This window comes from Petromyzon marinus, chromosome 68 (genome assembly GCF_048934315.1).
Source record: "Petromyzon marinus isolate PM22_M1 ecotype Great Lakes invasive population chromosome 68, UKy_Petmar_22M1.pri1.0, whole genome shotgun sequence".
NCBI lineage: Eukaryota > Metazoa > Chordata > Hyperoartia > Petromyzontiformes > Petromyzontidae > Petromyzon > Petromyzon marinus.
This window is the reverse complement of record NC_133734.1, coordinates 3,964,946-4,037,034: the sequence shown is the minus strand read 5'-3', so window position 1 is coordinate 4,037,034 and position 72,089 is coordinate 3,964,946. Positions and strand designations below refer to the sequence as shown.

Sequence of the window (72,089 nt, the reverse complement as noted above, 5' to 3'; positions counted from 1 at the left end):
GTATTTAGAGTATTTGGCTTCTATCAATTTCCACCTGATAAGCCATTTCATTGAGCTATCATTTGTGATATTCAGGTTCCTTCTGCAAAAAGAGCTACATGGCTCAGTGGGGCCTTACCTGGTAAAATAAAAATAGTTTAATCTATGGGTCTCTATGTATCTCTAGAGATCTCCATGTATCTCTATGGGTCTCTATGTATCTCTATGGGTTTCTATGTATCTATATGGGTCTATATGTATCTCTATGGGTCTCTATGTATCTCTATGGGTCTCTATGTATCTCTATTGGGTCTGCTGCTTTATATTTCCACGTGGTGATGATGTCAGCCACTTTGCTAAGCTGCTATTGTTTGTGACAGCCAGGGTCGCTTCTGAAAAAAATCTACACAGCTCAGTGGGGCCTTAACTGGTAAAATAAAAATAGTTGTTGTTTAAATAAACTCCGGTGACGTGATAAGGGATGGCGTGAGGTGCAGCTGTGCGGTGTTCGTGCCTCTGCGTCCGTGCCTGTGCACGACCTCCAGTGCAGTGCAACAGCTGCACCACAGCTCCACCCCGACAATCCGTGACACTCTCGACACTTTTTTTTATGCCACAGGAGTTGAAGACGCAATGCCGAGTAACCCGACCTCGCGGCAGACTCGCCAATGCGGTTATCGAATGCAGTAAACGTGCAACCCCCTCGTAGTTAATGTTGAGTTTGATAGTGAATGATATAGTTAAAGTAAGCGGCGTCAAAGTTATGAAGCTGCACGAAGTTCGCTTGAATTAATTTTGCCCTCCACGATTTCCACGCTGGGTGGAGGTCACAGGGGTCAAAGAGCCCGGCCGGGACACGGTACCTGCGCCTTCTTGCGAGCGGCCTCCATCCGCTTCACGGACTCCTCCGCCTTCTTCCTCTTCTCCTCCACCGCTCGCGTCTCCTCCCCTACGCGCGTCTGTAGTGAGAGACGAGACGTCACCAGGGGGAGACTCCAGCCCCCTGAGCCACCCCTCACACCGCCCTTCCCTCCACACCGACCCCTCCACAGTGACGGCCCTCATCTCCACGCTGCCTCTCTATGGCGACTGAGACGGGGGCATGGGGAGTGGGCAAGCTGATGCCTCGTTGTAGCAGCCACTGGGAGCCGTGCTGGCTTGGGTGGCCATACCGACTCGGATCCAAGAGCCCAGGTGCCCACAGCTGTCTCATTTAGAAGATAACTCAACTAGAATTGTATATCAGGTGGCTGTTATATTTGTCTCACATCTCTATCCACTCAATTCCTTTACACGAGAATTATGTTTAGTGAGAACCTAGCATTCAATACATCCTAAGGTCGTTTCCTAAAACAAAAAGCAGGAGATAGCTACACAGGCAGAGACAGACAATCATAACAGAGCATGAACACACAATTGTTTTTTTTCACATGTTGTGCAGCCCAGTGACAGAATTGGTCAGATCGTGTTGCGGTGTCTCACTCTGAGGGCCTCACCTTCCGTATCTCGTGCTCCTTCTTCAGCGTGGTGACATCATGTCCTTTGTGTTCACCTGCGATGGTGCAAGTTGAGCAGACCAGGCTGCTGTCTACTGTGCAGTAGAATTTCAGCTCCTCGCTGTGTTCAGTGCATCTTCGCTCCTCCAGGTTCGCGATGGGAGCCACCAGGACGTGATCACTCAGCCTGGGATTCTCCACATGAGGCCTCGTGTGCGTCGCACAGAAGGACATCTCACATCTCAGGCAGGTCCTCACTGCAGGAGTGTGGCCATCACCGCAGTTGTCACACTTGACGACCGCGGCCATCCCGTCCCCAACTCTGAGCTGCTCCGCCAGGTTGGCGAGGGCCACGTTCCTCCTCAGCTGGGGTCGCACAGGGAAGGTCGCTCGGCACTGCGGGCAGCTGAAGCTGCTCCCCGTCTCCCAGGCGGCCTCCAGGCACCGCAGGCAGAACGAGTGTCCGCAGCTCAGCGTGGAGGGGCAGACGAACGTGCCCAGGCAGATGGAGCAGCGCAGCTCACTATCCACACTCTCACTGGGAGTCGCGCTCGCCATGACCCATGGCTTCGCTGGGATCGCTCGCTGTGTGGCTCAGAAAGACGCTGGACCAGGACCTCTCTCTTATAGTGACGGTGAAGAAGGAAGTAAAATACTTTAAATATTTTCATTGTCGTCACTGACATCACGAGACACTGCCTGGAATGTGAACCCGCGCCCCTTGGTGTGCAAACAGCAGCCTCAAGGTGAACACGGCTACTGTACACACCTTGACATTTATAGAAATGAGCGCTGTTGTTAATATAAATCGGTGAGGCTCAGCTGCCGTGGCTCATTCGTGAGATGAGTGTCGAGAGAGGAACTTCTACAGCAAGTTGGTGGCAAGATGTTATCTCCTTCGCCCGGTATACAGGAGGTGGTGGGGTTTGATCCAAACCCTGACGCCTGCTTTATATTTAAAGTTTGCGTCTCTCTCTTCGCGGTAGCGTAAATTTTTCTCCGGGTTCTCCGTTTTTTTCCTTCCACATTTACAATCAACATCACGTGTTTAGAGTAGTTGGCGAAATACATTACCACGTGATAAGCCATCATTTGTGGCCAGGTCGTTTCTGAAAACTAGCTACACAGCTCAATGAGTCTTGCCTGCTAAAATTAAATATATAGTTGGCATAGTTGTAGATATCTCATGATGTCCTGTAACTCAATCTCCGTGTAATTACCCCAACGTGACAAGTTGCTTGAACGTCATCGTGGCATCGGGAAAACAAATTGCGTGTAGCCTCCCGTGACAGATCCTGGATTCTTGAGCCTTTTGCTAGCAGTGTGAATCTGTCACCAACTCTACCTGCCTCCATCACCCACTGCTGGCGATGTCGCCGTCTCTCACTCTCACCTTGTCTGAAACTGCAGATCTCCGTGCCGACCATTCACAGCCGCACCCACCGCTTACTTCACCTGCGTTGTTGCTTCACATTCACACGCACGGCTACTCAACGCGCATGCACACGCAGCAACACAAATGCCCATCGGCGTACAAAATGATAGTAAAAAAAACATCCAAATTGAACTCAACTATTTTTTGTTATACCAAGTGTAATGCCCCACTGAGCTATTGGCTTATTTTTCCAAAGCGACCTGCCCATCACAAATGACAGCTCAACAAAGTGGCTCGTCATGTTGGAACTGCATAGCGGCCAAATAATCTAAATACTGAACTCTAAACGCTGCTTGAACCCGGAGACGCTCTCTTGGGCTCTGCGGGTTGTTCACAGCAGGTAACGAATGCCTTGGACTCGACACCCCAGTCGGACTCGTGGGAAAACGCGACCTGGATTACATTGAACACACGGCCTGGACTCGTCTGCTTTGCTGACTAACGGATAAATAAGCGATACTGCGTTTGAAAGCTTCCTTCTACAAGGTCACAAATGCGAGCGAAAGGGGTTCCCACGGTGTCCACGGCTCATTCCTCGGTGCAGCAGCAGCGACGGCTCAGTGCTCAATAAGGCGCAGTGGCTCCAGGCTAGGCAGGCAGCGCGATCCACCGCGGGTTTTGTAGCCAAAAAAATCCTCCCAGCGTTCTGGCAGAGCTGGTTCAGTGACAGCTCAGCACCCCTCGGGTTCCACGCAGCCCACACCCGGCTACGCTTTCAGCTACACTCACACACTCACTCACCACACTCGCTCACAATTAGACACACACACTCACTCACACATTCACACACACTCACTCACACACTCACACACACACTCACACACTCCACTCACTCACACTCACTCACTCACACACTCACACACTCACACACTCCACTCACTCACTCACACACTCACACACTCACTCACACACACACACTCACTTACATACTCACACACTCACTCACGGGCCTACGGTCTGTCTCTCTCTTTCTCACTCATCGCTTGTATAAAGCCGTCTATGTCCCGTCTGTTTACTCCCGTACATTAATCTGTGTTTCTAATCTGTGTGTCTCTAGTCTGTGTCTCTCTAGTCTGTATATCTCTATAAAAAGGTATCTGTGTACCGTCTGTGTTGTATAATTGTCTTTTTCAAAAGTGTATATTAAGAGTGATATTGCCTATTTTTTACGTAAAAGTTTTCTCTTTCCAAATGTCTGGATTTAGCGCGTTCTAAAAAAAAACGCGTAATACCAATTACGCCAATTCTCCACGACCAGAATAATTTGGATTCCAGGGGTATAACCAGAGCCTGCCCAACCGCCTTTGTCTTCCCAGTGGCTGTCATTGCTGCTGCAGCAGGAATTCACATTAAGGCTGAGTCGACCTAAAGAGAGGTGAAGGCCGTTCCACAATAAACAAGGATACAGACACACACCACACCAGGGGCAATTAAGAACATCTGCGCTCACACATTCGTAATTACACTTAGCACACATTTTTAATTACTCACAATTAATTGCATACGTTAACATATTTAACGTATTTTTTTGTAACTGTTTTTATCAATATTTTTAAATATTTTCTAAAATCACGAAATATTTAACACAGGTCACCAGACATCAGGACCAGCTCTGTACAAGGCACGCAATGGGATTGCCCCCGCAACGTTGACAGCAGTGGCTCTTAACGTTGACTGCAGCCTTGCACCCCTTTGGTTCTCAATAGTAAAACAATTTAATAATGTTAATAAATACCTGGGGGTTTGATACACAAAGGAGTTTTACTTACGTGCCCGTGCTCAATTTGTTTTTCGATTATTTACCTTCTAACAAAGTCTGGCCAAGTCTCACACCCCCCAGAAAGGGCATCTCGCACCCCCAGGGGAAGCGTTCACGCCAGATTGAGAACCAATGTCTACAGGGACCGATCTCCGCTCATTAACCACGAGACCCCTGAGGACTACGGGTCGCCTCCTTCGAAGGACTCCGAGGTCAAGGCTCTGTTGGTGTGGTGATCGGGTGGGTGGGTGAGCGAGTGGGTGAGTGGGTGAGTGAGTGAGTGGAGGTGGGTGAGTAGGTGGGTGAGTGAGTGACTGAGTGGCTAAATCGCCCTTTACCCCCCCCCCTGCCAAGCCCTGCCCGTCTACCCTGCAGGCTGTCTATTTTCTGCTTTCCATACGCGGGGTGCATTGGTGGCGGGACCCTCCGGATGCAACTCGCAACTCTCTAAGTGTAAATTATTGTTGTAGTTATTGTAATTTGCACACGATGAGTAGTAAGTAGTCTCCCTATAATGTACAAAGCGACTTTTACAGCAGGAAAAATATATATTCTAAATAAATAGCAAGAGAAAATATTTCAGCTTCTTGTTTTGAGTTTCATTTTGACACTCGCGTGACGAAACTTCTGCGTTTTTAAAGACAAACAACACTGTATACTTTATATATTTATTTGTTGTCTTAGTTTGTTTCTTCTTCTAATGTCGTTCCAAAAGGACTCCCCAAAACCTTCCTCCCAGGTGGACCACTCAGCAATTGTTATTCCAGACAAGTTGCCAATAACAAAACTAATACGGGGATTGATTGTATTCACTTGCAGTTACTGGCGAGTTAAGACACATCACAAAATGTACAGTTGGTTCAAATATTGACGTTCATTCTTCACGCATTTATTTCTCAGAACCATGTTGGGTCAGGCAAGGGCGGTACTCGGTTTGAACAAAAATCAATAAAGGGGGGCACAGCAGTGGCCAACAAAGGTTGAGAACCACTGCTGTCAACAGCATTGCGTGCCTTGTAAAGGATTGGTCCAGATGTCTGGTGACCCCCCCCCAAAAAAAATGAATTGGCCCCTAACATTTGTTTTCCTTTGCATATTAATTTGTTTTAAATTAACCTTCCTTTAAATATATATATTAAATTTTAGATAATTAAATGGGGGAGAGGGGGGAGGATAGGGTCACAATACATCTGGAGCACGCCTGCAGCGTTAAACTTCAGTACGCGTAAGACGACTGGAGTGGTGTTGTGTCACGTGATGGAGGAGTGAAAGTTGCCCCTTTAAACAACAGCTTTAAACACCGCACAGAGCTACCCAGCCGTGCCCAACGCACAAACTGTAAGTAACAACTATGTTTATTTTACCATGTGAGGCAACACTGAGCTATGTAGCTCTTGTTTTCAGAAACCACCTGGACACCACAAATGAAAGCTCAAAGAAGTCACCGTGTGGAAATGTATAGCACAGCCAAATATACATAGAGACCCATGTAGATACATAGAGACTCATAGAGATATTAGACCCAGAGTGACACATAGAGACACATAGAGATATTATACCCAGTGACACATAGAGACCCATAGAGATATTAGAACCAGAGTGACACATTGAGACACATAGAGATATTAGACCCAGAGTGACACATAGAGACCCATAGAGATATTAGACCCAGAGTGACACATAGAGACACATAGAGATATTAGACCCAGAGTGACACATAGAGACAGATGGAGATATTAGACCCAGAGTGACACATAGAGTTCCATAGAGATATTAGACCCAGAGTGACACATAGAGACACAGAGATATTAGACCCAGAGTGACACATAGAGACCCATAGAGATATAAGACCCAGAGTGACACATAGAGTCCCATAGAGATATTAGACCCAGAGTGACACATAGAGACACATAGAGATATTAGACCCAGAGTGACACATAGAGACACAAAGAGATATTAGACCCAGAGTGACACATAGAGACACATAGAGATATTAGACCCAGAGTGACACATAGAGACACAGAGATATTAGACCCCGAGTGACACATAGAGACACATAGAGATATTAGACCCAGAGTGACACATAGAGACACAAAGAGATATTAGACCCAGAGTGACACATAGAGACACATAGAGATATTAGACCCAGAGTGACACATAGAGACACAGAGATATTAGACCCCGAGTGACACATAGAGACACATAGAGATATTAGACCCAGAGTAACACATAGACACATAGAGATATTAGACCCAGAGTGACACATAGAGACACATAGAGATATTAGACCCAGAGTGACACATAGAGACACATAGAGATATTAGACCCAGAGTGACACATAGAGACACATAGAGATATTAGACCCAGAGTGACACATAGAGACCCATAGAGATATTAGACCCAGAGTGACACATAGAGACACATAGAGATATTAGACCCAGAGTGACACATAGAGACACATAGAGATATTAGAACCAGAGTGACACATAGAGACACAGAGATATTAGACCCCGAGTGACACATAGAGACACATAGAGATATTAGACCCAGAGTGACACATAGAGACACATAGAGATATTAGACCCAGAGTGACACATAGAGACACATATAGATATTAGACCCAGAGTAACACATAGACACAGAGATATTAGACCCAGAGTGACACATAGAGACACATAGAGATATTAGACCTAGAGTGACACATAGAGACACATAGAGATATTAGACCCAGAGTGACACATAGAGACACATAGAGATATTAGACCCAGAGTGAAACATAGAGACCCATAGAGATATTAGACCCAGAGTGATACATAGAGACCCATAGAGATATTAGACCCAGAGTGACACATAGAGACACACATATATAGGGGCACTTAGAGATACACAGGGACACAGAGATAGAGACCCGTAAAAAATCCACACGACCACGTGAAGAGAGAGAGAGGGACGTGTGACCCGTGCGCGCTGTGCCTCGATATTTCCTGGCCGTGACCGTTATCGAGGACACAGAGGGGTTGCAGTCATCAATAAAAGATGAAATAAAAGTTGTGGGGCTCCTGCGTAGTTCTCCTTGGCTCCATTGCAAGAATCTCGCCATTACGCATGCACGTGTTTTTAGCAACCAATATTCCCTATTATTATATAAACAATAATTCATGTTATACTAATCATAGCTACCCTTTATATTACTATGCTTTTCCTAACTTGACTATCATTAATAAGGCTGCACTTATTCTAGCTACCAGTTATCGTACTTATCCTATGATATTCATTATGTAAGCTATCCAGACTGCAATTTGCAATGCTATGCTTATCCTAGCTATCATTTCCAACACTAAGATTATTCATCTGTCGAGGTGTTAACCACGCACTGTTCGGTAACCTGCATTGCCACCAGGTATCAAGGGGGCAGTGCAGCGTTACCTCAGTGTACATAACGGTTGGGGTCAGACGAGGTGAAGTGGATCGTAGCCACAGTTTGGGGAGAACCAATCAGCCAGTTCCACGTGGGAATGTGTGATTGGTTATACCTGGCCACAAACGAGTATAAGAAGGGTGACCGCGCAGAGCTCACGGAGTTCTCTCCCTACACGAAGACCGAAGCCCGGGCTGAAGACTAGCTAGGACCCTGGACCAGCCTTCCAACCCTTTTGAGGGCTAAGGCTCGGCGTATCCAGTGGTTAGGACCCACCGGGCCAGCGGTGGGTCAGATAGCCTTCCCTAGGTCCCAGCCGGAGGACTCTGAGATAGGGTAGTGGTAGACGTGCAAGTCCCGCCAAGCCAGGAGGCTGTACCTCCTTAGGTATGAAGGAGGTTAGCGGTAGACGTGCAAGTCCCGCCAAGCTAGGAGGCTGTACCTCCTTAGGTATCAAGAAGATATGTGTGTAGGTGACGCTGAGTCCGGAGGTTGTACCTCCTTAGGGTATCGGGTGAGGGGACCGTATACCCCTCTGTGTGTTAAGGACTGTATAAGAAAGGAATAACAATAAACAAAGTGTGCCTCCCAAGAAGTGTATTTGTCTTTACAACACTACACATCTATAGTACAGGCAGTCCCCAGGTTTCAGAAGGGTTAGGTTCCAGAGAATGTAACTCGAATTTTTTCTATGTCGGAATCTGAACAATTTAGCCCGAAAATCAAGATACAAGCCCATAGCCGGAAATAGATCATGTGTTCTTAACCTGGGGTGCATCACGCACCCCCTGTGGGTACAAGATGCACATTCTGGGGGGTGCGAGACATGGGCAGATTTATTTAGAAAGTAAATAATTGAAAAGACAAATTAAGTACGGGCACGTTAATACAACTACTTTGTTTCATCAAACCACTTTGTATTTATTACCACTGTACACCACAAACTATACACCACACAATATACAGTACACTATAGACTCCTATACACCACACACAATACACTTCACTATATACACTATACTATGGACTCCTCTATACACCACACACTATACACCACACAATATACACTACACTATACACTACTATACAGTACAATATACATTCCACTATACACTACACATCCACTGTAACTCCACTATACACTGCACTATACACTCCACTATAAACTCCATTATACACTACACAGCTATACAGTACACTATACACCACACTGTACAGTGTACTATACACTCCACTATACACTACACCAGCGGTTCACAAATTAAGTGACCGTCAAGTAAGTACAACGTCTTTGTTTCACCAAACACTTTGTGTGTATTAACATTATCACATTGTTAACGACTGACAACCAAAGGGTTGCAGGCTGCAGTGACTGCTCACGGCTGAGATTTGTTTCCACGCTGAGCGTAGGAACGTGAAGCCGAACCGGTCGGAGGGGTTCTCATTTGGCGGTGCGTGACACAACTTTGAGTGAAAAACCTTCACATTTTGAAGTTAAAGGGCTGTGGTGTGATACTCAAAATGCGTGTTGCTTTTGATTACGGCACGAATTATTAGACGTTGTGTGTTAACCAGCTTTGGCACGTGTACACGTTCAACACCTTCAGTTGAACACAACAGCATTATTCACTATGATCGAGTGCAAATATCTCTTGCAAAGGGAACAACACGATATTGTATCATGTATAACTTAAACGGCATTGTAGCATTAGTTGAACACCTTCGTGTCGACGTATTTACAAACGTAACATTAGACACTCTTCCTAATCCCGTTTACTGGATGTAAATTTGCAACCTGCGGGGTGGAGCGGTGGTGCAGCGGTTCGCGCATTGCACTGCCAATCGCCCCAGCTGAGATCAACGCCTGGCCAAGTCTGACATCGTCCATCGCTCGCACAACTCCACCGCCCGCGTTGTTCATTCGTGCTTCTTGTTAATTGTTTTGTTGTTTCACAGACTCACCACGGACGAATCTGTGTGCGTGTTAACGCGTCCATTGTCCGTCTCCTCTCAGCCGCGTGTCGTCCGAGGGCGGCTTCACCGCTCGAGCTGCGAGTGGCGCGCCCCTGAAGATGCCTGCGGCAGCACCTTGCGGACGCTCGAGAGGTGAACATCGCTCAGCGCGCAGCCCGACACAGGAAGCCGCACCTGAAGTATTGACAGGTGATGGGGCTATAAATATTTACTGATATCATAAGCCAAGAATGTGTATGCGTCCCGCGCGTGACGTCACTCCACATGAGGCCCCCCTCATTAATAATCATGAGCTGATGACGTCACTGCACATGGAGCTCCCCCCCTCATCAATAATCATGAGCTGATGACGTAACTCACGTGGACCCCACCCCCTCATTAATAATAATGAGCGGGTCATTATTTTCGATAGAATATTTCAGATTAACTGCAAAACAACCGTCCTTGAACAGGCTATAGGCTAGTAATTATATAATCATATATATCTCGAACGCAATCAGACTGCGCAGAAAGCAAACACAGCAATGAGCACAATTCAGTGCACCAAATAAAGTAATTTGACAATTCAAAGGCATCTAAAAAAATTCATAGAAATACAAGCACAGAGATCCACGTGGAGCCTGCATAGACTTGTGTGACCAGCACTGTTAGCGTGCAACTATTAACGCAGGGAGTTGTACGAGATGGTGGTTGTGACGATAGCTCCAAGCCCGACCGCCTTTGTCTCCCCAGTGGCCGTGTTTACACAACGCACCAGATACTCATTTGAGGTTGAGTCGACCCAGGGAAGGCCCAGGACCGGCTCAGATGATCGTCGCCGGTGTTTGGCCGCGAGCGGGAATCGAACTCGGGTCGCTGGGTTCGTAGCCCAGCGCAGCGCTCACGGCTGTGGCCACCGCTCCACCCACACGGAGTCGTCCACAGGCGCCAGGGACACGCCGAGGGGGAATCCCCGCCGCGTGATCAGCGCCCCACTCGCCCCCCATGGGCACCCACGGCAGTCAGGAGATGTTTTTGTTTCGTCTTCCAAGCGGCCTCTCGCTCCCAAGCGAAAGCCTCGCCCCGAATCTCGCCTCGCCTCCTCCTCCTCCACGCGAGCAGCTGGGCTGTGAGCAGCTCGGCAGCGTTGCCACTCACGACCCTTCACGGCCATTCTCATTGACGTGCGCACGCTCCTTCACTTTGATGTTGCAGGTCGTTTGCCTACACGCGGAGGGTTCTGTCACGCGTGGTTTGTTTGGTTTAAAAATAAAATATATTCTCAACAGCAGTGATTTCCCCCGTGCTTAACGTGATGTACAATGGGTGGGTGGCGTTCGTGCGAGTGAATAAGTTCATCCGTGCTCTGTACAAGACGCAGCTACTCACACTCGCCTGCCCCTAACATCCACCATTTAACAAGGGGAGGAACCGGCGCATTTATTATTAATTTAAATAGATGGTTGCTTATTTTATTATTAATATATTATTCATACACGATTCATTGTATTTAAATTATTAAATATTTCATAAAAAATTTCACACGAATTTATTTAAATTATGACTTCACTTAAATTATTCATTTAATTATTCTCATATAATTAACGTTAAGTTATTAAATCAAACTTTTTCATTATTTTAATGTAACTTATTAATTTTATTTATGTGTATTTTTATAAATTTTATTATTAATACATTTTATAAAACATTTTATTATTCATTTTTCTTATCTATTATTCACTTTATTTGCTACTTAATGTTCTTCTGTTATTCGCTGTGCGCAGTTGCAAATTGATTTTACTCATGATAATTGGTTTTTCACCCTTTTATCTGGCAACAGAACTGACACCTTTTTTACAAGGAGTCATGTTTACATTGACCACAATACTTGCGGTCGGAACGCAAACAAAAAACAACAACTCTGATAATGTATGTGGCACTGTCCTTGAAATTAATTGGTCCACACCCGAGACAGCTTTCTTTAGAGCCTCGTCTGTCTCGGGTGTGGACCAATCAATTTCAAGGACGGTGCATACATTATCAGAGTTGTTGTTTTTTGTTTGCGTTCCGACCACAGGTATTGTGGTCAATGTAAACATGACTCCTTGTAAAAAAGGTGTCAGTTTTGTTGCCAGATAAAAGGGTAAAAAAACAATTATCATATTTTGTTACTGGCAAATGAGGTTTCAAATGGTGTGATTTTACTCAGTCGGTGGTCGCCGCTGAGGTCGTGACGGGATTCCTTTGTTCCATTCCTGTTGCTGCTGTGGCCCCGGCACCGTTCCCGTGCGGCTGCGATGTGCACCGACGCCCACTTGAGTGAGGGCGATGTTGGCACGCAGACTGAAGATGGATTGAAGAGGACGAATAAAAGTCCCTTCGTGTCCAGTCAATGTCCCGTTACTTGAACAAATATGTAAAACCTTACCCATGGCTCGAGGAGTACCCTGAATCTCATTAAATAACTTAACAATTATGATTGGAATCTCAGCTCCAGCGTAAAGAAGGATTGAAATCTGTCAATGCTCTTCGTATTTCCGCTTTCAACTGAAGACGATTCAAATCTTGACGATGCTCCCAGCACGTGGAGGGAACGTCACAGACATCGCGCTTATCAACAAGGGGCAGAACCTGAAAGCGCATCGTAGAGAGCCACAACGCGTAACCTGCACACCGCACTCCGACGTGCACGCCGCTCACCAATCCAAGCGCCACAGTCCAGGCTCAACCTTGAGCAGCTTCCGAGATTTGGAAAAAAAAACTCGGCGACATTCCGGGTTGATTTGGCCACAGCCTCTTTTGAAATCTCCCGTGCACTTTCAATGTTCAGCGCGCCCCGCGAATCTCTGCGGTGGAGCGGCAGCGCCCTCGCGTGGCACGGACCAACACCGCTCTAGGCACCGCAGGGACCTAAACGGCGTCTGGGAATCGGTCGCGATCCGTGACTCGGTCCGCAACTCTGGACTAGTGCCAGCATCCCCATCTCCCCCACTCCCTCGGGGTCCCAGCACCACGGTGAGTCACGTGGCACCGTCTAGCTACTACCACACCGCTGTCATCGCACTACGATACATTTATTTCTAAATATATACACGTATATTTATATATATTGTCAAATATTTTGTTACGTATTTATATAAATATTAATTCATGTATAAATGTATATAAACAAAAATATATTTGAAAAAACATATACACGTGTATTTATATTTTATTATAAATATATAAATACTAGCGTTTTGCCCGTCCTAGGACAGAAGCTGTAATATTTAAGATATACATTTACGCTTTCTTGTGTGACTGTAATTTTTTTTAGGAATTGTTGCACGTAACTTATTTTTTGATTAACTTATAAAATAAAATTGAGGAGTTTGACAGATTTCTCTGAAGAAATAAATAAAGATACCAAATACACTTTGTTGCTGCGTAAAATTATTTCTTTGATTAACATTCAATAAAGAAACGTCAAATTTAAAGCGAATTCGCGTAAAAAATATTTCCGCTCGACCTGCGGGAGCGTAAAAATCAACCTCATGATTATCAATGAGGGGGGGGGGCTCTTTTGCAGTGACGTCACGTACGGATGTAGCACTGTGCTGCGTATATTTATTTTTCACCATTGCTAATCACTGTACCCCTACACTACAGTCACACTCCTCTGGCAGGGTGAATTCATCCACGCTGGCGTCACACACACAGAGCGGTACTTATTTTAACACCCCCACCCCCTTATGAAGGTTGTGAGGATTGTTTACGCTCAGCCCCCCCCCGTTGTGATGGAGAGCCACGCAGCCCCTAGCCACCGACAGCCACCAGCCAGTCACGGGCGTGGCGCTGCGCGTGACGGTGACGAGGGTGGCGAGCGCCGTGCGTCGTGGCGTCTGTGTGGTGCCGCAGCAGCGAAGCCGTCCTGCCGACGCCGTGGCCGCGACGCCGCCACCTCCGAGCGACGGGGCCGACGCTGCTCTTCCCTCACCACCCCTCACATGAACACACACACACACCCACATAGAGCCCCCACATGAACACACACACACATAGAGCCTCCACATGAACACACACCCCCACATAGAGCCCCCACATGAACACACACACACACATAGAGCCCCCATCTGAACACCCCCCCACATAGAGCCCCCACATGAACACACACACACATAGAGCCTCCACATGAACACACACCCCCCCACATAGAGCCCCCACCTGAACACCCCCCCACATAGAGCCTCCACATGAACACACACACCCCCACATAGAGCCCCCACATGAACACACACACACACCCACATAGAGCCCCCCACATGAACACACACACCCCCACATAGAGCCTCCACATGAACACACACACACCCACATAGAGCCCCCACATGAACACACACACACCCCCACATAGAGCCCCCACATGAACACACACACCCCCACATAGAGCCCCGAGGGGAGGTCACCTGGCCGACAGGTTTTCACCCAGAAGCCCTCTCATGGGACCAAACTTCACGGTTTCCTGCGGCCAGGGAATTGGGCGACCTCCCCCGAGGCTAACGTGCCCCGCGGGGCCGTTACTTGGGTAGTAATTACATGGTCACGACGGGGCTGCTGAGCCACCGCGGATAGAAACCACCCACAACACACACGGAACACCAGGCAGGTAGGGGGGGACGGAGTCACCAACGGCGGGAAAAACATGGCCGGTCCTCTGATTGGTAGGACAGATGCGCTTGTTTAGAAGATGAAAAGCGGACGTCTGAGAGAGCACCGGTCCGGGGAGAGTGGCGGAACATCCGAGCCATCTGATTGGACGGGAGGCCAGCGGATCAGCGCCGATTTATCTTTGATGTAGAGGACAATAAAAAAGGTAGAGAAGGTAGGGAGAGTTGGTTTGCATTGTACTCAAGCCAGGCTCGGGGCCGTCGACTTCCCAGCCACTTGAACGTCCGTGTGACGAGTCGAAGTGCAGCGAGGATCCGACCCAGCAGCTCCGTACGAGTCGAACTGTGAGTACCCGAGAGTGAGATATTGAGGCCATTGTGAGATTGTCTTAGGAGAGTGATTTGAAAGAGGCGATACAGATCGGGTCTTTGACCAGCGGGAAATAGGTTAGACCTGCCCTGCTGACTCAAACTGACTCGGGTAATTTAGCCTCGGACTCGCTGAGAATAAACTGTTGGGGATCAATAAACCTTGTCGTGTGGTTTCTGCGAGAGAGGAACGGATGCAAGTTGGTGTGCGTCGTTGTACCCTGTGTTTGTGCGTGAGTGTGTATTTACCCACGTGTTTGTGCTCGCCCATGCATTTAGTCTCGGGGTTAGCGTGTGCATGTGGTGAGCGGCGGCGGACTCGTACATGGGCACGTGAGAGTACTCATACGCCCTTTCGTTTAACGTGTGCGTGAGGCTAACGGGCGGCGTACACGCGATATTATTCATGCGGCCTTTTGTTTAGCATGTGCGTGGGGTGAACGGGCGGCGTACCCGTGAGTTTGTTCATACAGCCCTTTAAATAAATCTCCGAGACAACCCCCCAATCGGCTGTCCATGTGCGAGTGATGTCGCTGCCCTCTGACCCCCGACCCCGAGTCCCATGCGCGCGATTGGTGCGTGGCACGGGAGAGGAGCGACGTCGGATTTCGAGTGAGTGGGTGTGAGTGAGTGTGAGCAGAGATTGTGTGAATTGACCCCAGGTGGCTAAGCGCCAGCTACGAAACATGCCCCGAGGGGCCGCAGCAAAGGGGGGGGGGGGGGGGAGTCGGTGAGCAGTAACCCTCCCCAGGACACGGAAGAGGGGAGCAGTGGATCCCACGTGAGCGAGGAGCCGGGGGTCAGCCTCCCCGACATCTCCTCTCTCTCCCTCTCTCAACGCCTTTCACTACCTCTCCTCCTTCTCTCCGTCCTTCCCTCCACTTCCTCCCTCCACTCCCTCCCTCCACTCCCTCCACTCCCTCCCTCCATCAATTCCCCCTCCCTCCTCTCTTCCCCACCCTCCGCTCCCTACATCTGGGTTCTCCGTTCTCCCAGAAATTTTTAAGCCCCTAATAAAAACTTACCCGACGCCACTTTGATTTGTAGGGGAGGAGCGCAGATTTCGGGGCAATCGTTGGTGGCCCTGGCTCCTCACCGCCTGGCTGTTGCCTATCCCGCTCCTCGTCTGTGGATCCTCCCTCCTGGCGCCTCTGGGGTCGTCCTCTCTGTACGAGAGCGAGCGACTTACCGTGCAGCGTGCTACAAGTTGAAATCATCGTTCTTGTTGTTGCTGTTATTCTTGTCAACCCACTCCTGGACTCACCCACTTCCCATTAGCATGGTTGGCGATGTACGGTGCGAAATAAGTTCAACACACGTACGTTGATACGCACACGGACAGAGGCCGCTCCATGCCGTGCAGGTTATGGGAGTTCTTTCACCGTACTTCGCCACACTGCCAAGCGCGGGTTGTGAAGATGGGACACGTGGACAGACGTTGGGAGCCTATCAAAGCGCAGGGACAGCCACGGATGTCGCTGCACTGCCCCCTGCTGCCCACGACGTCGTCGCTACTGAAAGGAGCGTCACGGAGACGAAGGCGAGGAGCGTCAAGGAGGGTGTCACGAACCTGCTCCATGTGGCGGCATCTGGCCACCTCGCAGCCCCTAGCATGACCCTCGCCTTCAAAAGGTTTCGCCATAAGCCGGGTTCCATCGCTCGGTGTTCATCAAGATGCTTGTGAAGCGTGCTCAGCGATTGCATTCCACTGCCATGGCTACACTTACAGAGTGTTTCACCCCCTTCTCGTCCCTCCTACCGTTCCCCCCACCTCCTACCCCCTCCTCCTCCCCTCCCTCTCCTTCGTCCCCCCCTCCCTCCCTCTTCCCCCTCCCCGTCCTCCCCCTCCACCTGCTCCCTCCTCCTCCTTCATATTTTATGATCTTCAGAAAGTAACAATCGATTATTATTCATTTCTGTTCAGGATACCAACAGTCAACTAAAGAGTGACACTAGGATGTAAAATATATTGGTGCACAAGACACTGACATGAGGCTCAGATCATCATTCCACATCAATACGCCATGGTTGCTAGGAGATGTTAACTACCTCGCCTGGTGTACAGGAGGTCGTGGGTTCAATCCCAACCCTGACGCCTGCTGTATATTTGGATTTTCCAGTGTCTCTCCCTCCCTGTGGTCGCGTGGATTTTTCCGGTTTTACCTCAGCATTTAGAATTATTAATATTTGGCTGCAATACATTTCTACGCGATAAGCCACTTCATTAAGCTGTCGTCACGTGTGGCGAGGTCGCTTCTGTGAGTAGAACTATAAAAGAGCCGCATAGCTCAGTGGGCCTTGCCTGGTAAATCGCCCGATGCAGCTGCTTGTTGTTGTAGTCACCAGCGAGACGTCACGGAACTCAAACGTCAACGTTGTAGCGGGTTCACTCTCCAGCACACAAACGGTTAGTGCTGAAGTAGTCACTGATTGTCACGTGTTGTGCGTGGTGATGTCACCACGCACGTGCCCATGCATAGTGACTGTGTCGAGCGCGTCTCCATAGCAACCGGCCTCTGTATTAATCAGCTGTTCACATTTAAGGCGAAAAAACAACTTACATCGATCTTCTTGTATCACTCGATAGCAGCAGAGCCCTGACTAGTGGAGACAACGACAAAGATCCCCCGTGTAGCCTTAGCAGACTGTTGGGTCAAGCGCGGTTAGTGAGTAGCAGCACCTGTGAAGGCCGACACTGTGGCACACGAGGGGGTAGGAGGCTAGCACCTTTCCGGACCGCCTTTATCTCCCTAGTGGTGATGTTTACTACACACCACTCTAGGCATACATTTGAGGCCGAGTCGATCTAGGGGATGCCCAGAACCAATTGTTCAGATCATTCATCACCGGAATTGGCAGATGTGAGCGGGAATCCACCACGGTCGGCCTGGGTTCGTAGCGCAGCGCGCCGCTAATCGCTGCGCCACCGCTCCCCACGCCGGGTGGCAGTGCAGCCTCGAGCAACAGAGACGCGGACACCGTGGGGCTCCCATCACGAGGAGACCCCACGTGGAGACGTCTCAACGTGAACTCGCGCCGCTGACGTCGCCCCTTCACACCGTTGCCGTGGTCCAGGATGCCTCTAACACGACGTGTTGAGTCGAGTGGGCGAGCGGCCTGGCTGAGCGGCAGCGATGGACCGCACGGAGGGATCCGCTGAGCGAGCAGCTGGTGTGTCATCTACCACGTGACGAGCACGAGGCCTAGCCCAGCCCTCACCAATTAGAGAGCAGCACATCAAGTGGGGTGCGTAGAGAGGAGGAACATCCTGGGTTTGGGGGCGGGGTAGGGGTAGGGGGAGGGGCAGGGGGCGGGGTAGGGGTAGTGGGAGCGAAAGGGGGAGGAGTAGTGGGAGGGGTAGGGGGTGGGGCAGTGGGAGGGGTTGGGGGAGGGGTTGAGGGAGTTTGAGGGGTAGAGGGAGGGTTAGGTGGAGGCAGTGCGGGGTGCTAGGGAAGGGTGCATGAGGTGGGGGGGGGGTTATCTGGGTGGGGGAGGGGGCTTGGGGGTTGTCACGCGAGAGGAGGGACCCCTAGGGAGAGGGGGAGATGCGGATGTTGGGGGTCACGTGGGGTTCATTGTTTTACTGCCGACACTGCTCCAGAGTTGCGGACCGAGTCACGAATCGCGACCGATTCCCAGACGCCGTTTGGGTATCGGCCGGGCCTGGAGCGGTGTTGGTGCGCGCCACGCGAGGGAGCTGCCGCTCCACCGCAGGGACTCGCAGGGTGCTCTGAATAAGGGGCCATCCATTTAGTACGTACACAAAAATCTGTCAAAACTTGACCCCTCCCCCCTCCCTGTACGCACGCGTAGTTTTTACACCCCCCCCCGCCCACCTGCGTACGTGCGCTGGACTAACGCCCCCCCACCCCCTGAATCTCATAGAACAGCCGTTATTTAATCTACACAGAAACGATCAAGGAGTAATAATATTAACGTCTTTAAGCAAACAGATAGTCCACCTCCGGCTACATTATTATTATCAAGAATTCATCCCCCCCCCCCCCGTTTCCTATGCGTACATACATTGTCAGTAGACTCCCCATAGGCAAGTGTACGCATTTGTGCACGGGAAATTTCAAAAGAGGCTATGGCCAAATCAACCCGGAATGTCGCCGATTTTTTTTCCAGATCTTGGAAGCTGCGCAAGGTTGAGCCTGGACTGTGGCGATTGGATTGGTGAGCGGCGTGCACGTCGGAGTGCGGTGTGCAGGTTACGCGTTGTGCCTCTCTACGATGCGCTTTCAGGCTCTGCCCCTTGTTGATCAGCGCGATGTCTGTGACGTTCCCTCCATGTGCTGGGAGCATCGTTAAGATTTGAAGCTTCTGCAGTTGAAAGCGGAAATATGAGGAGCATTGACAGCTTTCAATTCTTCGTTATGCTTGAACTGAGATTCCAATCTTAATTGTTAAGTTATTTAATGAGCTTCAGGATACTCCTCGAGCCATGGGTCAGATTTCATATTTTTGTTCAAGTAACGAGACATTGACTGGACATGAAGGGACTTGCATTGTCCTCTTCAATCGATCTTAAGTCTGCGTCGGTGCACATCACAGCAGCACGGGAACGGTACCGGGGCCACAGAGCAACAGGAATGGATCAAAAGAATCCCGTCACGACCTCAGCGGGTCAATTTGCAACTGCGCACAACGAATATCAGAAGAACATTAAGTAGCAAATAAAGTTAATAATAAGTAAATAAAATGAAGAAGTAAATACATTTAATAATACAGTTATTAACATTAATATTAAAAGTAATTGTAAATATCATTTTACCTGAATTTACGCATTTAAATTAAATCACGTAAAAATGTATTTTATTCATAATTTGAATTAAGTTACATATTTATGATGAATGATAATTGAATTTTAAAATAAGTGTAAATTGCATTAAATTGTAACTAAAATAATATTAGACAATAATATTTTAAAATATTTACTAATTCAAATAAAGTGAACAATTAATTAATAACAAAATTAACAAGCACATTTAAAGAATCATAAATGCACCGGTCTCCCCCCTTGTTAAATGGTGGATGATAGGGGCAGGCGAGTGTGAGTAGCGGCGTCTTGTACAGAGCACGGAGTTGAGAGACACTGGGGGCGTTGTGGACGTCCTGTGGGCAGGGCGTGCTCGAGACGGCTCCACCCCCAGCGTCGGGTGAACAATCTCGGTGCGGTTTGGATAAACTTATTCACTCGCACGAACGCCACCCACCCATTGTACATCACGTAAAGTACGGGGGAAATCACTGCTGTCGAGAAAGTATTGTATTTTAAATTCAAACAAACCACGCGTGACAGAACCCTGCGCGTGCAGGCACACGAGCTACAACATCAAAGTGAAGGAGTGTGCGCACGTCAATGAGAATGGACGTGAGGGGTCGTAAGCGGCAATGCTGCTGAGTTGCTCAGAGCGCAGCTGCTCGAGTGGAGGAGGAGAGGTGAGTTGGGTGATGAACCCGATTACCCAGACGAATCTAACGCGATGGAGCAGGTGGAGATGAGTCCATTTGCTGTACTGCCATCTGCTGGAACGCCAGGGTATGGTGACCTCAGTGCCCAGGGGGAAGGGAGTGATCCTCCTCGATTACAGGGGATCCCTCCCTCCTCAATGGAATCCAGTGCTGGATTGCAGGCACTCATCACCACAGCTCGTGCTATGCAGGTACATCACAGTAGGTTGTTGGAGGGCAAGAGGAGGGTGGTTGGAAAGTCTGTAGAGAAGTTGGTGAATGACAACAAAACAACCAAAGGCTTTAGCTGGTGGAGTTTAAAAGGATAAAATGTCGAGAGAGATCAATAAAGTTTAGTGTGTCTGCTATGGACGGAGCTATTCATCTATGAGCCACCCATTTCAACGCACGCAGTTACTCAAAATAAATAATTTATAGTGTGCACAGGTCGTGCAGATCTTGGGGGTTGTTTGACCATACTTCACCACGCCAGCCAGTACGGGTTGGTGGTAGACGTGGGATCTATAGACAGAGGTACATGTTGCAGTACAACATTGGGTTGTTCTGCTCTACCCTGGTCTACCCACATCAATATCCAGCCTAGCAACTGGAAAATAACTGAGACGGAAGCAAGGCACTTATAGGGCCACACAGAAAGTTTAACGAACCTGCTTCATGTACAACATCTGGCTACTTTTCAGCCTCAGATATTTTTTAGTTTGACAAATTTTCTTGATCCACAAACCCCCCCCAACTTCCTCAAAAGGCTTCCACTCAGGTGGGCCCCACCGAGTGAAGCTGATCAAGGTGGTGGTGAAGCCTCTTCAGTCTGTGCGCGTGTTCTACTGACGATGCGCTGCGCTTTACGAATTGTAATCTTAATCGTTTTTCAAAACGACTCAACACGTTCATAAATAACACCGCTATTAAAGAAAATGCATCTAAATAGGCAATACGCAACGTTTATAGGAATTAGCATTCTTCTTAAACCCATTATGAATATGCTCTCAAGAAGAGCCATTGCCTGAAACGTCACCAATTACACGTTTTCTATTACTTGACTGTTATTAACCAATGTGTTGAGATTGTGTTACCTTTGCTTGTGCTCAACTGCCAACGCAGTGTCATCAAATAATAATTCTAAATCTACAAGTTACGTAAGAAGTTTGTTTTACGATGAGAACTGATAGGCAGCTTTAACGTTAAAATTCCTGCGAACTTTGGAGAGCAACTCGAAGTGGAATGATTCAGCAAACACTGGCACAAGGCTCAGCAGCATTCCAAAGTTGAGCGTCTTATCTCTTGAACATCTACAATGTAAATAGTTTAAGCACGAGTTATCATTTAATTGTGCACTCTAAACAAAAGTCAACAAATCACTTCTGGGTAACCCTCGTGTCTCTGCAACAGTGGCCAAGAGTCACTGCATTGGTGGCGAGATGTTAATTACCTCGCCTGGTACACAGGAGGTCGTGGGTTCGATCCCGACCCTAACGCCTGCTGCTGTATATTTTGGATCATCACGTCTCTCTCCCCGTTGTCGCGTAGATTTCTCTCCGGGTCCTCCGTTTTCCCCCTCCACATTTAGAGTAAATTTGCATTCAGAGGATTTGGCTGGCACTCTAAATATCCACGTGGCGAGCCACTCCGTAGAGCTGTAATTTGTAATAACGAGGTCACACGTGAACAAGAGCGACTCATCTCAGTTAGCCTTGCCTAGAAAAATAAATATAGATTTTAGTTCGCATCATCCCACATTCCAGTTTTCAGTTTCATTTATTTGGTATAGCCCTGTGAGCCATTCGGCTCTTGAATCGGGTGCAACCACAACAAACAAAAACAAGAAATAATCTTAAAGTGATTATGTGACTGTGAAAACAGAAAATCCAGGAAAAAAACAGCACATGCCACAATCCACCACTCTGTTCACCCCCCATGGCTTATTGAACCAGCACTGAACACAAGACGAACTTGAACAAAAAATACTCAAATATATAGTTGGCCTACGTTTCCTATTCAAAACCGTTATAATACGGAAGTGAAACAATATTTAGGTGTAATAATAAATACATCTTCATATCTCATCATATTCATGAGGCAAATCAAACCGTACTGATCACGAATAAATAAAACAAAAACGCCTCTCCAATCTGAATGAGCCGCTGCAGTCATCTCGACCAAGACTCAGAACCAACTCGGATCGCGACAAACGCTCAACCCCAAGGCAGCCAGTTTGTACGTTTTAACCATTAACACTTTAAACGTAATTAACATTCAATTCAACAAGCTACAAAAAATAACGACCTCTATGTTTTTTTTCTTGTTTTACCATTCATAACGTTGTAACCGCCTTCCGATTGCTATATGCGCATTAATTTACCTCAGAATTTCCATGACAAAGTTATCAACGCTCGTTAATTGTAAATAAATAAATAAATAGTACAAAATGGAGTCTCCGACGCCATTTTGTATTTACACTTTTGGCGCCAAAAATATAAACCGGCGAATGAGGCAAAGTTGAAGACTTAAATCATTGGCGGAGTTTAACTTCTACATTTGTCTCTCACATTAGGAATCGCGGGTGCATTCAATTGATTTTTTATTGTAAATCGCTAAAAGTAAATTACTAAAGGTGCACCACCACTACCACCACTACCCCCAACACCACAACTACCACCAGCACTACCACCAACACTACCAACACCAACACCACTACCACCACTACGACCACCAACACCACTACGACCACCAACACCACTACCCCCAACACCAACACTACCACCAACACAACCACCATCACTAACACCACTACAACCACCACCCCGCTCCACGCCCACCAACGGAGTGGAGCTGACAAGTTCTCTGCTCCACTCAGCCCCCTGCCCCACACCGCCACAGCTGCGCACTGTCAGAGTCGTGGTTTAGGCTGCAGGAGGGGGAATCCGATGAGCTGTGAAGCTCTTTGTGTTCACAGATGGTGCAGGGGTGAAGGGCGGGCGTCGGGGGAGCGCGTGTGGGGGAAGCATGGTGACGTCACCGCGTTGGGGGATCGTGTGTGGTGACGTCACCGCGTTGGGGGAGTGAGCGTGGTGACGTCACCACGTCCATGACGCAGCAGACGACTTGAACAGCTGGGACATTGTTGGCGCCTTTTGTGTTTGGCGCCGTCTCTTTATTTATTTATTAATTTGTAGATTTTATTTGCCTGGCAGTGGCTGTGTAGAGGATTTGCTCCTCGTGTTTAATTAATGAACAGTGAGCACGAATGACGCTGTACACTACATTGTTGTTGTTGTGTTCTGTATTTTTATTGTAGAATCGACGAAACAAGCGTTACAACGCCACTGTCGTGCGCGTACATTTACACTTTTTAAAATTAATATTATTATTGTATCTCTCCCACAACCCATGACACCACCAGTGTATAAACACATCCCAGTTCACCATTGTTGCTAATCACTTCAACCCTACACCACAGTCACACTCCTCTGGCAGGGTGAATTCATCCACGCCGGCTTCACACACACACAGAGCGGTACTTATTTTATCACCCCCACCCCCCTATGAAGGTTGTGAGGATTGTTTACGCTCAGCCCCCGCCCCGTTGTGATGGAGAGCCACGCAGCCCCTAGCCACCGACAGCCACCAGCCAGTCACGGGCGTGGCGCTGCGCGTGACGGTGACGAGGGTGGCGAGCGTCGTGCGTCGTGGCGTCTGCCCTCTGCGCTGTTCACGTTCACCTCTCTCAGGACGCGCCACTCAGATCCACGATCCTCACTGAGTCACCATTATACCACACCCCCAGCCCAGGGTGTAGAGGCTGAGTGAATGTCTGGTGAAACGAGTGCAAAAGCGCCATGGAGTCTGCGCTGTAAAACGACAGCAGCCCCGCGTCCCAGTCCAGGTGGACCCCGACTCTCCGCGGAGGCTGCGGCACCGACAGTGACGTCACTACCCCGCCATGCATCACTGAGAAGCTGTCGCCATCTTTCAGTAGACACCAGGAGACGTCGCTCAGTCCCAGGCGGCACTCAGCACCAACCCCTCTCCGTGGGATCGTCCCGTACGCGACTCCAACCCGACACCGCCTCGCGCTCCCCACGTCCACCTCCCAGTAGTGCTGACCCGACGAGAAGCTCTCAGAGCACAACGCTTGTGGATAGACATCAAAGCGGTGTGGGTGATGGGGGCGACGCTGGGGGACATCGCTCCCCGTCACCGTCCTGAGATCCGAGGAAATCTGGAGGTCGTCGTGGGCTGAGTTTGTGTCCAGAGTCGGTGAGCGTCCATCTGTGGTGAGTATTCATGTACACATACTAATATTAGTTATTATTAGTGTACACATACTAATATTAGTTATTATTAGTGTACACATACTAATATTAGTTAGTATTAGTGTACACATACTAATATTAGTTAGTTTTAGTGTATACATACTAATATTAGTTAGTATTAGTGTACACATACTAATATTAGTATTAGTGTACAGACACTACAATTAGTTAGTATTAGTGTACACATACTAATATTAGTTATTATTAGCGTACATATACTAATATTAGTTATTAGTGTACACATACTAATATTAGTTATTATTAGTGTACACACACAAATATTAGTTAGAACTAGTGTACACATACTAATATTAGTTAGTATTAGTGTACACATACTAATATTAGTTAGTACTAGTGTACACATACTAATATTAGTTAGCATTAGTGTACACATACTAATACTAGTCAGTTTTAGTGTACACATACTAATATTAGTTAGTATTAGTGTACACATACTAATATTAGTCAGTTTTAGTGTATACATACTAATATTAGTTAGTATTAGTGTACACATACTAATATTAGGTAGCATTAGTGTACACATACTAATACTAGTCAGTTTTAGTGTACACATACTAATATTAGTTAGTATTAGTGTACACATACTAAAATTAGTTAGTATAAGTGTACACATACTAATATTAGTTACTATTAGTGTACACATACTAATATCAGTTAGTATTAGTGTACACCTACTTATATTAGTTAGTATTAGTGTACACATACTTATATTAGTTATTATTACTGTACACATACAAATATTCGTTAGTATTAGTGTACACATATTAATATTAGTAAGTATTAGTGTACACACACTAATATTAGTTAGTGTTAGTGTACACATATTAACATTAGATAGTATTAGTGTACACAAATACTAACATTCGTTAGTATTAGTGTACACATTCTAATATTAGTTTGTATTAGTGTACACACATTAATATTAGTCAGTTTTAGTGGACACATACTAATATTCGTTAGTGTTAGTGTCCACCTACTAATATTCGTTAGTATTAGTGTACAGATACTAATATTAGTTAGTATTAGTGTACACCTACTATATAATAGTTAGTATTACTGTACACATACAAATATTCGTTATTATTAGTGTACACATAATGATATTAGTTAGTAATAGTGTACACACACTAATATTCATTAGTATTAGTGTACACATACTAATATTTGTTAGTATTAGTGTACACAAACTTATATTAGTTAGTATTAGTGTACACATACAAATATTGGTTAATATTAATGTGCACATACGAATATTCGTAAGTATTATTGCACAAATACTAATATTCGTTAGTATTAGTGTACACATACTAATATTCGTTAGTATTAGTGTACACATACTTATATTAGTTAGTATTAGTGTACAAATACTAATATTAGTTAATATTAGTGTACACATGCTAATATTAGTTAGTATTAGTGTAAACACACTAATATTAGTTAGTGTTAGTGTACACATATGAACATTAGTTAGTATTAGGGTACACAAACTAATAGTATTTAGTATTAGTGTACACACACTAATATTAGTTAGTAATAGTGTACACATACTAATATTCGTTAGTATTAGTGTACACATACTAATATTCGTTAGTATTAGTGTAACCATACTAATATTCGTTACTATTAGTGTACACACACTAATATTAGTTAGTATTAGTGTACACATACTTATATTAGTTAGCATTAGTGTACACATACTAATATACGTTAGTATTAGTGTACACATACTGTTATTAGTTAGTATTAGTGTACACATACTAATATTAGTAAGTATTAGTGTAGGCACACTAATATTAGTTAGTGTTAGTGTACACATATTAACATTAGTTAGTATTAGTGTACACAAACTAATATTCGTTAGTATTAGTGTACACATTCTAATATTAGTTTGTATTAGTGTACACACATTCATATTAGTCAGTTTTAGTGTACACATACAAATATTCGTTATTATTAGTGTCCACATAATATTAGTTAGTAATAGTGTACACACACTAATATTCGTTAGTATTAGTGTACACACATTCATATTAGTCAGTTTTAGTGTACACTTACTAATATTAGTTAATATTAATGTGCACATACTAATATTCGTAAGTATTATTGCACAAATACTAATATTCGTTAGTACTAGTGTACACATACTAATATTAGTTAGTATAAGTGTACACATACTAATATCGTTAGTATAAATGTACACATACTGCTAATCACTCGTGAATAATAATAAATAATAATAGTACTACACTAACTTGACTTTGTGTGTGTGCAGTGGTAGTGTAGAGTGGTGATGATGCCAGCACCACGATGTTGACGCCACTCTCACACCCACACACACAGACATTGTGTGTCACAGCCTCGCACACTCTCACACACCCACACACAGACATTGTGTGTCACAGCCTCGCACACTCTCACATCCACACACACAGACATTGTGTGTCACAGCCTCGCACACTCTCACACCCACACACAAACATTGTGTGTCACAGCCTCGCACACTCTCACATCCACACACACAGACATTGTGTGTCACAGCCTCGCACACTCTCACACACACACACACAAACATTGTGTGTCACAGCCTCGCACACTCTCACACACACACAGACATTGTGTGTCACAGCCTCGCACACTCTCACACCCCCACACCAGACATTGTGTGTCACAGCCTCACACACTCTCACACACACACACAGACATTGTGTGTCACAGCCTCGCACACTCTCACATCCACACACACAGACATTGTGTGTCACAGCCTCGCACACTCTCACACCCACACACAGACATTGTGTGTCACAGCCTTGCACACTCTCACACCCACACACAGACATAGTGTGTCACAGCCTCGCACACTCTCACACCCACACACAGACATTGTGTGTCACAGCCTTGCACACTCTCACACCCACACACAGACATAGTGTGTCACAGCCTCGCACATTCTCACACCCACACCAGACATTGTGTGTCACAGCCTCGCACACTCTCACATATACACACAGACATTGTGTGTCACAGCCTCGCACACTCTCACACCCACACACAGACATTGTGTGTCACAGCCTCACACACTCTCACACACCCACACACAGACATTGTGTGTCACAGCCTCGCACACTCACACACCCACACACAGACATTGTGTGTCACAGCCTCACACACTCTCACACCCACACACAGACATTGTGTGTCACAGCCTCGCACACTCACACACCCACACACACAGACATTGTGTGTCACAGCCTTGCACACTCTCACACCCACACACAGACATTGTGTGTCACAGCCTCGCACACTCTCACACCCACACACAGACATTGTGTGTCACAGCCTCGCACACTCTCACACACCCACACACAGACATTGTGTGTCACAGCCTCGCACACTCTCACACCCACACACAGACATTGTGTGTCACAGCCTCGCACACTCTCACACCCACACACAGACATTGTGTGTCACAGCCTCGCACACTCTCACACCCACACACAGACATTGTGTATCACAGCCTCGCACACTCTCACACCCACACACACAGACATTGTGTGTCACAGCCTCGCACACTCTCAACCACACACACAGACATTGTGTGTCACAGCCTCGCACACTCTCACATCCAGACATTGTGTGTCACAGCCTCGCACACTCTCACACCCACACACAAAGACATTGCGTGTCACAGCCTCGCACACTCTCGCACACACAGACATTGTGTGTCACAGCCTCGCACACCCTCACACACACACAGCCATTGTGTGTCACAGCCTCGCACACTCTCACATCCACACACACAAACATTGTGTGTCACAGCCTCGCAAACTCTCACACACACACACTGTGTGTCACAGCCTCGCACACGCTCACACACACACAGACATTGTGTGTCACAGCCTCGCACACCCTCACACCCACACACAGACATTGTATGTCACAGCCTCGTACACTCTCACATCCATGCACAGACATTGTGTGTCACTGCCTCGCACACTCTCACATCCACACACATACATTGTGTGTCACAGGCTCTCACACTCTCACATCCACACACACAGACATTGTGTGTCACAGCCTCGCACACTCTCACACCCACACACACAGACATTGTGTGTCACAGCCTCGCACACTCTCACACCCACACACAGACATTGTGTGTCACAGCCTCGCACACTCTCACACCCACACACATACATTGTGTGTCACAGCCTCGCACACTCTCACACACCCACACACAGACATTGTGTGTCACAGCCTCGAACACTCTCACACGCACACACAGACATTGTGTGTCACAGCCTCACACACTCTCACACCCACACACAGACATTGTGTGTCACAGCCTCGCACACTCACACACCCACACACACAGACATTGTGTGTCACAGCCTTGCACACTCTCACACCCACACACAGACATTGTGTGTCACAGCCTCGCACACTCTCACACCCACACACAGACATTGTGTGTCACAGCCTCGCACACTCTCACACACCCACACACAGACATTGTGTGTCACAGCCTCGCACACTCTCACACACCCACACACAGACATTGTGTGTCACAGCCTCGCACACTCTCACACCCACACCGACATTGTGTGTCACAGCCTCGCACACTCTCACACCCACACACAGACATTGTGTGTCACAGCCTCGCACACTCTCACACCCACACACAGACATTGTGTGCCACAGCCTTGCACACTTTCACATCCACACACAGACATTGTGTGTCACAGCCTCGCACACTCTCACACCCACACACACAGACATTGTGTGTCACAGCCTGGCCCACTCTCACACCCACACACACAGACATTGTGTGTCACAGCCTCGCACACTCTCACACCCACACACAGATATTGTGTATCACAGCCTCACACACCCTCACACACCCACACACAGACATTGTGTGTCACAGCCTCGCACACTCTCACACCCACACACAGACATTGTGTGTCACAGCCTCGCACACTCTCACATCCACACACAGACATTGTGTGTCACAGCCTCGCACACTCCCACACCCACACACAGACATTGTGTGTCACAGCCTCGCACACTCTCACACCCACACACAGACATTGTGTGTCACAGCCTTGCACACTTTCACATCCACACACAGACATTGTGTGTCACAGCCTCGCACACTCTCACACCCACACACACAGACATTGTGTGTCACAGCCTCCCACACTCTCAAACCCACACACACAGACATTGTGTGTCACAGCCTCGCACACTCTCACATCCACACACAGACATTGTATGTCACAGCTTTGCACACTCTCACACCCACACACAGACATTGTGTGTCACGGCCTCGCACACTCTCACACCCACACACAGACATTGTGTGTCACAGCCTCACACACTCTCACACCCACACACAGACATTGTGTGTCACAGCCTCGCACACTCTCAACCACACACACAGACATTGTGTGTCACAGCCTCGCACACTCTCACATCCAGACATTGTGTGTCACAGACTCGCACACTCTCACACCCACACACAAAGACATTGCGTGTCACAGCCTCGCACACTCTCGCACACACAGACATTGTGTGTCACAGCCTCGCACACCCTCACACACACAGCCATTGTGTGTCACAGCCTCGCACACTCTCACATCCACACACACAAACATTGTGTGTCACAGCCTCGCAAACTCTCACACACACACACTGTGTGTCACAGCCTCGCACACGCTCACACACACATAGACATTGTGTGTCACAGCCTCGCACACTCTCACACCCACACACAGACATTGTATGTCACAGCCTCGTACACTCTCACATCCATGCACAGACATTGTGTGTCACTGCCTCGCACACTCTCACATCCACACACATACATTGTGTGTCACAGCCTCGCACACTCTCACATCCACACACACAAACATTGTGTGTCACAGCCTCGCAAACTCTCACACACACACACTGTGTGTCACAGCCTCGCACACGCTCACACACACACAGACATTGTGTGTCACAGCCTCGCACACTCTCACACCCACACACAGACATTGTATGTCACAGCCTCGTACACTCTCACATCCATGCACAGACATTGTGTGTCACTGCCTCGCACACTCTCACATCCACACACATACATTGTGTGTCACAGGCTCGCACACTCTCACATCCACACACACAGACATTGTGTGTCACAGCCTCGCACACTCTCACACCCACACACACAGACATTGTGTGTCACAGCCTCGCACACTCTCACACCCACACACAGACATTGTGTGTCACAGCCTCGCACACTCTCACACGCACACACAGACATTGTGTGTCACAGCCTCGCACACTCTCACACCCACACACAGACATTGTGTGTCACAGCCTCGCACACTCTCACACCCACACACAGACATTGTGTGTCACAGCCTCGCACACTCTCACACACCCACACCAGACATTGTGTGTCACAGCCTCACACACTCTCACACCCCCACCCAAGACATTGTGTGTCACAGCCTCGCACACTCTCAACCACACACACAAACATTGTGTGTTACAGAGTCGCACACTCTCACACCCACACAGACATTGTGTGTCACAGCCTCGCAAACTCTCACACACACACACTGTGTGTCACAGCCTCGCACACGCTCACACACACACAGACATTGTGTGTCACAGCCTCGCACACTCTCACACCCACACACAGACATTGTATGTCACAGCCTCGTACACTCTCACATCCATGCACAGACATTGTGTGTCACTGCCTCGCACACTCTCACATCCACACACATACATTGTGTGTCACAGGCTCTCACACTCTCACATCCACACACACAGACATTGTGTGTCACAGCCTCGCACACTCTCACACCCACACACACAGACATTGTGTGTCACAGCCTCGCACACTCTCACACCCACACACAGACATTGTGTGTCACAGCCTCGCACACTCTCACACCCACACACATACATTGTGTGTCACAGCCTCGCACACTCTCACACACCCACACACAGACATTGTGTGTCACAGCCTCGAACACTCTCACACGCACACACAGACATTGTGTGTCACAGCCTCACACACTCTCACACCCACACACAGACATTGTGTGTCACAGCCTCGCACACTCACACACCCACACACACAGACATTGTGTGTCACAGCCTTGCACACTCTCACACCCACACACAGACATTGTGTGTCACAGCCTCGCACACTCTCACACCCACACACAGACATTGTGTGTCACAGCCTCGCACACTCTCACACACCCACACACAGACATTGTGTGTCACAGCCTCGCACACTCTCACACACCCACACACAGACATTGTGTGTCACAGCCTCGCACACTCTCACACCCACACCGACATTGTGTGTCACAGCCTCGCACACTCTCACACCCACACACAGACATTGTGTGTCACAGCCTCGCACACTCTCACACCCACACACAGACATTGTGTGCCACAGCCTTGCACACTTTCACATCCACACACAGACATTGTGTGTCACAGCCTCGCACACTCTCACACCCACACACACAGACATTGTGTGTCACAGCCTCGCACACTCTCACACCCACACACACAGACATTGTGTGTCACAGCCTCGCACACTCTCACACCCACACACAGATATTGTGTATCACAGCCTCACACACCCTCACACACCCACACACAGACATTGTGTGTCACAGCCTCGCACACTCTCACACCCACACACAGACATTGTGTGTCACAGCCTCGCACACTCTCACATCCACACACAGACATTGTGTGTCACAGCCTCGCACACTCCCACACCCACACACAGACATTGTGTGTCACAGCCTCGCACACTCTCACACCCACACACAGACATTGTGTGTCACAGCCTTGCACACTTTCACATCCACACACAGACATTGTGTGTCACAGCCTCGCACACTCTCACACCCACACACACAGACATTGTGTGTCACAGCCTCCCACACTCTCAAACCCACACACACAGACATTGTGTGTCACAGCCTCGCACACTCTCACATCCACACACAGACATTGTATGTCACAGCTTTGCACACTCTCACACCCACACACAGACATTGTGTGTCACAGCCTCGCACACTCTCACACCCACACACAGACATTGTGTGTCACAGCCTCACACACTCTCACACCCACACACAGACATTGTGTGTCACAGCCTCGCACACTCTCAACCACACACACATACATTGTGTGTCACAGCCTCGCACACTCTCACATCCAGACATTGTGTGTCACAGACTCGCACACTCTCACACCCACACACAAAGACATTGCGTGTCACAGCCTCGCACACTCTCGCACACACAGACATTGTGTGTCACAGCCTCGCACACCCTCACACACACAGCCATTGTGTGTCACAGCCTCGCACACTCTCACATCCACACACACAAACATTGTGTGTCACAGCCTCGCAAACTCTCACACACACACACTGTGTGTCACAGCCTCGCACACGCTCACACACACACAGACATTGTGTGTCACAGCCTCGCACACTCTCACACCCACACACAGACATTGTATGTCACAGCCTCGTACACTCTCACATCCATGCACAGACATTGTGTGTCACTGCCTCGCACACTCTCACATCCACACACATACATTGTGTGTCACAGCCTCGCACACTCTCACATCCACACACACAAACATTGTGTGTCACAGCCTCGCAAACTCTCACACACACACACTGTGTGTCACAGCCTCGCACACGCTCACACACACACAGACATTGTGTGTCACAGCCTCGCACACTCTCACACCCACACACAGACATTGTATGTCACAGCCTCGTACACTCTCACATCCATGCACAGACATTGTGTGTCACTGCCTCGCACACTCACATCCACACACATACATTGTGTGTCACAGGCTCGCACACTCTCACATCCACACACACAGACATTGTGTGTCACAGCCTCGCACACTCTCACACCCACACACACAGACATTGTGTGTCACAGCCTCGCACACTCTCACACCCACACACAGACATTGTGTGTCACAGCCTCGCACACTCTCACACGCACACACAGACATTGTGTGTCACAGCCTCGCACACTCTTACACCCACACACAGACATTGTGTGTCACAGCCTCGCACACTCTCACACCCACACACAGACATTGTGTGTCACAGCCTCGCACACTCTCACACACCCACACCAGACATTGTGTGTCACAGCCTCACACACTCTCACACCCCCACCCAAGACATTGTGTGTCACAGCCTCGCACACTCTCAACCACACACACAAACATTGTGTGTTACAGAGTCGCACACTCTCACACCCACACAGACATTGTGTGTCACAGCCTCGCAAACTCTCACACACACACTGTGTGTCACAGCCTCGCACACGCTCACACACACACAGACATTGTGTGTCACAGCCTCGCACACTCTCACACCCACACACAGACATTGTATGTCACAGCCTCGTACACTCTCACATCCATGCACAGACATTGTGTGTCACTGCCTCGCACACTCTCACATCCACACACATACATTGTGTGTCACAGGCTCTCACACTCTCACATCCACACACACAGACATTGTGTGTCACAGCCTCGCACACTCTCACACCCACACACACAGACATTGTGTGTCACAGCCTCGCACACTCTCACACCCACACACAGACATTGTGTGTCACAGCCTCGCACACTCTCACACCCACACACATACATTGTGTGTCACAGCCTCGCACACTCTCACACACCCACACACAGACATTGTGTGTCACAGCCTCGAACACTCTCACACGCACACACAGACATTGTGTGTCACAGCCTCACACACTCTCACACCCACACACAGACATTGTGTGTCACAGCCTCGCACACTCACACACCCACACACACAGACATTGTGTGTCACAGCCTTGCACACTCTCACACCCACACACAGACATTGTGTGTCACAGCCTCGCACACTCTCACACCCACACACACAGACATTGTGTGTCACAGCCTCGCACACTCTCACACCCACACACACAGACATTGTGTGTCACAGCCTCGCACACTCTCACACCCACACACAGATATTGTGTATCACAGCCTCACACACCCTCACACACCCACACACAGACATTGTGTGTCACAGCCTCGCACACTCCCACACCCACACACAGACATTGTGTGTCACAGCCTCGCACACTCTCACACCCACACACAGACATTGTGTGTCACAGCCTTGCACACTTTCACATCCACACACAGACATTGTGTGTCACAGCCTCGCACACTCTCACACCCACACACACAGACATTGTGTGTCACAGCCTCCCACACTCTCAAACCCACACACACAGACATTGTGTGTCACAGCCTCGCACACTCTCACATCCACACACAGACATTGTGTGTCACAGCCTCGCACACTCTCACACCCACACACAGACATTGTGTGTCACAGCCTCGCACACTCTCACACCCACACACAGACATTGTGTGTCACAGCCTCGCACACTCTCACACCCACACACAGACATTGTGTGCCACAGCCTTGCACACTTTCACATCCACACACGGACATTGTGTGTCACAGCCTCGCACACTCTCACACCCACACACACAGACATTGTGTGTCACAGCCTCGCACACTCTCACACCCACACACACAGACATTGTGTGTCACAGCCTCGCACACTCTCACACCCACACACAGATATTGTGTATCACAGCCTCACACACCCTCACACACCCACACATAGACATTGTGTGTCACAGCCTCGCACACTCCCACACCCACACACAGACATTGTGTGTCACAGCCTCGCACACTCTCACACCCACACACAGACATTGTGTGTCACAGCCTTGCACACTTTCACATCCACACACAGACATTGTGTGTCACAGCCTCGCACACTCTCACACCCACACACACAGACATTGTGTGTCACAGCCTCCCACACTCTCAAACCCACACACACAGACATTGTGTGTCACAGCCTCGCACACTCTCACATCCACACACAGACATTGTATGTCACAGCTTTGCACACTCTCACACCCACACACAGACATTGTGTGTCACAGCCTCGCACACTCTCACACCCACACACAGACATTGTGTGTCACAGCCTCACACACTCTCACACCCACACACAGACATTGTGTGTCACAGCCTCGCACACTCTCAACCACACACACAGACATTGTGTGTCACAGCCTCGCACACTCTCACATCCAGACATTGTGTGTCACAGACTCGCACACTCTCACACCCACACACAAAGACATTGCGTGTCACAGCCTCGCACACTCTCGCACACACAGACATTGTGTGTCACAGCCTCGCACACCCTCACACACACAGCCATTGTGTGTCACAGCCTCGCACACTCTCACATCCACACACACAAACATTGTGTGTCACAGCCTCGCAAACTCTCACACACACACACTGTGTGTCACAGCCTCGCACACGCTCACACACACACAAACATTGTGTGTCACAGCCTCGCACACTCTCACACCCACACACAGACATTGTATGTCACAGCCTCGTACACTCTCACATCCATGCACAGACATTGTGTGTCACTGCCTCGCACACTCTCACATCCACACACATACATTGTGTGTCACAGCCTCGCACACTCTCACATCCACACACACAAACATTGTGTGTCACAGCCTCGCAAACTCTCACACACACACACTGTGTGTCACAGCCTCGCACACGCTCACACACACACAGACATTGTGTGTCACAGCCTCGCACACTCTCACACCCACACACAGACATTGTATGTCACAGCCTCGTACACTCTCACATCCATGCACAGACATTGTGTGTCACTGCCTCGCACACTCACATCCACACACATACATTGTGTGTCACAGGCTCGCACACTCTCACATCCACACACACAGACATTGTGTGTCACAGCCTCGCACACTCTCACACCCACACACACAGACATTGTGTGTCACAGCCTCGCACACTCTCACACCCACACACAGACATTGTGTGTCACAGCCTCGCACACTCTCACACGCACACACAGACATTGTGTGTCACAGCCTCGCACACTCTTACACCCACACACAGACATTGTGTGTCACAGCCTCGCACACTCTCACACCCACACACAGACATTGTGTGTCACAGCCTCGCACACTCTCACACACCCACACCAGACATTGTGTGTCACAGCCTCACACACTCTCACACCCCCACCCAAGACATTGTGTGTCACAGCCTCGCACACTCTCAACCACACACACAAACATTGTGTGTTACAGAGTCGCACACTCTCACACCCACACAGACATTGTGTGTCACAGCCTCGCAAACTCTCACACACACACTGTGTGTCACAGCCTCGCACACGCTCACACACACACAGACATTGTGTGTCACAGCCTCGCACACTCTCACACCCACACACAGACATTGTATGTCACAGCCTCGTACACTCTCACATCCATGCACAGACATTGTGTGTCACTGCCTCGCACACTCTCACATCCACACACATACATTGTGTGTCACAGGCTCTCACACTCTCACATCCACACACACAGACATTGTGTGTCACAGCCTCGCACACTCTCACACCCACACACACAGACATTGTGTGTCACAGCCTCGCACACTCTCACACCCACACACAGACATTGTGTGTCACAGCCTCGCACACTCTCACACCCACACACATACATTGTGTGTCACAGCCTCGCACACTCTCACACACCCACACACAGACATTGTGTGTCACAGCCTCGAACACTCTCACACGCACACACAGACATTGTGTGTCACAGCCTCACACACTCTCACACCCACACACAGACATTGTGTGTCACAGCCTCGCACACTCACACACCCACACACACAGACATTGTGTGTCACAGCCTTGCACACTCTCACACCCACACACAGACATTGTGTGTCACAGCCTCGCACACTCTCACACCCACACACACAGACATTGTGTGTCACAGCCTCGCACACTCTCACACCCACACACACAGACATTGTGTGTCACAGCCTCGCACACTCTCACACCCACACACAGATATTGTGTATCACAGCCTCACACACCCTCACACACCCACACACAGACATTGTGTGTCACAGCCTCGCACACTCCCACACCCACACACAGACATTGTGTGTCACAGCCTCGCACACTCTCACACCCACACACAGACATTGTGTGTCACAGCCTTGCACACTTTCACATCCACACACAGACATTGTGTGTCACAGCCTCGCACACTCTCACACCCACACACACAGACATTGTGTGTCACAGCCTCCCACACTCTCAAACCCACACACACAGACATTGTGTGTCACAGCCTCGCACACTCTCACATCCACACACAGACATTGTGTGTCACAGCCTCGCACACTCTCACACCCACACACAGACATTGTGTGTCACAGCCTCGCACACTCTCACACCCACACACAGACATTGTGTGTCACAGCCTCGCACACTCTCACACCCACACACAGACATTGTGTGCCACAGCCTTGCACACTTTCACATCCACACACAGACATTGTGTGTCACAGCCTCGCACACTCTCACACCCACACACAGACATTGTGTGCCACAGCCTTGCACACTTTCACATCCACACACGGACATTGTGTGTCACAGCCTCGCACACTCTCACACCCACACACACAGACATTGTGTGTCACAGCCTCGCACACTCTCACACCCACACACAGATATTGTGTATCACAGCCTCACACACCCTCACACACCCACACATAGACATTGTGTGTCACAGCCTCGCACACTCCCACACCCACACACAGACATTGTGTGTCACAGCCTCGCACACTCTCACACCCACACACAGACATTGTGTGTCACAGCCTTGCACACTTTCACATCCACACACAGACATTGTGTGTCACAGCCTCGCACACTCTCACACCCACACACACAGACATTGTGTGTCACAGCCTCCCACACTCTCAAACCCACACACACAGACATTGTGTGTCACAGCCTCGCACACTCTCACATCCACACACAGACATTGTATGTCACAGCTTTGCACACTCTCACACCCACACACAGACATTGTGTGTCACAGCCTCGCACACTCTCACACCCACACACAGACATTGTGTGTCACAGCCTCACACACTCTCACACCCACACACAGACATTGTGTGTCACAGCCTCGCACACTCTCAACCACACACACAGACATTGTGTGTCACAGCCTCGCACACTCTCACATCCAGACATTGTGTGTCACAGACTCGCACACTCTCACACCCACACACAAAGACATTGCGTGTCACAGCCTCGCACACTCTCGCACACACAGACATTGTGTGTCACAGCCTCGCACACCCTCACACACACAGCCATTGTGTGTCACAGCCTCGCACACTCTCACATCCACACACACAAACATTGTGTGTCACAGCCTCGCAAACTCTCACACACACACACTGTGTGTCACAGCCTCGCACACGCTCACACACACACAAACATTGTGTGTCACAGCCTCGCACACTCTCACACCCACACACAGACATTGTATGTCACAGCCTCGTACACTCTCACATCCATGCACAGACATTGTGTGTCACTGCCTCGCACACTCTCACATCCACACACATACATTGTGTGTCACAGCCTCGCACACTCTCACATCCACACACACAAACATTGTGTGTCACAGCCTCGCAAACTCTCACACACACACACTGTGTGTCACAGCCTCGCACACGCTCACACACACACAGACATTGTGTGTCACAGCCTCGCACACACTCTCACACCCACACACAGACATTGTATGTCACAGCCTCGTACACTCTCACATCCATGCACAGACATTGTGTGTCACTGCCTCGCACACTCTCACATCCACACACATACATTGTGTGTCACAGGCTCGCACACTCTCACATCCACACACACAGACATTGTGTGTCACAGCCTCGCACACTCTCACACCCACACACACAGACATTGTGTGTCACAGCCTCGCACACTCTCACACCCACACACAGACATTGTGTGTCACAGCCTCGCACACTCTCACACGCACACACAGACATTGTGTGTCACAGCCTCGCACACTCTCACACCCACACACAGACATTGTGTGTCACAGCCTCGCACACTCTCACACCCACACACAGACATTGTGTGTCACAGCCTCGCACACTCTCACACACCCACACCAGACATTGTGTGTCACAGCCTCACACACTCTCACACCCCCACCCAAGACATTGTGTGTCACAGCCTCGCACACTCTCAACCACACACACAAACATTGTGTGTTACAGAGTCGCACACTCTCACACCCACACAGACATTGTGTGTCACAGCCTCGCACACTCTCACACACACACACACAGTGTGTCACAGCCTTGCACACTCTCACACACACACACACAGACATAGTGTGTCACAGCCTCGCACACTCTCACACCCCCACACCAGACATTGTGTGTCACAGCCTCGCACACTCTCACATCCACACACAGACATTGTGTCTCACAGCCTCGCACACTCTCACACCCACACACATACATTGTGTGTCACAGCCTCGCACACTCTCACACCCACACACACAGACATTGTGTGTCACAGCCTCGCACACTCTCACACCCACACACAGACATTGTGTGTCACAGCCTCGCACACTCTCAACCACACACACAAACATTGTGTGTCACAGCCTCGCAAACTCTCACACACACACACTGTGTGTCACAGCCTCGCACACGCTCACACACACACAGACATTGTGTGTCACAGCCTCGCACACTCTCACACCCACACACAGACATTGTATGTCACAGCCTCGTACACTCTCACATCCATGCACAGACATTGTGTGTCACTGCCTCGCACACTCTCACATCCACACACATACATTGTGTGTCACAGGCTCGCACACTCTCACATCCACACACACAGACATTGTGTGACACAGCCTCGCACACTCTCACACCCACACACACAGACATTGTGTGTCACAGCCTCGCACACTCTCACACCCACACATAGACATTGTGTGTCACAGCCTCGCACACTCTCACACGCACACACAGACATTGTGTGTCACAGCCTCGCACACTCTCACACACAGACATTGTGTGTCACAGTCTCGCACACTCTCACACCCACACACAGACATTGTGTGTCACAGCCTCGCAAACTCTCACACACACACACTGTGTGTCACAGCCTCGCACACGCTCACACACACACAGACATTGTGTGTCACAGCCTCGCACACTCTCACACCCACACATAGACATTGTGTGTCACAGCCTCGCACACTCTCACACGCACACACAGACATTGTGTGTCACAGCCTCGCACACTCTCACACACAGACATTGTGTGTCACAGTCTCGCACACTCTCACACCCACACACAGACATTGTGTGTCACAGCCTCGCACACTCTCACACCCCCACACCAGACATTGTGTGTCACAGCCTCGCACACTCTCACATCCACACACAGACATTGTGTCTCACAGCCTCGCACACTCTCACACCCACACACATACATTGTGTGTCACAGCCTCGCACACTCTCACACCCACACACAGACATTGTGTGTCACAGCCTCGCACACTCTCACACCCACACACAGACATTGTGTGTCACAGCCTCGCACACTCTCAACCACACACACAAACATTGTGTGTCACAGCCTCGCACACTCTCACATCCACACACAGACATTGTGTCTCACAGCCTCGCACACTCTCACACCCACACACATACATTGTGTGTCACAGCCTCGCACACTCTCACACCCACACACAGACATTGTGTGTCACAGCCTCGCACACTCTCACACCCACACACAGACATTGTGTGTCACAGCCTCGCACACTCTCAACCACACACACAAACATTGTGTGTCACAGAGTCGCACACTCTCACACACACACAGACATTGTGTGTCACAGCGTCGCACACTCTCACACCCACACACAGACATTGTGTGTCACAGCCTCGCACCCTCTCACACCCACACACATACATTGTATGTCACAGCCTCGCACACTCTCACACCCACACACAGACATTGTGTGTCACAGCCTCGCACACTCTCACACCCACACACACAGACATTGTGTGTCACAGCCTCGCACACTCTCACACCCACACACACACATTGTGTGTCACAGCCTCGCACACTCTCACATCCACACACAGACATTGTGTGTCACTCCGCTGCTGGATGAGCGCCTCCCCACGCCGTGCACGTCCTGGGGGGGGAGGGGTTATTTGACCATACTTCACCACTCTCGTCGGTGCTCGTTGGCGATGTTGGCGATCGTAAACGTAGAAGCGTGGAGGTGCAGTACAACAATGGTTCACGCTGCACTGCCCTCTGCTGGTGTGACGTGTAAACATTCGGCACGAGGGAGACAAAGGCGGCTGGGCGTGGTGCTGGCTACCCACTCCCTCGTGTGCCGTTCCGGCCTTCATAGGTGCTGCAACTCGCTAACAGCACTTGCTCCAGTACCCAGAGTAGGGTTCAGTAGAATATTGAAACTGTTAAACTAATTTTATTTCACCAGGTATGGCCCACTGATCCATGTCGCTCTCTTATAGAGTCTGCGTCTCTCTCCCCGTGGTGGCGTGGATTTTTCCCTAGCTCCTCGCGTTTTCCCCTTCACGTTTAGAATCAATTTGCATTCAGAGGATTTGGCTGCTGTTGTAAATATCCACGTAATGAGCCATTTCGTAGAGCTGTCATTTGTGATAGGTCGCTTGAGACAAAAGAGTGACAAGGTTCAGTGGGTTCCTTACCTGGTAAAATAAAAGTTGATGAAGGTGGGGAGCACAGAAGTGCAGTGCAACAGAGCGGGACACGCCGGTGCAAGACTGAGGAACTCACAGACGAGAGGCAGGAATCTGTTCACGACGCTTTCAAGGGAGCGGATCGTGGTGGCGTCCAGTGAAGTGGGAGGTGCGGGTGCAGATTCCTTTGGGATCTCTCTCCTGGGAGAACCACCAACAGCATCACACACAGCCTCGTTCAACCACAGCATCGGAACACTCAGCATCCATATCACACACAGCACGTGTCTCACACACAGTCTGTGTCTAACACACAGCCCGTGTCTCACACACAGCACGTGTCTCACACACAGCACGTGTCTCACACACAGCCAGCATGTCTAACACACACACAAACACACCCTGTGTCTGACACACACAGCCCATGTGTCTAACACACAGCCCGTGTGTCTAACATATACTGTATTGTGAGGATCTGTACCTGCGCATCTCCTCCAGGTGCCCCTGTGGAAGAGAGAGACACAGGGATCATGAGTGACGTCTCTAACCTCGCACCACGAGCCCCTCTGCCACTGCCCGCTCTGTTCTCGTGGACACCCCAACGGCGTCTCCACAGAGGCGCTCCCCACCTGCAGGAAGGCGAGCGAGTCCCTCTCGTGCTGCAGGGTGCGCAGGCGAGCGGCCGCCGCCTGGAGCTCCCCGATTTCCCGCTTGTGACGAGCGATGTCCTCGTCTATCCGGGACAGCATCTCGCGCTCCTTCACGGCCACGCGTTGGAGAGCCTCCCTCTCGTCCTCGTTCAGAGCATCCCTTAGGCGGGCGAACTTGCCCGTGATGCGACCCCTGATCCCGGCCACCGATTCCTGTGTAGACACGAGGACCACGGTTGCCCCCCTGAGCCATGAGCCACTCCGTATGTGCGTGTGGGCGCCGTGGTGGCTAGGAGATGTTGACTCCCTCGCCTGGTATACAGCAGGTCGGGGTTCGATCCCGACCCTGACGCCCGTGTAGTTGTAGTTTGTTCTCTCTGTATGGATTTTTCTCTGGGTCCTCCGGTTTTTGCCTCCACAATTAGAATCGACGTTACGCGTTCAGAGTATTTGGCTGCTAGCAATTTCAACATTACAATCATCCACTTTGTTGAGCTATCATTTATAATAGCCATGTCGCTTCTGACAAAAAAGGGTCGTCCATAAATGACGTCACGCGATTTTGGCCGATTTTTAACCCCCCCTCCCCCCCTCGTCACACGGCGTCACAAAAAGTCAGACCCCCCTCAAATATGACGTCAAAAAGCTCTGCCCCGCCCAAAACCATATTTCCATTTTGAAAATAAAACATGCTTCAAATCACTCTAAACTAAAACTATTGTCATTGTAGTGCGTATTTAATGTGGCGCTGCACTCTGATGTTGTACCAGAAAACATGTTTTAAAAATGAGGCTTTGGAAAGCTGGAATTTAGCATAAAATTCGCTTGAAAATATTCAACGTCTTCCTAAAACTGCACATGTTCAGAATATTATATTGAAATTATCTTATAATTATAAAAAAATGAAAGTAATTATAACTATAAAAAAATACTTTTTGGTTCTTTCGGTAAAGTTACGTAGAAAGAAAATAAATCAATTAATAGCATACGACGTTTCGATTGCAACACAAGCAATCATCATTAGGTACGAATGAATGAGAAAAACAAACCTAGTAAACTAAGAAGTATAATGCAATACAACACGGAGAGACGGCTAACATAACAGTCACCACTCTACCTGGTTGATTATGTTCTTCAAAAAAATGCTAAATTTGAGAGCGAGACAAAACACAAACAAGAATACACACAGACAGATACACAAGCAGAGAGAGACACAGAGACACACAGAGAGAGACACACAGAGACACAGACAAACAGACAGGCAGAGAGAGACACACAGATAGAGACACACAGACACAGAGGCAGAGATAGATAACACGGAGACACAGAGAGACACACAGACAGACACACAGGCAGAGAGAGACAACACAGAGACACAGAGAGAGACACAGAGACACAGACAGACACACAGGCAGAGAGAGACAACACAGAGACACACAGAGAGAGACACAGAGACACAGACAGACACACAGGCAGAGAGAGACAACACAGAGACAGAGAGAGACACACAGAGACACACAGAGACACACAGACAGACACACACAGGCACAGAGAGACAACACAGAGAGAGACAGACAGACACACACACACACAGAGACAACACAGAGACACACAGAGAGAGACACACAGACACACAGACAGACACACACAGAGAGAGACAACACAGAGACACACAGACAGACACACAGGCACAGAGAGACAACACAGTGACACACAGACAGAGAGAGACACACAGAGACACACAGACAGACACACAGGCACAGAGAGACAACACAGAGACACAGAGAGAGACACACAGAGACACACAGACAGACACACAGGCACACAGAGACACACAGACAGACACACAGACAGAGAGAGACACACAGAGACACACAGACAGACACACAGACAGACACACAGAGAGAGACAACACAGAGACACACAGACAGACACACACAGAGAGAGACAACACAGAGACACACAGAGAGAGACACACAGAGACACACAGACAGACACACAGGCACACAGAGACACACAGACAGACACACAGACAGAGAGAGACACACAGAGACACACAGACAGACACACAGACAGACACACACAGAGAGAGACAACACAGAGACACACAGACAGACACACACAGAGAGAGACAACACAGAGACACACACAAAGGCACACAGAGAAACAACACCTCTGTGAATCTTTGTAGTAGAACGAAGCAAAATGGAGAGTACAATTATAACAATCACATTCATTTCACAGAATTAAAAGCACTGATAGAATCATTAGAATAACATTTTAATTAACAATTATTCCAAAATTTTATAAAATGTATGCTTCTCCATCTCCCATGGAGAAGCAAAATGCTCCTTCATAGAATGAATGAAAGGTGACCTTAGTTAATTTAAATAATCAAATAGTTAATCATGCAAATTAAAATTAGTGTTGTTATAACAATTACATTTAATTCATATTCTTTTTTAAAGTTTTGATGTGACGTCATTTCTACAACCCCCCCTCCCCCTTCGTCACACATCGTCACAAATGCCTGACCCCCTCTCCTCTAGGTGTGTGACGTCATTTATGGATGGCCCCGAACCTTTCCTGGTAAAATAAAAAAAAGAGTTTAGTCTATGGGTCTCTATGGCTGTCTATGAGTCTCTATGGGCCTAATATCTCTATGGGTCTGTATGTCTCTTTCGGGGTCTCCCTGTATCTTTATGGTGTCTATGTATCTCTATGTGTGTCTTTGATATCTCTATGGGTCTAGTATCTATATGGGTGTCTATGTATCTCTATGAGTCTCTGTATATTTGGCGGCTGCTATAAATTACCACGTGATGATGATGTCAACCACTTGGTTGATCTGCAATTCGTGATTGCCAGGTCACTTTTCAAAAAGAGCTACACAACTCAGTGGGCTTTACCTGGCAAAATAATAAAATAATATTCCCTAGTGGTGAATCATGCCCCAGTGACGAGGCGTCCATGGGACTGAGTCGATCCATGCCAAGGGGGCAAGAGTGGCGCCGCTCTCTTCTTGTTTCTCCCCTAGAGGGCGTTGGAGTCGTGGATGTTGAGACTCGGGCACTCGGAGTCCGGTGGGGGCCCCCTCGTGGGTCCGACGAGATGTGGCGAGATGTTAACTACCTCGCCTGGTATGCAGGGGGTCGTGGGTTCGATCACGACGATAATTACTTCTGCATATTTGGAGTCTGCGTCTTTCTCCCTGTGGTCGCGTGGATTTTTCTCCGAGTCCTGCGGCTTTTCCTTCCACATTTAATATCGGCATAATCCAGGTCGGGTTTTCCCACGAGTCGGAATCGGGTTTATAATCCAAGGCATTCGTTATCTGCTGTGCACAACCCGCAGTGCCCAAGAGAGCATGTCCGGGTTCAAGCAAGCGTTTAGAGTACAGTATTTAGAGTATTTGGCTTCTATCAATTTCCACCTGATAAGCCATTTCATTGAGCTATCATTTGTGATATTCAGGTTCCTTCTGCAAAAAGAGCTACATGGCTCAGTGGGGCCTTACCTGGTAAAATAAAAATAGTTTAATCTATGGGTCTCTATGTATCTCTAGGGATCTCCATGTATCTCTATGGGTCTCTATGTATCTCTATGGGTTTCTATGTATCTATATGGGTCTCTATGTATCTCTATGGGTCTCTATGTATCTCTATTGGGTCTGCTGCTTTATATTTCCACGTGGTGATGATGTCAGCCACTTTGCTAAGCTGCTATTGTTTGTGACAGCCAGGGTCGCTTCTGAAAAAAATCTACATAGCTCAGTGGGGCCTTAACTGGTAAAATAAAAATAGTTGTAGTTTAAATAAACTCCGGTGACGTGATTAGGGACGGCGTGAGGTGCAGCTGTGCGGTGTTCGTGCCTCTGCGTCCGTGCCTGTGCACGACCTCCAGTGCAGTGCAACAGCTGCACCACAGCTCCACCCCGACAATCCGTGGCACTCTCGACACTTTTTTTTATGCCACAGGAGTTGAAGACGCAATGCCGAGTAACCCGACCTCGCGGCAGACTCGCCAATGCGGTTATCGAATGCAGTAAACGTGCAACCCCCTCGTAGTTAATGTTGAGTTTGATAGTGAATGATATAGTTATAGTAAGAGGCATCACAGTTATGAAGCTGCACGAAGTTCGCTTGAATTAATTTTGCCCTCCACGATTTCCACGCTGGGTGGAGGTCACAGGGGTCAAAGAGCCCGGCCGGGACACGGTACCTGCGCCTTCTTGCGAGCGGCCTCCATCCGCTTCACGGACTCCTCCGCCTTCTTCCTCTTCTCCTCCACCGCTCGCGTCTCCTCCCCTACGCGCGTCTGTAGTGAGAGACGAGACGTCACCAGGGGGAGACTCCAGCCCCCTGAGCCACTCCTCACACCGCCCTTCCCTCCACACCGACCCCTCCACAGTGAAGGCCCTCATCTCCACGCTGCCTCTCTACAGTGACTGAGATGGGGGGAACTCGGAGTGGGCAAGCTGATGCCTCGTTGTAGCAGCAGCCACTGGGAGCCGTGCTGGCTTGGGTGGCCATACCGACTCGGACCCAAGAGCCCAGGTGACCACAGCTGTCTCGTTTAGAAGATAACTCAACTAGAATTGTATATCAGGTGGCTGTTATATTTGTCTCACATCTCTATCCACTCAATTCCTTTACACGAGAATTATGTTTAGTGAGAACCTAGCATTCAATACATCCTAAGGTCGTTTCCTAAAACAAAAAGCAGGAGATAGCTACACAGGCAGAGACAGACAATCATAACAGAGCATGAACACACAATTGTTTTTTTTCACATGTTGTGCAGCCCAGTGACAGAATTGGTCAGATCGTGTTGCGGTGTCTCACTCTGAGGGCCTCACCTTCCGTATCTCGTGCTCCTTCTTCAGCGTGGTGACATCATGTCCTTTGTGTTCACCTGCGATGGTGCAAGTTGAGCAGACCAGGCTGCTGTCTACTGTGCAGTAGAATTCTAGCTCCCTGCTGTGCTCCCGGCACCGTCGCTCCTCCAGGTTCGCGATGGGAGCCACCAGCACGTGATCACTCAGCCTGGGATTCTCCACATGAGGCCTCGTGTGCGTCGCACAGAAGGACATCTCACATCTCAGGCAGGTCCTCACTGCAGGAGTGTGGCCATCACCGCAGTTGTCACACTTGACGACCGCGGCCATCCCGTCCCCAACTCTGAGCTGCTCCGCCAGGTTGGCGAGGGCCACGTTCCTCCTCAGCTGGGGTCGCACAGGGAAGGTCGCTCGGCACTGCGGGCAGCTGAAGCTGCTCCCCGTCTCCCAGGCGGCCTCCAGGCACCGCAGGCAGAACGAGTGTCCGCAGCTCAGCGTGGAGGGGCAGACGAACGTGCCCAGGCAGATGGAGCAGCGCAGCTCACTATCCACACTCTCACTGGGAGTCGCGCTCGCCATGACCCATGGCTTCGCTGGGATCGCTCGCTGTGTGGCTCAGAAAGACGCTGGACCAGGACCTCTCTCTTATAGTGACGGTGAAGAAGGAAGTAAAATACTTTAAATATTTTCATTGTCGTCACTGACATCGCGAGACACTGCCTGGAATGTGAACCCGCGCCCCTTGGTGTGCAAACAGCAGCCTCAAGGTGAACACGGCTACTGCACACACCTTGACATTTATAGAAATGAGCGCTGTTAACATAAATCGGTGAGGCTCAGCTGCCGTGGCTCATTCGTGAGATGAGTGTCGAGAGAGGAACTTCTACAGCAAGTTGGTGGCAAGATGTTATCTCCTTCGCCCGGTATACAGGAGGTGGTGGGGTTTGATCCAGACCCTGACGCCTGCTTTATATTTAAAGTTTGCGTCTCTCTCTTCGCGGTAGCGTGAATTTTTCTCCGGGTTCTCCGGTTTTTTCCTTCCACATTTACAATCAACATCACGCGTTTAGAGTAGTTGGCGAAATACATTACCACGTGATAAGCCATCATTTGTGGCCAGGTCGTTTCTGAAAACTAGCTATACAGCTCAATGAGTCTTGCCTGCTAAAATTTAATATATAGTTGGCATAGTTGTAGATATCTCATGATGTCCTGTAACTCAATCTCCGTGTAATTACCCCAACGTGACAAGTTGCTTGAACGTCATCGTGGCATCGGGAAAACAAATTGCGTGTAGCCTCCCGTGACAGATCCTGGATTCTTGAGCCTTTTGTTAGCAGTGTGAATCCGTCACCAACTCTACCTGCCTCCATCACCCACTGCTGACGATGTCGCCGTCTCTCACTCTCACCTTGTCTGAAACTGCAGATCCCCGTGCCGACCATTCACAGCCGCACCCACCGCTTACTTCACCTGCGTTGTTGCTTCACATTCACACGCACGGCTACTCAACGCGCATGCACACGCAGCAACACAAATGCCCATCGGCGTTCAAAATGATAGTAAAAAAACATGAAAATAAAACTCAACTAAGTTTATTTTACCAAGTGTAATGCCCCACTGAGCTATTGGCTTATTTTTCCAAAGCGACCTGCCCATCACAAATGATAGCTCAACAAAGTGGCTCGTCATGTTGGAACTGCATAGCTGCTAAATTATATAAATACTGCACTCTAAACACTGCTTGAACCCAGAGACGCTCTCTTGGGCTCTGCGGGTTGTTCACAGCAGACAACGAATGCCTTGGACTCTACACCCCAGTCGGACTCGTGGGAAAACCCAACCTGTATTGAACTGAACACGGCCTGGAGTCATCCACTTTGCTTACTAACCGATAAAAACGCGGCACTGCGTTTGAAAGCTTCCTTCTACAAGGTCACCAATGCGAGCGAAGGGGGTTCCCACGATGTCCACGGCTCATTCCTTTGTGCAGCAGCAGCGACGGCTCAGTGCTCAGTGAGGCGCAGTGGCTCCAGGCCAGGCAGGCAGCGCGATCCGCTGTGGGTTTTGTAGCCAACAAATCCTCGCAGCGTCCTGGCAGAGCCGGTTCGGTGACAGCTCAGCACCCCTCGGGTGCAAAGCAGCCCACACCCGGCTACGCATTCAGTTACACTCGCACACTCACTCACAATTACACAAACGCTCACTCACACGCTCACTCGCTCACTCACTCGCACACTCACACATACACTGACTTACTCACTTACACACTCTCACACACTCACTCACACACTCTCACACACTCACTCACACACTCACACACACACTCACACACACTCACTCACACACTCACTCACACACTCACTTACTCACACACTCACTCACTCACATACTCACACACTCACAAACACACACTCACACATTCACTCACTCACACACTCACTCACACACTCACTCACTCACACACTTACTCACTCACACACTTACTCACTCACTCACACACTCTCACTCACACACTCACTCACACACACACTCACACACACTCACTCACACACTCACTCACACACTTACACACACACACTCACTCACACACTCACACACACACTCACACACTCACTCACACACTCACTCACACACTCACTTACTCACACACTTACTCACTCACTCACACACTCACATACTCACACACTCACATACTCACTCACACACTCACACGCTCACTCACATACTCACTCACAAACACACTCACTCACAAACACACACTCACACATTCACTCACTCACACACTCACTCACTCACACACTCACTCACACACTCACTCACTCACACACTCACTCACACACTCTCACTCACACACACTCACTCACACACTCACACACACTCACTCACACACTCACTCACTCACACATTCACACACGGGCCTACGGTCTGTCTCTCTCTCATCGCTTATATAAAGCCGTCTATGTCCCATCTGTATACTCCCGTACATGAATCTGTGTCTCTTGTCTGTGGGTCTCTAGTCTGCATGTCTCTATAAAAAGTCCTCTGTGTCCCGTCTGTGTTGTATAAATGCCGTTTCCAAAAAATAATATTAAGAGTGATTTTGCCTATTTTAACGTAACATATTTGCTCTACAAATGTCTGGATTTAGCGCGTTCTAAAAAAAAACGCGTAATACGAATTACGTCAATTCTCCACGACCATAATAACATGTATTCCAGGGGTATAACCAGAGCCTGTCCAACCGCCTTTGTCTTCCCAGTGGCTGTGATTGCTGCTGCAGCAGGAATTCACATTAAGGCTGAGTCAACCTAAAGAGAGGTGAAGGCCGTTCCACAATAAACAAGGATACAGACACACACCACACCAGGGGCAATTAAGAACATCTGCGCTCACACATTCTTAATTACACTTAGCACACATTTTTAGTTAATCACAATTAATTGCACACGTTAACATATTTAACGTATTTTTTGGTAACTGTTTTTAACAATATATTTAACACAGGTCACCACACATCAGGACCAGCCCTGTACAAGGCACGCAATGGGATGGCCCCCGCAACGTTGACAGCAGTGGCTCTTAACGTTGACTGCAGCCTTGCACCCCTTTGGTTCTCAATAGTAAAAATGTTTAATAATGTTAATAAATACCTGGGGGTTTGATACACAAAGGAGTTTTACTTACGTGCCCGTGCTTAATTTGTGTATCGATTATTTACCTTCTAACAAAGTCTGGCCAAGTCTCACACCCCCCAGAAAGGGCATCTCGCACCCCCAGGGGAAGCGTTCACGCCAGATTGAGAACCAATGTCTACAGGGACCGATCTCCGCTCATTAACCACGAGACCCCTGAGGACTACGGGTCGCCTCCTTCGAAGGACTCCGAGGTCAAGGCTCTGTTGGTGTGGTGATCGGGTGGGTGGGTGAGCGAGTGGGTGAGTGAGTGAGAGGAGGTGGGTGAGTAGGTGGGTGAGTGAGTGACTGAGTGGCTAAATCGCCCTTTACCCCCCCCCCCCCTGCCAAGCCCTGCCCGTCTACCCTGCAGGCTCTGTCTATTTTCTGCTTTCCATACGCGCGGTGCATTGGTGGCGGGACCCTCCGGATGCAACTCGCAACTCTCTAAGTGTAAATTATTGTTGTAGTTGTAATTTGCACACGATGAGTAGTAAGTAGTCTCCCTATAATGTACAAAGCGACTTTTACAGCAGGAAAAATATATATTCTAAATAAATAGCAAGAGAAAATATTTCAGCTTCTTGTTTTGAGTTTCATTTTGACACTCGCGTGACGAAACTTCTGCGTTTTTAAAGACAAACAACACTGTATACTTTATATATTTATTTGTTGTCTTAGTTTGTTTCTTCTTCTAATGTCGTTCCAAAAGGACTCCCCTAAACCTTCCTCCCAGGTGGACCACTCAGCAATTGTTATTCCAGACAAGTTGCCAATAACAAAACTAATACGGGGATTGATTGTATTCGCTTGCAGTTACTGGCGAGTTAAGACACATCACAAAATGTACAGTTGGTTCAAATATTGACGTTCATTCTTCACGCATTTATTTCTCAGAACCATGTTGGGTCAGGCAAGGGCGGTACTCGGTTTGAACAAAAATCAATAAAGGGGGGCACAGCAGTGGCCAACAAAGGTTGAGAACCACTGCTGTCAACAGCATTGCGTGCCTTGTAAAGGATTGGTCCAGATGTCTGGTGACCCCCCCCCCCCCAAAAAAATTAATTGACCCCTAACATTTGCTTTCCTTTGCATATTAATTTGTTTTAAATTAACCTTCCTTTAAATATATATATTAAATTTTAGATAATTAAATGGGGGAGAGGGGGGAGGATAGGGTCACAATACATCTGGACCACGCCTGCAGCGTTAAACTTCAGTACGCGTAAGACGACTGGAGTGGTGTTGTGTCACGTGATGGAGGTGTGAAAGTTGCCCCTTTAAACAACAGCTTTAAACACCGCACAGAGCTACCCAGCCATGCCCAACGCACAAACTGTAAGTAACAACTATGTTTATTTTACCATATGAGGCAACACTGAGCTATGTAGCTCTTGTTTTCAGAAACCACCTGGACACCACAAATGATATTCATAGAGACCCATTTAGATACATAGAGACCCATAGAGATGTTAGACCCAGAGTGACACATAGAGACACATAGAGATATTAGACCCAGAGTGACACATAGAGACCCATAGAGATATTAGAACCAGAGTGACACATTGAGACACATAGACATATTAGACCCAGAGTGACACATAGAGACCCATAGAGATATCAGACCCAGAGTGACACATAGAGACACATAGAGATATTAGACCCAGAGTGACACATAGAGATATTAGACCCAGAGTGACACATAGAGACAGATGGAGATATTAGACCCAGAGTGACACATAGAGTTCCATAGAGATATTAGACCCAGAGTGACACATAGAGACACAGAGATATTAGACCCAGAGTGACACATAGAGACCCATAGAGATATAAGACCCAGAGTGACACATAGAGACACATAGAGATATTAGACCCAGAGTGACACATAGAGACACATAGAGATATTAGACCCAGAGTGACACATAGAGACACATAGAGATATTAGACCCAGAGTGACACATAGAGACACAGAGATATTAGACCCAGAGTGACACATAGAGACCCATAGAGATATAAGACCCAGAGTGACACATAGAGACACATAGAGATATTAGACCCAGAGTGACACATAGAGACACATAGAGATATTAGACCCAGAGTGACACATAGAGACACATAGAGATATTAGAACCAGAGTGACACATAGAGACACAGAGATATTAGACCCCGAGTAACACATAGAGACACATAGAGATATTAGACCCAGAGTGACACATAGAGACACATAGAGATATTAGACCCAGAGTGACACATAGAGACACATATAGATATTAGACCCAGAGTAACACATTGACACAGAGATATTAGACCCAGAGTGACACATAGAGACACATAGAGATATTAGACCTAGAGTGACACATAGAGACACATAGAGATATTAGACCCAGAGTGACACATAGAGACCCATAGAGATATTAGACCCAGAGTGATACATAGAGACACATAGAGATATTAGACCCAGAGTGACACATAGAGACACACATATATATGGGCACTTAGAGATACACAGGGACACAGAGATACATAGAGACCCGTAAAAAATCCACACGACCACGTGAAGAGAGAGAGAGAGGGACGTGTGACCCGTGCCCGCTGTGCCTCGATATTTCCTGGCCGTGACCGTTATCGAGGACACAGAGGGGTTGCAGTCATCAATAAAAGATTAAATAAAAGTTGTCGTAGCGCTCCTGCGTAGTTCTCCTTGGCTCCATTGCAAGAATCTCGCCATTACGCATGCACGTGTTTTTAGCAACCAATATTCCCTATTATTATTATATAAACAATAATTCATGTTATACTAATCATAGCTACCCTTTATATTACTATGCTTTTCCTAACTTGACTATCATTAATAAGGCTGCACTTATTCTAGCTACCAGTTATCGTACTTATCCTATCTATGATATTCATTATGTAAGCTATCCAGACTGCAATTTGCAATGCTATGCTTATCCTAGCTATCATTTCCAACACTAAGATTATTCATCTGTCGAGGTGTTAACCACGCACTGTTCGGTAACCTGCATTGCCACCAGGTATCAAGGGGGCAGTGCAGCGTTACCTCAGTGTACATAACGGTTGGGGTCAGACGAGGTGAAGTGGATCGTAGCCACAGTTTGGGGAGAACCAATCAGCCAGTTCCACGTGGGAATGTGTGATTGGTTATACCTGGCCACAAACGAGTATAAGAAGAGTGACCGCGCAGAGCTCACGGAGTTCTCTCCCTACACGAAGACCGAAGCCCGGGCTGAAGACTAGCTAGGACCCTGGACCAGCCTTCCGGCCCTTTTGAGGGCTAAGGCTCGGTGTATCCAGTGGTCAGGACCCACCGGGCCAGCGGTGGGTCAGATAGCCTTCCCTAGGTCCCAGCCGGGACTCTGGGATAGGGTAGTGGTAGACGTGCAAGTCCCGCCAAGCCAGGAGGCTGTACCTCCTTAGGTATGAAGGAGGTTAGCGGTAGACGTGCAAGTCCCGCTAAGCTAGGAGGCTGTACCTCCTTAGGTATCAAGAAGATCTGTGTGTAGGTGACGCTGAGTCCGGAGGCTGTACCTCCTTAGGGTATCGGGTGAGGGGACCGTATACGCCTGTGTGTTAAGGACTGTATAAGAAAGGAATAACAATAAACAAAATGCCTCCTAAGAAGTTTATTTGTCTTTACAACACTACACATCTATAGTACAGGCAGTCCCCAGGTTTCAGAAGGGTTAGGTTCCAGAGAATGTAACTCGAATTTTTTCTATGTCGGAATCTGAACAATTTAGCCCGAAAATCAAGATACAAGCCCATAGCCGGAAATAGGTCATTTGTTCTTAACCTGGGGTGCATCACGCACCCCCTGTGGGTACAAGATGCACATTCTGGGGGGTGCGAGACATGGGCAGATTTATTTAGAAAGTAAATAATTGAAAAGACAAAGTAAGTACGGGCACGTTAATACAACTACTTTGTTTCATCAAACCACTGTATTTATTACCACTGTACACCACAAACTATACACCACACAATATACAGTACACTATAGACTCCACTATACACCACACACAATACACTACACTATATACACTACACTATGGACTCCTCTATACACCACACACTATACACCACACAATATACACTACACTATAGACTCCACTATACACTACTATACAGTACAATATACATTCCACTATACACTACACTACACATCCACTGTAACTCCACTATACACTGCACTATATATAAACACTATAAACTCCATTATACACTACACAGCTATACAGTACACTATACACCACACTATACAGTGTACTATACACTCCACTATACACTACACCAGCGGTTCACAAATTAAGTGACCGTCAAGTAAGTACAACGTCTTTGTTTCACCAAACACTTTGTGTGTATTAACATTATCACATTGTTAACGACTGACAACCAAAGGGTTGCAGGCTGCAGTGACTGCTCACGGCTGAGATTTGTTTCCACGCTGAGCGTAGGAACGTGAAGCCGAACCGGTCGGAGGGGTTCTCATTTGGCGGTGCGTGACACAACTTTGAGTGATAAACCTTCACATTCTGAAGTTACTGGGCTGTGGTGTGATACTCAAAATGCGTGTTGCTTTTGATTACGGCACGAATTATTAGACGTTGTGAGTGTGTTAACCAGCTTTGGCACGTGTACACGTTCAACACCTTCAGTTGAACACAACAGCATTATTCACTATGATCGAGTGCAAATATCTCTTGCAAAGGGAACAACACGATATTGTATCATGTATAACTTAAACGGCATTGTAGCATTAGTTGAACACCTTCGTGTCGACGTATTTACAAACGTAACGTTAGACACTCTTCCTAATCCCGTTTACTGGATGTAAATTTGCAACCTGCGGGGTGGAGCGGTGGTGCAGCGGTTCGCGCATTGCACTGCCAATCGCCCCAGCTGAGATCAACGCCTGGCCAGGTCTGACATCGTCCATCGCTCGCACAACTCCACCGCCCGCGTTGTTCATTCGTGCTTCTTGTTAATTGTTTTGTTGTTTCACAGACTCATCACGGACGAATCTGTGTGCGTGTTAACGCGTCCATTGTCCGTCTCCTCTCAGCCGCGTGTCGTCCGAGGGCGGCTTCACCGCTCGAGCTGCGAGTGGCGCGCCCCTGAAGATGCCTGCGGCAGCGCCTTGCGGACGCTCGAGAGGGGAACATCGCTCAGCGCGCAGCCCGACACAGGAAGCCGCACCTGAAGTATTGACAGGTGATGGGGCTATAAATATTTACTGATATCATAAGGCAAGAATGTGTGTGCGTCCCGCGCGTGACGTCACTCCACATGAGGCCCCCGTCCTCATTAATAATCATGAGCGGATGACGTAACTCATGTGGACCCCACCCCCTCATTAATAATCATGAGCGGGTCATTATTTTCGATAGAATATTTCAGATTAACTGCAAAACACCCGTCCTTGAACGGGCTATAGGCTAGTAATTATATAATCATATATATCTCGAACGCAATCAGATAGCGCAGAAAGTAAAAACACAGCAATGAGCACAATTCAGTGCACCGAATAAAGTAATTTGACAATTCAAAGGCATCTAAAAAAAATTCATAGAAATACACGCACAGAGATCCACGTGGAGCCTGCATAGACTTGTGTGACCAGCACTGTTAGCGTGCACCTATTAACGCAGGGAGTTGTACGAGATGGTGGTTGTGACGATAGCTCCAAGCCCGACCGCCTTTGTCTCCCCAGTGGCCGTGTTTACACAACGCACCAGATACTCATTTGAGGTTGAGTCGACCCAGGGAAGGCCCAATACCGGTTAAGATGATCGTCGCCGGTGTTTGGCCGCGAGCGGGAATCGAACTCGGGTCGCTGGGTTCGTAGCCCAGCGCAGCGCTCACGGCTGTGGCCACCGCTCCACCCACACGGAGTCGTCCACAGGCGCCAGGGACACGCCGAGGGGGAATCCCCGCCGCGTGATCAGCGCCCCACTCGCCCCCCATGGGCACCCACGGCCGTCAGGAGATGTTTTTGTTTCGTCTTCCAAGCGGCCTCTCGCTCCCAAGCGAAAGCCTCGCCCCGAATCTCGCCTCGCCTCCTCCTCCACGCGAGCAGCTGGGCTGTGAGCAGCTCGGCAGCGTTGCCACTCACGACCCTTCACGGCCATTCTCATTGACGTGCGCACACTCCTTCACTTTGATGTTGCAGCTCGTGTGCCTACACGCGGAGGGTTCTGTCACGCGTGGTTTGTTTGGTTTAAAAATAAAATATATTCTCAACAGCAGTGATTGCCCCCGTGCTTAACGTGATGTACAATGGGTGGGTGGCGTTCGTGCGAGTGAATAAGTTCATCCGTGCTCTGTACAAGACGCAGCTACTCACACTCGCCTGCCCCTAACATCCACCATTTAACAAGGGGAGGAACCGGTGCATTTATTATTAATTTTATTAGCCCTGTTGTTTATTTTATTATTAATATATTATTCATACACGATTCATTGTATTTAAGTTATTAAATATTTTATAAATATTTTCACACGAATTTATTTAAATTATGACTTCACTTAAATTATTCATTTAATTATTCTCATATAATTAACTTTAAGTTATTAAATCAAACTTTTTCATTATTTTAATGTAACTTATTAATTTTATTTACGTGTATTTTTATAAATTTTATTATTAATACGTTTTATAATACATTTTATTATTCATTTTTCTTATCTATTATTCACTTTATTTGCTACTTAATGTTCTTCTGTTATTCGCTGTGCGCAGTTGCAAATTGATTTTACTCATGATAATTGGTTTTTCACCCTTTTATCTGGCAACAGAACTGACACCTTTTTTACAAGGAGTCATGTTTACATTGACCACAATACTTGCGGTCGGAACGCAAACAAAAAACAACTCTGATAATGTATGTGGCACTGTCCTTGAAATTAATTGGTCCACACCCGAGACAGCTTTCTTTAGAGCCTCGTCTGTCTCGGGTGTGGACCAATCAATTTCAAGGACGGTGCATACATTATCAGAGTTGTTGTTTTTTGTTTGCGTTCCGACCACAGGTATTGTGGTCAATGTAAACATGACTCCTTGTAAAAAAGGTGTCAGTTTTGTTGCCAGATAAAAGGGTAAAAAAACAATTATCATATTTTGTTACTGCCAAATGAGGTTTCCAATGGTGTGATTTTACTCAGTCGGTGGTCGCCGCTGAGGTCGTGACGGGATTCTTTTGTTCCATTCCTGTTGCTGCTGTGGCCCCGGCACCGTTCCCGTGCGGCTGCGATGTGCACCGACGCCCACTTGAGTGAGGGCGATGTTGGCACGCAGACTGAAGATGGATTGAAGAGGACGAATAAAAGTCCCTTCGTGTCCAGTCAATGTCCCGTTACTTGAACAAATATGTAAAACCTTACCCATGGCTCGAGGAGTACCCTGAATCTCATTAAATAACTTAACAATTATGATTGGAATCTCAGCTCCAGCGTAAAGAAGAATTGAAATCTGTCAATGCTCTTCGCATTTCCGCTTTCAACTGAAGACGATTCAAATCTTGACGATGCTCCCAGCACGTGGAGGGAACGTCACAGACATCGCGCTGATCAACAAGGGGCAGAACCTGAAAGCGCATCGTAGAGAGCCACAACGCGTAACCTGCACACCGCACTCCGACGTGCACGCCGCTCACCAATCCAAGCGCCACAGTCCAGGCTCAACCATGAGCAGCTTCCGAGATTTGGAAAAAAAAACTCGGCGACATTCCGGGTTGATTTGGCCACAGCCTCTTTTGAAATCTCCCGTGCACTTTCAATGTTCAGCGCGCCCCGCAAATCCCTGCGGTGGAGCGGCAGCGCCCTCGCGTGGCGCGCACCAACACCGCTCTAGGCACCGCAGGGACCTAAACGGCGTCTGGGAATCGGTCGCGATCCGTGACTCGGTCCGCAACTCTGGACTAGTGCCAGCAGTAAAACAATGAACCCCACGTGACCCCCAACATCCCCATCTCCCCCACTCCCTCGGGGTCCCAGCACCACGGTGAGTCACGTGGCACCGTCTAGCTACTACCACACCGCTGTCATCGCACTACGATACATTTATTTCTAAATATATACACGTATATTTATATATATTGTCAAATATTTTGTTACGTATTTATATAAATATTAATTCATGTATAAATGTATATAAACAAAAATATATTTGAAAAAACTTATACACGTGTATTTATATTTTATTATAAATATATAAATACTAGCGTTTTGCCCGTCCTAGGACAAGCTGTAATATTTAAGATATACATTTACGCTTTCTTGTGTGACTGTAATTTTTTTTAGGAATTGTTGCACGTAACTTATTTTTTGATTAACTTATAAAATAAAATTGAGGAGTTTGACAGATTTCTCTGAAGAAATAAATAAAGATACCAAATACACTTTGTTGCTGCGTAAAATTATTTCTTTGATTAACATTCAATAAAGAAACGTCAAATTTAAAGCGAATTCGCGTAAAAAATATTTCCGCTCGACCTGCGGGAGCGTAAAAATCAACCTCATGATTATCAATGAGGGGGGGGGGGCTCTTTTGCAGTGACGTCACGTACGGATGTAGCACTGTGCTGCGTATATTTATTTTTCACCATTGCTAATCACTGTACCCCTACACTACAGTCACACTCCTCTGGCAGGGTGAATTCATCCACGCTGGCGTCACACACACAGAGCGGTACTTATTTTAACACCCCCACCCCCTTATGAAGGTTGTGAGGATTGTTTACGCTCAGCCCCCCCCCCCCCCCCCCGTTGTGATGGAGAGCCACGCAGCCCCTAGCCACCGACAGCCACCAGCCAGTCACGGGCGTGGCGCTGCGCGTGACGGTGACGAGGGTGGCGAGCGCCGTGCGTCGTGGCGTCTGTGTGGTGCCGCAGCAGCGAAGCCGTCCTGCCGACGCCGTGGCCGCGACGCCGCCACCTCCGAGCGACGGGGCCGACGCTGCTCTTCCCTCACCACCCCTCACATGAACACACACACACACCCACATAGAGCCCCCACATGAACACACACACACATAGAGCCTCCACATGAACACACACCCCCACATAGAGCCCCCACATGAACACACACACACACATAGAGCCCCCATCTGAACACCCCCCCACATAGAGCCCCCACATGAACACACACACACATAGAGCCTCCACATGAACACACACACACCCACATAGAGCCCCCACCTGAACACCCCCCCACATAGAGCCTCCACATGAACACACACACCCCCACATAGAGCCCCCACATGAACACACCCACACCCACATAGAGCCCCCCACATGAACACACACACCCCCACATAGAGCCTCCACATGAACACACACCCACATAGAGCCCCCACATGAACACACACACACCCCCACATAGAGCCCCCACATGAACACACACACCCCCACATAGAGCCCCGAGGGGAGGTCACCTGGCCGACAGGTTTTCACCCAGAAGCCCTCTCATGGGACCAAACTTCACGGTTTCCTGCGGCCAGGGAATTGGGCGACCTCCCCCGAGGCTAACGTGCCCCGCGGGGCCGTTACTTGGGTAGTAATTACATGGTCACGACGGGGCTGCTGAGCCACCGCGGATAGAAAACACCCACAACACACACGGAACACCAGGCAGGTAGGGGGGGACGGAGTCACCAACAGCGGGAAAAACATGGCCGGTCCTCTGATTGGTAGGACAGATGCGCTTGTTTAGAAGATGAAAAGCGGACGTCTGAGAGAGCACCGGTCCGGGGAGAGTGGCGGAACATCCGAGCCATCTGATTGGACGGGAGGCCAGCGGATCAGCGCTGATTTATCTTTGATGTAGAGGACAATAAAAAAGGTAGAGAAGGTAGGGAGAGTTGGTTCGCATTGTACTCAAGCCAGGCTCGGGGCCGTCGACTTCCCAGCCACTTGAACGTCCGTGTGACGAGTCGAAGTGCAGCGAGGATCCGACCCAGCAGCTCCGTACGAGTCGAACTGTGAGTACCCGAGAGTGAGATATTGAGGCCATTGTGAGATTGTCTTAGGAGAGTGATTTGAAAGAGGCGATACAGATCGGGTCTTTGACCAGCGGGAAATAGGTTAGACCTGCCCTGCTGACTCAAACTGACTCGGGTAATTTAGCCTCGGACTCGCTGAGAATAAACTGTTGGGGATCAATAAACCTTGTCGTGTGGTTTCTGCAAGGGTGGAACGGATGCAAGTTGGTGTGCGTCGTTGTACCCTGTGTTTGTGCATGAGTGTGTATTTACCCACGTGTTTGTGCTCGCCCATGCATTTAGTCTCGGGGTTAGCGTGTGCATGTGGTGAGCGGCGGCGGACTCGTACATGGGCATGTGAGAGTACTCATACGCCCTTTTGTTTAACGTGTGCGTGAGGCTAACGGGCGGCGTACACGCGATATTATTCGTGCTGCCTTTTGTTTAGCATGTGCGTGGGGTGAACGGGCGGCGTACCCGTGAGTTTGTTCATACAGCCCTTTAAATAAATCTCCGAGACAACCCCCCAATCGGCTGTCCGTGTGCGAGTGATGTCGCTGCCCTCTGACCCCCGACCCCGAGTCCCACGTGCGCGATTGGTGCGTGGCACGGGAGAGGAGCGACGTCGGATTTCGAGTGAGTGGGTGTGAGTGAGTGTGAGCAGAGATTGTGTGAATTGACCCCAGGTGGCTAAGCGCCAGCCACGAAACATGCCCCGAGGGGCCGCAGCAAAGGGGGGGGGGGGGGTGGGGGGAGTCGGTGAGCAGTAACCCTCCCCAGGACACGGAAGAGGGGAGCAGTGGATCCCACGTGAGCGAGGAGCCGGGGGTCAGCCTCCCCGACATCTCCTCTCTCTCCCTCTCTCAACGCCTTTCACTACCTCTCCTCCTTCTCTCCGTCCTTCCCTCCACTTCCTCCCTCCACTCCCTCCCTCCACTCCCTCCACTCCCTCCCTCCATCAATTCCCCCTCCCTCCTCCCTTCCCCACCCTCCGCTCCCTACATCTGGGTTCTCCGTTCTCCCAGAAATTTTTAAGCCCCTAATAAAAACTTGCCCGACGCCACTTTGATTTGTAGGGGAGGAGCGCAGATTTCGGGGCAATCGTTGGTGGCCCTGGCTCCTCACCGCCTGGCTGTTGCCTATCCCGCTCCTCGTCTGTGGATCCTCCCTCCTGGCGCCTCTGGGGTCGTCCTCTCTGCACGAGAGCGAGCGACTTACCGTGCAGCGTGCTACAAGTTGAAATCATCGTTCTTGTTGTTGCTGTTATTCTTGTCAACCCACTCCTGGACTCACACACTTCCCATTAGCATGGTTGGCGATGTACGGTGGGAAATAAGTTCAACACACGTACGTAGATACGCACACGGACAGAGGCCGCTCCATGCCGTGCAGGTTATGGGAGTTCTTTCACCGTACTTCGCCACACTGCCAAGCGCGGGTTGTGAAGATGGGACACGTGGACAGACGTTGGGAGCCTATCAAAGCGCAGGGACAGCCACGGATATCGCTGCACTGCCCCCTGCTGCCCACGACGTCGTCGCTACTGAAAGGAGCGTCACGGAGACGAAGGCGAGGAGCGTCAAGGAGGGTGTCACGAACCTGCTCCATGTGGCGGCATCTGGCCACCTCGCAGCCCCTAGCGTGACCCTCGCCTTCAAAAGGTTTCGTCATAAGCCGGGTTCCATCGCTCGGTGTTCATCAAGATGCTTGTGAAGCGTGCTCAGCGATTGCATTCCACTGCCATGGCTACACTTACAGAGTGTTTCACCCCCTTCTCGTCCCTCCTACCGCTCCCCCCACCTCCTACCCCCTCCTCCTCCCCTCCCTCTCCTTCGCCCCCCCCCTCCCTCCCTCTTCCCCCTCCCCGTCCTCCCCCTCCACCTGCTCCCTCCTCCTCCTTCATATTTTATGATCTTCAGAAAGTAACAATCGATTATTATTCATTTCTGTTCAGGATACCAACAGTCAACTAAAGAGTGACACTAGGATGTAAAATATATTGGTGCACAAGACACTGACATGAGGCTCAGAGCATCATTCCACATCAATACGCCATGGTTGCTAGGAGATGTTAACTACCTCGCCTGGTGTACAGGAGGTCGTGGGTTCAATCCCAACCCTGACGCCTGCTGTATATTTGGATTTTCCAGTGTCTCTCCCTCCCTGTGGTCGCGTGGATTTTTCCGGTTTTACCTCAGCATTTAGAATGATTAATATTTGGCTGCAATACATTTCTACGCGATGAGCCACTTCATTAAGCTGTCGTCACGTGTGGCGAGGTCGCTTCTGTGAGTAGAACTATAAAAGAGCCGCATAGCTCAGTGGGCCTTGCCTGGTAAATCGCCCGATGCAGCTGCTTGTTGTAGTCACCAGCGAGACGTCACGGAACTCAAACGTCAACGTTGTAGCGGGTTCACTCTCCAGCACACAAACGGTTAGTGCTAAAGTAGTCACTGATTGTCACGTGTTGTGCGTGGTGATGTCACCATGCACGTGCCCATGCATAGTGACTGTGTCGAGCGCGTCTCCATAGCAACCGGCCTCTGTATTAATCAGCTGTTCACATTTAAGGCGAAAAAACAACTTACATCGATCTTCTTGTATCACTCGATAGCAGCAGAGCCCTGACTAGTGGAGACAACGACAAAGATCCCCCGTGTAGCCTTAGCAGACTGTTGGGTCAAGCGCGGTTAGTGAGTAGCAGCACCTGTGAAGGCCGACACTGTGGCACACGAGGGGGTAGGAGGCTAGCACCTTTCCGGACCGCCTTTATCTCCCTAGTGGTGATGTTTACTACACACCACTCCAGGCATACATTTGAGGCCGAGTCGATCTAGGGGATGCCCAGAACCAATTGTTCAGATCATTCATCACCGGAATTGGCAGATGTGAGCGGGAATCCACCACGGTCGGCCTGGGTTCGTAGCGCAGCGCGCCGCTAATCGCTGCGCCACCGCTCCCCACGCGGGTGGCAGTGCAGCCTCGAGCAACAGAGACGCGGACACCGTGGGGCTCCCATCACGAGGAGACCCCACGTGGAGACGTCTCAACGTGAACGCGCGCCGCTGACGTCGCCCCTTCACACCGTTGCCGTGGTCCAGGATGCCTCTAACACGACGTGTTGAGTCGAGTGGGCGAGCGGCCTGGCTGAGCGGCAGCGACGGACCGCACGGAGGGATCCGCTGAGCGAGCAGCTGGTGTGTCATCTACCACGTGACGAGCACGAGGCCTAGCCCAGCCCTCACCAATTAGAGAGCAGCACATCAAGTGGGGTGCGTAGAGAGGAGGAACATCCTGGGTTTGGGGGCGGGGTAGGGGTAGGGGGAGGGGCAGGGGGCGGGGTAGGGGTAGTGGGAGGGAAAGGGGGAGGAGTAGTGGGAGGGGTAGGGGGTGGGGCAGTGGGAGGGGTTGGGGGAGGGGTTGAGGGAGTTTGAGGGGTAGAGGGAGGGTTAGGTGGAGGCAGTGCGGGGTGCTAGGGAAGGGTGCATGAGGTGGGGGGGGGGTTATCTGGGTGGGGGAGGGGGCTTGGGGGTTGTCACGCGAGAGGAGGGACCCCTAGGGAGAGGGGGAGATGCGGATGTTGGGGGTCACGTGGGGTTCATTGTTTTACTGCCAACACTGCTCCAGAGTTGCGGACCGAGTCACGAATCGCGACCGATTCCCAGACGCCGTTTGGGTATCGGCCGGGCCTGGAGCGGTGTTGGTGCGCGCCACGCGAGGGAGCTGCCGCTCCACCGCAGGGATTCGCGGGGTGCTCTGAATAAGGGGCCATCCATTTAGTACGTACACAAAAATCTGTCAAAACTTGACCCCTCCCCCCTCCCTGTACGCACGCGTAGTTTTTACACCCCCCCCCCGCCCACCTGCGTACGTACGCTGGACTAACGCCCCCCCACCCCCTGAATCTCATAGAACAGCCGTTATTTAATCTACACAGAAACGATCAAGGAGTAATAATATTAACGTCTTTAAGCAAACAGATAGTCCACCTCCGGCTACATTATTATTATCAAGAATTCATCCCCCCCCCCCCCCCGTTTCCTATGCGTACATACATTGTCAGTAGACTCCCCATAGGCAAGTGTACGCATTTGTGCACGGGAAATTTCAAAAGAGGCTATGGCCAAATCAACCCGGAATGTCGCCGATTTTTTTTCCAGATCTTGGAAGCTGCGCAAGGTTGAGCCTGGACTGTGGCGATTGGATTGGTGAGCGGCGTGCACATCGGAGTGCGGTGTGCAGGTTACGCGTTGTGCCTCTCTACGATGCGCTTTCAGGCTCTGCCCCTTGTTGATCAGCGCGATGTCTGTGACGTTCCCTCCATGTGCTGGGAGCATCGTTAAGATTTGAAGCTTCTGCAGTTGAAAGCGGAAATATGAGGAGCATTGACAGCTTTCAATTCTTCGTTATGCTTGAACTGAGATTCCAATCTTAATTGTTAAGTTATTTAATGAGCTTCAGGATACTCCTCGAGCCATGGGTCAGATTTCATATTTTTGTTCAAGTAACGAGACATTGACTGGACATGAAGGGACTTGCATTGTCCTCTTCAATCGATCTTAAGTCTGCGTCGGTGCACATCACAGCAGCACGGGAACGGTACCGGGGCCACAGAGCAACAGGAATGGATCAAAAGAATCCCGTCACGACCTCAGCGGGTCAATTTGCAACTGCGCACAACGAATATCAGAAGAACATTAAGTAGCAAATAAAGTTAATAATAAGTAAATAAAATGAAGAAGTAAATACATTTAATAATACAGTTATTAACATTAATATTAAAAGTAATTGTAAATATCATTTTACCTGAATTTACGCATTTAAATTAAATCACGTAAAAATGTATTTTATTCATAATTTGAATTAAGTTACATATTTATGATGAATGATAATTGAATTTTAAAATAAGTGTAAATTGCATTAAATTGTAACTAAAATAATATTAGACAATAATATTTTAAAATATTTACTAATTCAAATAAAGTGAACAATTAATTAATAACAAAATTAACAAGCACATTTAAAGAATCATAAATGCACCGGTCTCCCCCCTTGTTAAATGGTGGATGATAGGGGCAGGCGAGTGTGAGTAGCGGCGTCTTGTACAGAGCACGGAGTTGAGAGACACTGGGGGCGTTGTGGACGTCCTGTGGGCAGGGCGTGCTCGAGACGGCTCCACCCCCAGCGTCGGGTGAACAATCTCGGTGCGGTTTGGATAAACTTATTCACTCGCACGAACGCCACCCACCCATTGTACATCACGTAAAGTACGGGGGAAATCACTGCTGTCGAGAAAGTATTGTATTTTAAATTCAAACAAACCACGCGTGACAGAACCCTGCGCGTGCAGGCACACGAGCTACAACATCAAAGTGAAGGAGTGTGCGCACGTCAATGAGAATGGACGTGAGGGGTCGTAAGCGGCAATGCTGCTGAGTTGCTCAGAGCGCAGCTGCTCGAGTGGAGGAGGAGAGGTGAGTTGGATGATGAACCCGATTACCCAGACGCATCTAACGCGATGGAGCAGGTGGAGATGAGTCCATTTGCTGTACTGCCATCTGCTGGAACGCCAGGGTATGGTGACCTCAGTGCCCAGGGGGAAGGGAGTGATCCTCCTCGATTACAGGGGATCCCTCCCTCCTCAATGGAATCCAGTGCTGGATTGCAGGCACTCATCACCACAGCTCATGCTATGCAGGTACAGCACAGTAGGTTGTTGGAGGGCAAGAAGAGGGTGGTTGGAAAGTCTGTAGAGAAGTTGATGAATGACAACAAAACAACCGAAGGCTTTAGCTGGTGGAGTTTAAAGGGATAAAATGTCGAGAGAGATCAATAAAGTTGAGTGTGTCTGCTATGGACGGAGCTATTCATCTATGAGCCACCCATTTCAACGCACGCAGTTACTCAAAATAAATAATTTATAGTGTGCACAGGTCGTGCAGATCTTGGGGGTTGTTTGACCATACTTCACCACGCCAGCCAGTACGGGTTGGTGGTAGACGTGGGATCTATAGACAGAGGTACATGTTGCAGTACAACATTGGGTTGTTCTGCTCTACCCTGGTCTACCCACATCAATATCCAGCCTAGCAACTGGAAAATAACTGAGACGGAAGCAAGGCACTTATAGGGCCACACAGAAAGTTTAACGAACCTGCTTCATGTACAACATCTGGCTACTTTTCAGCCTCAGATATTTTTTAGTTTGACAAATTTTCTTGATCCACAAACCCCCCCCAACTTCCTCAAAAGGCTTCCACTCAGGTGGGCCCCACCGAGTGAAGCTGATCAAGGTGGTGGTGAAGCCTCTTCAGTCTGTGCGCGTGTTCTACTGACGATGCGCTGCGCTTTACGAATTGTAATCTTAATCGTTTTTCAAAACGACTCAACACGTTCATAAATAACACCGCTATTAAAGGAAATGCATCTAAATAGGCAATACGCAACGTTTATAGGAATTAGCATTCTTCTTAAACCCATTATGAATATGCTCTCAAGAAGAGCCATTGCCTGAAACGTCACCAATTACACGTTTTCTATTACTTGACTGTTATTAACCAATGTGTTGAGATTTTGTTACCTTTGCTTGTGCTCAACTGCCAACGCAGTGTCATCAAATAATAATTCTAAATCTACAAGTTACGTAAGAAGTTTGTTTTACGATGAGAACTGATAGGCAGCTTTAACGTTAAAATTCCTGCGAACTTTGGAGAGCAACTCGAAGTGGAATGATTCAGCAAACACTGGCACAAGGCTCAGCAGCATTCCAAAGTTGAGCGTCTTATCTCTTGAACATCTACAATGTAAATAGTTTAAGCACGAGTTATCATTTAATTGTGCACTCTAAACAAAAGTCAACAAATCACTTCTGGGTAACCCTCGTGTCTCTGCAACAGTGGCCAAGAGTCACTGCATTGGTGGCGAGATGTTAATTACCTCGCCTGGTACACAGGAGGTCGTGGGTTCGATCCCGACCCTAACGCCTGCTGCTGTATATTTTGGATCATCACGTCTCTCTCCCCGTTGTCGCGTAGATTTCTCTCCGGGTCCTCCGTTTTCCCCCTCCACATTTAGAGTAAATTTGCATTCAGAGGATTTGGCTGGCACTCTAAATATCCACGTGGCGAGCCACTCCGTAGAGCTGTAATTTGTAATAACGAGGTCACACGTGAACAAGAGCGACTCATCTCAGTTAGCCTTGCCTAGAAAAATAAATATAGATTTTAGTTCGCATCATCCCACATTCCAGTTTTCAGTTTCATTTATTTGGTATAGCCCTGTGAGCCATTCGGCTCTTGAATCGGGTGCAACCACAACAAACAAAAACAAGAAATAATCTTAAAGTGATTATGTGACTGTGAAAACAGAAAATCCAGGAAAAAAACAGCACATGCCACAATCCACCACTCTGTTCACCCCCCATGGCTTATTGAACCAGCACTGAACACAAGACGAACTTGAACAAAAAAATACTCAAATATATAGTTAGCCTACGTTTCCTATTCAAAACCGTTATAATACGGAAATGAAACAATATTTAGGTGTAATAATAAATACATCATCAAATCTCATCATATTCATGAGGCAAATCATACCGTGCTGATCGTGAACTAATAAAATAAAAACGCCTCTCCAATCTGAATGAGCCGCTGCAGTCATCTCGACCAAGACTCAGAACCAACTCGGATCGCGACAAACGCTCAACCCCAAGGCAGCCAGTTTGTACGTTTTAACCATTAACACTTTAAACATAATTAACATTCAATTCAACAAGCTACAAAAAATAACGACCTCTATGTTTTTTTTCTTGTTTTACCATTCATAACGTTGTAACCGCCTTCCGATTGCTATATGCGCATTAATTTACCTCAGAATTTCCATAACAAAGTTATCAACGCTCGTTAACTGTAAATAAATAAATAAATGGTACAAAATTGAGTCCCCGACGCCATTTTGTATTTACACTTTTGGCGCCAAAAAATATAAAGCGGCGAATGAGGCAGTTGAAGACTTAAAATCATTGGCGGAGTTTAACTTCTACATTTGTCTCTCACATTAGGAATCGCGGGTGCATTCAATTGATTTTTTTATTGTAAATCGCTAACAGTAAATTACTAAAGGTGCACCACCACTACCACCACTACCCCCAACACCACAACTACCACCAGCACTACCACCAACACTACCAACACCAACACCACTACCACCACTACGACCACCAACACCACTACCACCACCAACACCACTACCACCACCAACACCACTACCCCCAACACAACCACCATCACTAACACCACCACAACCACCACCCCGCTCCACGCCCACCAACGGAGTGGAGCTGACGAGTTCTCTGCTCCACTCAGCCCCCTGCCCCACACCGCCACAGCTGCGCACTGTCAGAGTCGTGGTTTAGGCTGCAGGAGGGGGAATCCGATGAGCTGTGAAGCTCTTTGTGTTCACAGATGGTGCAGTGGTGAGGGGCGGGCGTCGGGGAAGCGCGTGTGGGGGTGGGGGAGAGGTGGAAGCATGGTGACGTCACCGCGTTGGGGGAGCGTGCGTGGTGACGTCACCGCGTTGGGGGAGTGAGCGTGGTGACGTCACCACGTTCATGACGCAGCAGCAGCAGACGACTTGAACAGCTGGGACATTGTTGGCGCCTTTTGTCTTTGGCGCCGTCTCTTTATTTATTTATTTGTAGATTTAATTTGCTTGGCAGTGGCTGTGTAGAGGATTTGCTCCTCGTGTTTAATTAATGAACAGTGAGCACGAATGACGCTGTACACAACTACATTGTTGTTGTTGTGTTCTGTATTTTTATTGTAGAATCGACGATACAAGCGTTACAACGCCACTGTCGTGCGCGTACATTTATACTTTTTAAAATTAATATTATTGTTGTTGTATCTCTCCCACAACACATGACACCACCAGTGTATAAACACATCCCAGTTCACCATTGCTAATCACTGCACCCTACACCACAGTCACACTCCTCTGGCAGGGTGAATTCATCCACGCTGGCTTCACACACACACAGAGCGGTACTTATTTTATCACCCCCACCCCCTTATGAAGGTTGTGAGGATTGTTTACGCTCAGCCCCCCCTCCCGTTGTGATGGAGAGCCACGCAGCCCCTAGCCACCGACAGCCACCAGCCAGTCACGGGCGTGGCGCTGCGCCTGGCGGTGACGAGGGTGGCGAGCGCCGTGCGTCGTGGCGTCTGCCCTCTGCGCTGTTCACGTTCACCTCTCTCAGGACGCGCCACTCAGATCCACGATCCTCACTGAGTCACCATTATACCACACCCCCAGCCCAGGGTGTAGAGGCTGAGTGAATGTTTGGTGAAACGAGTGCAACAGCGCCATGCAGTCGGCGCTGTAAAACGACAGCAGCCCCGCGTCCCAGTCCAGGTGGACCCCGACTCTCCGCGAAGGCTGCGGCACCGACAGTGACGTCACTACCCCGCCATGCATCACTGAGAAGCTGTCGCCATGTTTCTCTAGACACCAGGAGACGTCGCTCTCTCCCAGGAGGCACTCATCACCAAACCCTCTCCGTGGGATCGTCCCGTACGCGACTCCAACCCGACACCACCTCGCGCTCCCCACGTCCACCTCCCAGTAGTGCTGACCCGACGAGAAGCTCTCAGAGCACAGCGCTTGTGACCAGCAATCAAAGCGGTGTGGGTGATGGGGGCGACCCTGGGGGACATCGCTCAGCGTCACCGTCCTGAGATCCGAGGAAATCTGGAGGTCGTCGTGGGCTGAGTTTGTGTCCAGAGTCGGTGAGCGTCCATCTGTGGTGAGTATTAGTGTACACATACTAATATTAGTTAGTTTTAGTGTACACATACTAATATTAGTTAGTATTAGTGTACACATACTAATATTAGTTAGTATTAGTGTACACACACTAATATTAGTTAGTACTAGTGTACACACACTAATATTAGTTAGTATTAGTGTACACATACTAATATTAGTTATTATTAGTATACACATACTAATATTAGTTAGTATTAGTGTATACATATGATATTAGTTAGTATTAGTGTACACATACTAATATTAGTTAGTATTAGTGTACACACACTAATATTAGTTAGTATTAGTGTACACATACTAATATTAGTATTAGTGTACAGACACTACAATTAGTTAGTATTAGTGTACACATACTAATATTAGTTATTATTAGCATACATATACTAATATTAGTTATTAGTGTACACATACTAATATTAGTTATTATTA

At 48.7% G+C, this 72,089-nt stretch overlaps 3 protein-coding genes and 1 long non-coding RNA gene across 6 annotated transcripts in view; all 4 read right to left on the bottom strand.

The window, feature by feature from the left end:
* Positions 1-4,377, bottom strand: part of LOC142906613 (E3 ubiquitin/ISG15 ligase TRIM25-like) — a 14,225-nt gene extending 9,848 nt beyond the window's left edge. For both annotated transcript variants that reach the window (XM_076054786.1, XM_076054787.1), the window contains exons 1-2: positions 1,476-4,377; positions 843-938 (exon numbers count right to left, since the gene is read on the bottom strand). In XM_076054786.1, coding sequence (XP_075910901.1) covers positions 843-938; positions 1,476-2,033 — 654 coding nt within the window. In that variant the 5' untranslated portion in view covers positions 2,034-4,377. The remainder of the gene's footprint in view (positions 1-842; positions 939-1,475) is intronic.
* Positions 4,378-23,795: 19,418 nt separating this feature from the next.
* Positions 23,796-50,080, bottom strand: LOC116956865 (E3 ubiquitin/ISG15 ligase TRIM25-like). The gene is made up of 6 exons (XM_076054785.1): positions 48,185-50,080; positions 47,548-47,643; positions 43,306-43,539; positions 43,158-43,180; positions 42,774-42,877; positions 23,796-24,802 (listed from the first exon to the last, which is right to left on the bottom strand). Exons 1-6 carry the CDS (start codon positions 48,740-48,742, stop codon positions 24,258-24,260), a joined length of 1,560 nt encoding a protein of 519 aa, XP_075910900.1. The 5' UTR covers positions 48,743-50,080; the 3' UTR covers positions 23,796-24,257.
* Positions 50,081-55,466: 5,386 nt separating this feature from the next.
* LOC142906612 (uncharacterized) lies at positions 55,467-58,307 on the bottom strand. Its single transcript, XR_012930391.1, has 2 exons — positions 57,591-58,307; positions 55,467-57,054 (listed from the first exon to the last, which is right to left on the bottom strand). It is a non-coding gene; the product is annotated as an uncharacterized LOC142906612 (long non-coding RNA).
* A 12,298-nt stretch (positions 58,308-70,605) lies between these two features.
* The window catches only part of LOC142906611 (E3 ubiquitin/ISG15 ligase TRIM25-like), a 13,158-nt gene continuing 11,674 nt past the window's right edge, over positions 70,606-72,089 (bottom strand). For both annotated transcript variants that reach the window (XM_076054782.1, XM_076054783.1), the window contains exon 6: positions 70,606-71,632. In XM_076054782.1, the coding sequence (XP_075910897.1) occupies positions 71,088-71,632 (545 nt within the window). In that variant the 3' untranslated portion in view covers positions 70,606-71,087. The remainder of the gene's footprint in view (positions 71,633-72,089) is intronic.

What these genes read in the sequence shown, in the direction of transcription:
- LOC116956865 (XM_076054785.1), bottom strand. Translation starts at nt 48,742, where the DNA reads ATGGCGAGCGCGACTCCCAGTGAGAGTGTGGATAGTGAGCTGCGCTGC. An exon ending in CACCTGGAGGAGATGCGCAG is followed by an intron (nt 42,878 to 43,157) that starts GTACAGATCCTC and finishes TGGTTCTCCCAG; the next exon opens with GAGAGAGATCCCAAAGGAAT. An exon ending in CAGATTCCTGCCTCTCGTCT is followed by an intron (nt 24,803 to 42,773) that starts GTGAGTTCCTCA and finishes TACTCACCACAG; the next exon opens with ATGGACGCTCACCGACTCTG.